At 38.8% G+C, this 72089-nt stretch overlaps 1 protein-coding gene across 1 annotated transcript; it reads left to right on the top strand.

Moving 5' to 3' along the window:
- The first annotated feature begins 21287 nt into the window (after nt 1-21287).
- Nucleotides 21288-22697, top strand: LOC144255096 (sperm motility kinase-like). The gene has a single exon (XM_077799117.1). It carries the CDS (start codon nt 21288-21290, stop codon nt 22695-22697), a length of 1410 nt encoding a protein of 469 aa, XP_077655243.1.
- The last annotated feature ends 49392 nt before the right edge of the window (nt 22698-72089 follow it).

Genomic DNA, 72089 nt, shown 5'->3' with positions numbered 1-72089 from the left:
ATATATGTAATTTATATGCTTTACATTATGATTTACAATCTGTTTTAATGTACCTATATGAATTTAATTCAAATATTCATAGAATTAGAAACTTGGGGCTTAACGTGTTTAATCCTTTTCTGCTCTATTCCCCACTAATTTCAACTGTACTTTCTTCAGTTTTGCCTTTCTTCTGCCTGCTCATATATGTTGTTGAAAAAGTTCAATTAATTTTTAAAATTACAGTTATTGAAGTTTTTCCAATTGTAGAGGGATTTTTGTTTTATATTACTTTATTGATAGTACATTGTTTTCATACATTATTATTATTATTATTATTATTATTTTACTTTTCCATGTCTTCCTTAATCCTTCAAGCATCTTGAAGACAGTGGTCGAAATTCTTTAGATAGATCTACCATCAGGTCTTTTTTAAGGATGGTTAATTTATTTTTCCCCCTTGGAATGGACCACTATTTTCTATTTTGCTCTCTGCCTTGTGCCATTGTTGAAAATTGGACATTTGGATCTGGTAAGGTAATAACTCTGGGAATCAGGTTCTCCCCCTTTTCAGGGTTTGCTGTTTGCTTTATTTTATTTATTTATTTTTTGACAGGATGTCTCTGTGCTACGGATCAGCTTAAGGTGTAAACTTAAAGTCTCTTCCGGTATTTTCTCAGATTTTAAATATGCACAGTTACTTCTAAAACCCCACTGTCATTTGAACAGAAAATATAGTTTCTTTTGCATGTACTAGTCATTACTGTGTGGATCCAAAAAGAAAAGAGAAAAATTAAGATGGAAAAAGAAAGGTAGTGTTTCTTTGAATCTCTTGCACTTCAGCTGGAGGGAGCTGGGCTTCTTACATCAGGGAGGATCAACCATGATATCTGCCTACTTCTGTACCTTACAGAAGGAACAATCAGAGATCAGAGCACAGGACCCCACTCTGTAGAGGGAAAGGTATTGATGGCATCCCCCAACAGCTTCTTCAAGATGTACAGAAGCTGCTCTAGCAACACCTGTATCTGCCTGCCATGGGGCTGCAGGTGAGGAATAAGGAGCTACTACTGGAATTGACCAAAGGTAACCAATTTACTGGTCAGTTCTTTCCTTGGAATTCAGAAACCTTCCAGACAAGGCAGACTTTCAGCCATTTTCCAGAATCCTCCTCCTGACGTCCAACTCTTAGTCTTCTTATTCATCATTCAATGGTGATTTAATTATTGCCATGAGGGTATGTTCAGATATTTATATTTGTTCATACCCCTTATGATAATTCTGAGACTGAAGAACTGGAGGTTGACTGATACAAAGAGGTTTTCCTGTTTCCTTTGGAGAAAAGAATCCCTTGGCTCATTTCAGACTGATAACATATATTCTAAGGAAAAGTTAAACGAGTTTACATGCATTTTTAAAGGAATAAGAACCTTCTACTGGGCATGGTGGTGCACGCCTTATAATCCCGGCGACTCGGGAGGCTGATGCAGGAGGATTGCAAGTTCAAAGCCAGTCTCAGCATAAAGCATGGTGCTGAGCAACTCAGTGAGACCTTGTCTCTAAATAAAATACAAAATAGGGCTGGGGATGTGGCTCAGTGGGTTAAGTGCCCCTGAGTTTAACATACCCCCCCCAAAAAAAAAACCCTTCTGATATTGTTATCTGTTCTTGGAAAGAATTCAGTTGATAGTATTGGAACTTCCACTCATCATCTTTAAATTTTTTTGTTCTAATTATTATACATGACTGTCGAATGCATTTTGACATATCAATCAGAAATAGAGTATAATTTCTTATTTTTCTGGTTGTACATGATGTAGAATTACATCAGTTGTTTACTCATATATACACATAGGGTAATAATGTCTGATTCATTCCACTGTGCATCCCAACCCCTTGCCCCCACCCCTCCCTTTATTCCCCTCTGTCTAATCCAAAGTGCCTCTATTCTTCCCTAGCTCCCCACCCCTTGCTTATTGTGAATTAGCATTCACATATCAAAGAAACCATCTGGCCTTTGGTTCTTTGGGATTGGCTCATTTTGTTTAGCATGATATTCTCCAGCTCCATCTATTTACTAGCAAGTGCCAAAATTTAATTCTTCTTTAAGGCTGAGTAATATTCCATTGGTATATGTACCACATTTTCTTTATCCATTCATCTGTTGAAAGGCATGTAGGTTGGTTCCATAGTTTAGCTATTGTGAATTGAACTGCTACAAATACTGATGTGGCTGGATCACTGTAGTATGCTTCTTTTAAGTCCTTTGGGTACAAATCCAGGAGTGGGATAACTGGGTTAGACGATGGTTCCATCCAAGGTTGCTAAGGAATTTCCATACTGCTTTCCATAATGATTGCACCAATTTGTAGTCCCACCAGCAATGTATAAGTGTACCTTTCCCTCCACATTATTGCCAACATTTATTGTTGCTTGTATTCTTGATAATTGCCATCCTGACTAGAGTGAGATGAAATCTCAGTGTAGTTTTGATTTGCATTTCTCTAATTGCTGGAGATATTAAACATTTTTCATCACCTTTTTTTTTCTCATGTATTGTGAGAGGGATTGATTACAAGGACCTGAATTCAGATGTTATAAAGTTCCACACTCTATTCCTCCACTTACTAGTTTGACAATTTGTGGGGGGAGATGGAGACCATTAACTTCTCTATAACTCAAGTATGTATTTGCCAAAATAGGAATAAAACAACTACCTACAGTGCTTAATGCATGCTGTGTAGTTTGCAAGTGTTTTACATTAAATGAGACCACGTATCCACATGTCTTCCAGGATGGTGTGGTATGAGAACTGGGTGTCAGGCCAGGGATCTGCTAAGCCCTTTTATGCTAACCTCATCTGCTGGTTTTCAATCAGGCTCAGACCCAAACTTTTGCTGAGAAATAGATAGAAAATTAATTTACAGCCCAAGCTAGAATGACAAGGTCCATAACTTGACTCAGTCCAATTCCCAGGGAGTTTATTTTGTCTGGTCTTTGATTTTTCTTTTCACAATAAGAGTTATGCTTTTAGTTAATAGTGACACGGCATATTTCAGAGTGTTATATTATTTGATGATTCCACTCACAGTTAGCACAGTCCATCTGTTTGCTATCTGTAATGCTATGATTTGAGTGTCTGCTCCCTCCAAAACTCATGTTTGTGCTTGTTTACTATTAGAGCAGCATTAAGAGATGGGAAGCCTGAGAAGTAACTAAGCCACAAGTCTTTCACACTCATGGGTGATATTAATGCTCTTACAAAAGAGCAAGATTGTCTGCACATGGTGGCACACGCCTGCATTCCCAGTGACTCAGAAGGCTGACACAGGAGGAGAACAAGTTCTACCTTAGCAAGACCCTGTTTCAAAGTAAAAAATAAAATGGGCTGGGGATATAGCCCAGTGGTAGAATGCCCTTGGGTTCAATCCACAGCACTACAAAAATCAACAACAACAAAAGATCAAGTTCAGACCCCTCTTACCTCTCTTAGCCCTTCTGCAGTGTGTGGACCCAGTTTTCCACCTCTCTGAAAATGCAGTGTGGACAGTGCCATCTTAGAAGAAGAGAATGGCCTAATCAGACATCAAACTTTCTGGCATCTTGACCTAGAACTTCCCAGATTCAAGAATTGTGAGCCAGCCAGGTGTGGTGCCACACACCTGTAAGTAGTAGCTCCTTGGGAGGCTGAGAATGGAGGTTTACAAGCTCAAATTCAATGTCAGCAATTTAATGAGGTCCCAAGCAACGTAGCAAGACCCTGTCTCAAAATAAAAACTAAAAGGGCTGGAGATATGGCTCAGTGGTTAAGCACCCCTGGATTCAATCCGTACTACAAAAACAAAACAAACAAAAACTGTGAACCAATAAATTTCTGTTCATTATAACCCACTTTCAGGTATTTTAATAAAGTAGCATAAAATAGGATAAAACAAATAACTTCTTTAACAAGGGTCCAGACACATTGTAGATTTTGTACCTCGAGGTTAAAGGAGATATCTTTGGTTGTCACCTCTGCAGGGAGGTTCTACTGGGATCTAGAGAATAGAGAAGACTAGTGATATTACTGATATTTTATAATACACAGATAGTTAAAAATTATCTGGCCCCAAATTTCAATAAAGCTAAGGTTGAGGGGTTTTTTTTGGATTTTTTTGGCTCTATCACTTAAAGACTATAATTTCATAAACAAATAACTTATATTTTCAGAACTTCAGCAACCCTCAATAGGGTAGAAATTATGGTATAATAAATTAAATATATATAATATCTTTAGCACCATATTGTTAATATGGTAAACACTGAATAAATCATAGATGTTACCATTGTTGTCATCTTCATTACTGTCATCATAATCATTGTCATCTGCATCGTCATGTTTCATCCAAGTCTGGCTTGTAGTCACAGCTCTGATTCAACCTATGCTGGGCTTCATGAAAAGCATCTGTGTCAATTAACCTGCATCTGACACCATGTGGGAGGCAACCTGAGCAGAGTGGAAAGAAATCAAGCAGCAAGGGAAAATGACATTTCGTCAGCGTGGACCCACTTGCTACTTCCTTTTAGATTGATTTTCATGGAAATGTATGATGTGGGCTGATGTTGGAGGAAAATGTCAACCCGTGAATGTTCATTGACCAATACCTTACAGTACACAGTATTTTTCTTCTATTTTGTTTCCCCAAAGGAATTTTCACTTGTTTTCCTTGAAACACCCAAGGTTTCTGAGATTTTGAGGATTTGCTTACGATTTTGGTTTTATCATTTAAATTAGAAGAAATTTTACTTATCCAAACTAAGAAAAGTTCAGAGCTTAGTGGCTTTAGGGGGAGGATCTAAGTCTTAAATTTTGCCCTTAGAACGCAATCTCTTTCTAGCTGCTTCCAGACTCCAATCTCACCTCTCCTCGCACTTGAATTCTAGTCTCAGGATCCAACAGGTATCAAGTTTTTGCTGACAGGTCTACATCTGTGTCTGCTTATGTTAAATCAAGTGGCATGGATGATTTTTTTCCCCCAGTCATCTGAGATCCTTAAATGCAGTAATTGTATCTTGGTTGTCTTTGAACCTCTTGAATTCTAGCATAAAATTCAACATTCACCAAATATATAGCAAATATTAATTAGAGCTCATAAATATCTTTTTGGTTAAGCACAGGTAATATAACTCAAGAGAAAAAAATACCCACACGAAATACCTGAGTCCAAGAGAAAAGAAAAGGATATAAAGTTATAAATCTGGTTAGCACCAAAGCTATAGGGAACAATATTGTTTGCCTTCAAGATAAGGTAACCTTTGTCTAAAGTGAAAGCAGTTTTTATTTGCACTAAACCATTGAAGAACGTTGTCACCTGATTAATCATTTCATAGATCCAGAGTTTGCAGACAGGACTCTGGTTTCTTCTGATGTCCTCGAAGAGCTCGTGCAGGACAGCAAACAGTTCCTGACTCTATGGGCCTTTCAGTCTCCCCTGAAACTTAAGGACTGGCCTGCTCAGTCTTAGGAGGAATGTCCTGGGAAGTTCCTGTGTTTCATGCACTACCAGGTCTGTGGTAGGCATGCACTCAACCTAAAGATTGATTACCTCATCAAGTGATCTAAATAATATGCCTCCAGGAGATAAATGTGTGCAGAAATAGACAAAGGCAAAGAGAAATGTGAGGGAGGAGAAGAACGTCTGACTCATCTTCATTCATGTTATAGAAACGTTATCCTAGATTTTTCTTTGAATTACTGAAAGGCCTTAGTCTCAGATTTTATACTTAGAGTTCTGAGTTTTGATTGAATAAATGAAGAACATCTCTTCAACTAAAAAGCAGAAACTGCTATATGTAGTTTCTTCTAAAGATGCTTATTTTTTGTGTACTCTATACAGTTTTTTTTAACTTATGGTGTAAAACATGTAATATAAAATTTGCCATGTAACTATTTTAAGGGTATATATACTATATTGATGTTATTTATATTCTTGTTGTTGTGCAAAACATTTATAAAACATTTTTGTCTTATAAAACCAAAACTCAGTGCCATTTAATATTAATACTTCCCTTCCCCTGCCCTGGAACCCTGACAACCACCATCTGACTTGCTGTTTTTGTTAGTTTGACTACTTTAGATACATCCTGTGAGATAAACCATATGGAATTTGCCTTTTTTATGACTTACTTATACTATTTATCATAACATATCCTAGGTTCATTCAAGAATGACAGAATGTCCTTCATTTTGAAGCTGATATTCTGTTTTGTGTAAATACCACATTCTCTTTGTCAACCCACAAGTGTTTGCATTGCTTCCACAGGTTGGCAATTGTGAATGATGCTGTGATGAACATGGGTGTACAAATACCTCTCAAAGTGCCTCTTTTAATTAGTTTGGATATAAACCAGCAAGTGGAATTGCCTGATTAGATGTAATTCTATTTTAGTTTTTTGAGAAACCTCCATATTTTGTTCCATAGTGGCACTAATACCTCACATTCCCAGGGATCTGATTTATCTTCACCCACACTTGTTACTGTCTGATTTTTCTATGGCTATCCTAATGGGTTTGAAGCAGTAACACTGTAGTTTAGATTAGAATTCCTCTACTGATGACTGAGTGAGTTTGAACATATGTTTATTTACTTTTTGGCCATTTGTGTATCTTCTTTAGAAAAGTATCTAATTCCTTGCTTGTTGTTAACTGGGAATTTTACTGTTGAATTATATGGATTTTTAAAATGAATTCTCTGGATATTTAACCCTTGTGAGATATAGGGTTAACAAAATTTTTTTTTCATTCTGAAATTGCCTGTTGACTCCTCTGTTGGTTTTCTTTTTCTTGCAGAATTTTTGTTTATATACTTCCTGTGTCTGGTGTGGTTTTGTTGATAATGCTTTTGATGTCGTATCCAAGAAATAAATCATTGCCAAATCCAATTTTGTGAAGCTCTTCCCCTATGCTTGCTTCTGATTTTTTATATTTTAGGACATTCTTCATTCTGTGCTATTTTTTTCTATGTAGTGTAGAGTTCAGGACCAAATTCATTATTTTCCAGATGAATATTAATTTCTCCCAGGGTCAACTATTGGAGAGAGATCCTTTCCATATCGCATAGTCTTGTTTCCTGAGCAAGTTGTTTTTAATTTGTAAGCAGATAACGAAATGAGCATAGACATGCTTGGATGAACATAACGCTTTTGGTTTTGGTAAGAGTTTGAACTTCTAAAAGCTTCCCTGTGTTGCTTAACATGGCAAAGAACCAGAACTGTTAGCCTAGAACTTTATTTTTGTGCATAGTTTATTTTTCAGTTATTACAAATGAAACTCCTTAGTAGAATTGATTTTGACCTCCAACAGAGGAGGATCAATTAGATTAAATTTATTTAACTTCGACAGTTTCTGTATTATTTTTTGTTTTATACCATAACTCTGAAATTGGAGTTTGTAATAGCCCTTATAAGATCAGTTAAGACATTGTGTATGGCATGAATTAAATGTGCTCTTTTGTGTATATATATTGGTGGAGGAGGGGATAAAACCAATTAATTTGTTGTATATTTTCCTAACTTCCACTTGGTGTTTAGCAGTGCATTAAATGAAAGATTAAAGAGATACTTGTCTTTTAAGAAGTAGATGGTTTAATAGAGGTGGTGCATGCATTTAATTATGATACATTATACAAACTAAATATCAAGAGCTTCATACAGATGAAGGATGGGTTCAGAATAGAAGAAGTTCTATCTGGTAAGGTCCCTAGGAGAGGTTTCTTGAAGAAAGGAGTTTAGCTGATGTTTGAAGGGTATTGAGAGCTATAACTGCATGATAATAGCTGATAGTTATTAGGTATTTACTGTGTCATCACACACTTTTCTAAGTACTGAAATAACTGTTAACTCATTCTTCATTTAAAAAATTGTTAAAACTTTATAATCATGTGATATAGATGTTATTATCTTCTTTTATTAAGGGGTAAACAAAGTCAAAGAGATCACAAACTTACCCAATGTCACCCATCTGGCAAGTACAATGGAATTAGGACATGAAGATCTGTAGTCTAACCCCAGGGTCCATATTGCAACCACCTTGTAACACAGCCTCCAGGACTTAGTCTGTCCAGGACAGATAGACAAAAATTTAAAATCAGGGTCAGAAAAATATGAGGAATCAATGGAATCTGACAGTGAAGGCAAATCTGTAGTGTGCTATACCAAGAAAGTTGGTAGGAACAGATATTAGACATAACCATTAGGGCAAAACGATAGGACTGTAAAAACTATGATGTACTTTGTTCTTAAATTTGGAGAGTGATGAAGAGACATAAAAGCTATTTTCCATAGAGGGTGATGTGTTCAAAACCATGTTTTATGAAAATTAAATGGAGCAGGGTTTAGAATGCTAGGAGCTCACTGGATATCACTTATGGTCATTTGATTGTGTGCATATTGGTGAAAGAGAAACTGAGACTCAGAGAGACTAAGATAAATTACTTCCCCATATCCTCCAAGTAGGGAAAATGAGATGAGACCACAAGGCACTAAAGCACTAGTTTCTATGGATCCAAACTTCCTGCCTACACACACACACACACACACACACACCCACAGAAGTGACTTGTCTTCAGGAATAGAGCGCCTATGAGGTGATTTCAGTACCTCAGGGGAAGAATAACAAAGGTCTCTTTTCGTACAAAACAGCCCTAGATGGTCATCAGTGTCTTGGAACTTAGAGAATCATCTTATTTTCACTGTCAGGTGAGTCTGGAAATTGGAAAAAGAAAAACTAACTAGGAACACACTGGAAGTATTAACAAAATTTTTTTTAAAGGGATAAGAAATTAGCAAATAATTTAGTTTTGGTCCAGATGCTAGTTCAGCAGGACAGATAGATATGTACAAAAAGCAGGGTACATGTGTTGGAAGAAGTTCATAAAGAAAGGAAGATGTAGATTTGGAAAGTGATATTCTCAGAGAAGTAAAAAAAAAATCATACTTTCTTTTGAACTTAATTGAAGGATTTTATCAGATCAAATCAACATGGCTCTATTTTTAAAGATTAGCTTAACAACCAGTCCCACCCAAATTGCAGATTGTTGGGCAAAATAAGTGTTTTGACTGTTTTAAATTACCAGATTTTGAAGTGGTTTGTTATATGCAGCAATACAAAGTTGAAGCAGCACATAAGAATCTGTTTTTAGTTATTGTATGTGGTAATTTCTATGTTTTTGACCTGTAGTTTCTACTATTATTGCAGTGAATAGGAATTATTTATATAGGCAAATGAATGAGACATTGAGGGAAAAAATGTATTTCCAGATGCAGCTCAGCGCTGTCAACACCTCTCCAAAGTGTTATAGTTAATTTGCTGTGCTGAGCCATCAACATATCTAGGGGGTCAAGGATAAATGGTTTTAGCAATAGAAAAGGGTAAAATAAAAGTAATAATAATTATTAAAATATATCAACATACATATATAAAGAATTAAAATTAATCATTACCGTGTTCCTTTGTACTATATACTGTCTCATTGTGGAGTCACTTAAAAATATGAGGGTACCTATATGATATAACTATAATTAATTTATTCCTATGATCCTTGGCTATTTCTGTTCTCACTGTTAAACCAAAGTAGCAGAAAAATTACATCTTATGATCAACACCCATGAAAAACATCTATTTATTTATTCACCTTCTTTTAAATAATAACTATAGAAACTGATAAGATTATTCCTGCAGTTGTCACACAAGAGCCTATAGATAAACTTAATATTATAAATTAAAGTGAACATGATATCAGTATGACAGGGAGTACCTATGCTCATTAGATTTGAGTGTATTAAAAAAGCAACAATATGTTAGGGATTGGTAAAATTATATTATGGAGGCAATCAATATAAATGTGGCAGTTTGGCTAGTGAGTAATTAGTATAAATAATGCTGACTTCATTTTAAATACTCAAATACTGAAGGAAATTGTGGAATCAATGGTTGGAAGCAGATGGATCATTTAGTTTATTTCTCAATTACGCTGACACATTAGTTACAGGAATTTTCATGTCATCTATTTTTTATGGTCCATTTTATAGCCATGTTTATTGTTGTAATAAATAAATACATTATATCCTCTTATTAGAGCAGCAATGAAAATTTTTTGTATCAAAACACTCACATACTCACATAATGGAAGTAACTTACGGGGAACATTAGGGAGAATCTTTACCTAACACAAGAATAAAGCCTGTGGGTGGTTGACACCAAAGAGAAGAATATGGTCAGAAGAAATGGGTAACATTTAGCCTTTTCAAAGGGGTGATTAATACTTGAGAAAATTTAAATCCCACACAGTCCTTCTAATAACCTGGGCAAATTTATAACTGTGTATGTTTCCCAGCAACAAATTAGTGTTTCACACTACCATCTGGGATACAGATAGATTATAAAGTTATTTTCTCCATTTTAGACCCTTCCCTACAATTGGTGATAAGAATTGTAGGGAAGATCTAAAATGGTACCAATTAGGCTGGGTGGAAACACCCATAACAACTTCATATTTTAAAGCTTTATTCATGTTTCTAAGAGAATGAGGTATTTACTTATATGGAAATAGATGGTTTGTCCTCTCTTCTCAGAGACTGTCTATTAGGGTATGGTGGGATTGATTTTTCTATCAAACTTGTGGTATATGCTTTCTGAACACCTACAATTTTCCTAATACTATATTAGGGACTAATCCAATTTACTGTGTGTGCCCTGTGTTAACAGGGATTACAGAAATAGAAGTCAATTTGAAAAACATTCTCTTTGGTTGATTGTCATTATTCAAACACAAATTTGAGTGGTCATTCTACTCATATATGATTTTCCTTGGCTATTGTAGCTTTGATTAATTGTTCACATGGGTGTCTTTTTTCTATGACTTTTTTTCTTTAAATTGTCTAGATGAGCCAATTTTTTGCAACTGTTAAAGACTTTAAGTTGGAATCAGATATAGGGAAGATGGACTACCAAAAAAAAGTAGGTGTTTAATTCCAGACTTCCAGACCTTATTGAAAGTAATAAATAGTATGATAAAAGCTACAAAGGGAAGGTTCTCAGTTTCTATGTGTCAGCATAATAGGCAGATGTAACAATGATATTTCAAGTGATACATGAAGAATGCATTAGGCAATGAGGGAAAGAGAGGAGAAGAAAAGAGAGAACTATAGCCTTAGGAAATATTGTGTATGAAGATCATGTATAAATGAGGGACTTGCTAGTGTGTGAAGTGTGACCATGGAGAGGAGTAGGGGTGGGGGTGTCTTGTGAGTAGAGGTTGCTGGAACATACAATGAAATAACACACACCATAGATCTAGTACGGGACCTATTAGTGAAAAGGTGAGTTATATATATATGTAGGAGGTATGTGTGTGTATATATACACACACATACATACATATATATATATATATATATATATATACATAAATATCCATATGTAAATATATATAAATAAATTAGTCTATGGAGGAAATAATAACTAAGAACTCACCTATATATATAACATCTATTCACAAAAGTTTTGTAAGTCATAAATCATTTTCTTTCTATAAAAGTGAATTAATGTAAACATGGAGAGAGCCACAACTTTGAGTCCTGAGAGAGAAGTTAGGGAAATGTCCAAGTGAGAATTTCTGTGGGCATGCACAATTGTCCCTAATACTTACAATTCTTGAAAAGTATCAGGTTCCAGAAGAAAGTGGGCCTTTCCAGCCACATCTGGAAAGAAAGAGGCTGGACTAGTCAGTTTTGTATTAATATTAAAAAATGAGCACTTCACCATTGCTTCGTCTCTGAAGTCTCAGAGCCACCTTTTCTGCTTTCCTGAGTTCTAGTGGAGGGATAACAGGAAGAGAGAGCGATGATTCTGATGAATGTTCAATTGTGGGAGTTGGGATGAATCACCTGCGAGTGCTTCTGGCATACAACAGAGAAAATGCCAGAAGATGCCCAACAAGCTAGCAAGGGAAGAAAATGCTCAGAAGGGAGTGCCAGAAGCAGTTTACTCAGAACAGACTCAGAGACAATTATACCTGCTGGGAAAAGCAAGTACTTGTGGAAAGCAAAATAAGAAGGCATGAGGACCCAGGAAGGAAAGAGTTATCTGGAGCCACAGGATGCTGAAAAGGAAGTGTCTCCAGGCATAGGAAGAGACCAGCAGCCCTGAGGAAGAACCTGCCTATGATGAGAAGCAAAACGTGGTGAGCTTTTGCATTCAGGAGCAAGGCTGTGATCTCCTGAACTCCTGACCATCAGGTGTATTAGCAAGTGAAAGGAAGAATTCACAACATTAAAAATTTAGGGATCATTATTCTTACTATGTGCTATGTATTCTGTTAGCATTGTTCTTGCTCTGTGCCCAGCAGCCTGTTAGATATTATAGTTTTGTTGAGCAAGAATTATACTTAATGCCTGTATCTGTCTATGTATCCATATGCTTATTTTCAAAAACAAGTATTTTCAGATATTCTCTGTTTTGAACAGCACTACTTTTCCTTTGCTCCAGGTGGGACTACCAAAGAATATAGGTGTTTAATTCCAGACTTCCAGACTTTTTTCTCTGCATTTACATCCCCACACACATAGAGTTCCACTCTGGGAATCTCTCATCTGCTTTGCTCCATTACTAAGGTATGTGTCTGGAAAAGCCCCCCTTAATCTGTTTTCTGTTGAGTACAGGCCCCCAGCTGCAAATTCCCATCCTGTGTTTACCCTGAATCAGTCACCAAAACATTTGCAAAGCCCCCTGAAACAATAAGATCTATTTCCAAATATCTATATCCAATGTTTTTGGCCATTTGAAAAATAAAGTTTGTTAAATTCAATTTTTATTGGATTCAGTCAAGAGGATAAATATACAATCTAATGATAAATGATTAGAATTACTGACAAATATGTCTTTATTTTACTGTTTTTCTTCCAGATATTGTTTTCTCTTTAAAGTGCACATTATTCATTGCATTCAGGTCTCTGGGTGGTTGGTTGTCAAGTGCCATGCCTCTGCAGAAAGGAACAGTACTATGGGTCAAAGCAAAACTGGATGAGTTCTGAATAAGTTTGCTAGGCATAGGGATTCTTTTACTTCACAAAGGATTGGTATGTAATGCCAATAGAATGACAGAGAAAGACAAATTTCAAGTCTGTATTTAGGGCACACTGGAGTGTTTAAGAAGGATGTTGTCCCAAGAATCAGTGGCTGGGGAGGGAGAGTTAAGAGAAGATTTAGTTTTTATCAAAATCATTTACAAAATTTTTTTCACACATCCTGGGTACAATGTGTGACTCTAATCCCTATTTTACTTGGTGATGAAAACCATCACATTATTACTGCTAGTTATGTAAAGGCAACTTTGGCTTATAATGTATACACAAATGTATGACTAAATTATTCAAATCCAAATTACTCAGAATAGACTGCAGAATTCCTTAGAGAAAAGAGGAAAAGAATCACTGACTTGCACAATATAAAAATCAAAAGAGTCAGGAAACAGAAACTGCCTTCAGAGGATGGGGTTGGTGGAGGGAAGACTTTTTGTTATTAGGAAAGAGATGGTGCTTGGAGCCCATCCCATGGTGCTACTCTATAGCCCCACCAATTGGGATATCCACACTGTCATTCAAGCCATTCTCTGATCACATTTCACATTGCACAATGACACTTGACCACTGTCATGTTGACAACTATCACTGCTGACATTTTGCACCTGTAGCTATCTTTTATTTCCCATCATTGTATAGGAATTGAACCAGCAGGCATCTTTTGAAACAGTCTATTGGATGACTTGCAAATACATACTGTGCTCTAGGTACCTGGAGCCTCACAAGTACATAATTAGTCTTTTCCTCATACATTTGAGTCTTGCCTGTTCTGGTTAAATTTTCTGTGTTGGCTCCCCTAATACCTTCAGCTGACAACTATCATTCTTGTCTTATATTTTAGAAAACAAACTAATAGCTCCATTCTTCAGACACATTTTATAGTATGTTATATCATTCTCATGTTATGGATATCATTTGCATTTTCCCAGGTATATATGGATCATAAACCCTAGCTAAATTCAATACAAATCTTAGGGATTCCATAAAATCAAAGGGCCATGTCTTAAAAACAACTATAAAGTTTTTAGATATTCACAGTTGTAATTTCACTTGTGTTTAAAAAAATATCCTGTATGGTAGGACTTTATAATTATTCCATTTTAAAGATGAAAAGAATAGGGTCCAAGATTAAACAGCCAGCAATAATTGCGAAATTCTGAGTGTAAATCTTTCTACTCTCCTTTGGTGCATTTTATATTTTTATTTTCATCTTTATGCCAATAACAAGGATTGAATCATACAGATGCCCACTAACTGTGATTATATTACAGGACATGAAGTACTTTACATTCAGTGGTTCATTAATAATGATACTTGCTGGGGATACAAAGATGAAACAAACAAACTGTCTCTTCTGCCATCAAAATATTTGCTGTCCGATAGAATCCTGTAAACAGACAGACTCTAGTGCTAACATATAGGGTAATGAACGAGCATAAAGAATTCTGGGTGGATCACAGATAAGGATAGTGATTATCTCACCCACTCCAGGAGAATTAGCTAAGGCTTTACCAAGGACTTTACAATGTGCCTGGATTTGAAGGATTAGTAGGAGTTTACCAGGTGAATAAAGATAGCTGAACATTTGCTTCAGGGAGAAAAGTATGCACAAAAGACTGAGTTGAAGATTTCCTTCTGCTCTCTGAGAGCAACAAGAACATTTTTGTGTCTTAATCTTAGTGGCCTGATGGAGAAGTACTTTATAAGAGGAGACCAGGGAGATAGGAGCAGAGGAAAGAAATTATGTTTCGAGTCTAGTCATTAATTCTATATAATCCTATAATTAATCCTGCTTTTCACCAAGGTACCTCCAAAGCTCATTAACAAAGGGAGGTGGTTGCTCTAAGGAGAGACATAAATAATCGCCTTTTACATTTCTGAACCCTATGGTAGGTGCGTCACAAATTTTTAAAAATTAAATTTATGTCCCCAAAGTATAATGTGAATAAAGTACATTATTCTCCTTTTGCCAATGGCTAATCTGAGTCCAAGGGAAGTTATGGACTTGCTTCTCATCCTAATTCTAGTAGATAATGGAGCTTGATTCTCTCCTAGAATCCAGTTCAGAAGCTTCTCCTGAGTCTGTTGGCAATCAGGAGGGGACAGATACACATACACACATGCAAGGGGACCTAATTGTGGAGAATTTAACAACAAAGTTTCAAACTGCAAAACCAAGAACTAATGGGCTTGAAGTAAAAAAAAATCAAAATATATAATTAGAGCTAATGATTTCTACACTTTTAAATAATAGTAAAAGTGGTGAGAAAATTGTAGTTAGAACATAGAAGATGAGCAGTTTTAATCAGCTACACATAATTGCCATTTACCAAGCATTTCACCTCAAAATAGAAGAATATTCATCTATTTAAGTTTATATAGGACATTTAAGTGGATAGGTCAATCCTCTAGGCCAGAAAAACATTTTCAATGAATTTAAAAGGAGTAAAATTTTACAACTATCTTCTCTCACTATGGTGGGACTATGTTAGAAATGGAGAACAACAAAGATGTCTGAAAAATTCCTAACTACTGAGGATTATAGAACACATTGCTAAAAAGAAAAAGTCAAAGAAGAAATCAAAAGTGAATCAAGAAAGAAGGTGAATTAAAATAAATAGAAAATATATAAAATTTGATGATGCAGCTAAAGTAGTGCTTATAGCAAAATCTATAGTCTAAATTGCTTATATTGGAATAAATGAATGGTCACAAAACAGTGATCTCAGCTTCAATTTCAGACACTAGAAAATGAAAATTAAATCAAACCTAAACTAATCAAAAGGAAGAAAATTATGAAGATAAAGGCAGGGTAGAATAGAGATGAACAAGTTAGAATAATTTAAATATTATAAATATAGAATAATTTATATTCTATATAATAATTCTATTATAAATAGAATAATTTAAATATTACTTAAACAAGTAATAAGTTGATAAACATTTAGCCATACTGGTAAAGGAAACTAAGATACATCTTACCAATATAAAATATGAAAGAGCTGATATCACTAGACTACATACATATTGAAATGTTTATAAGGATATATTATAAATGAATAGCTACTGGTCATTTTAAAATTTAAATTGTGAACATAATTTTGTTTTACACATCTTTTTGCTGATTTCTTATAGGATACAATTGTGGTTCTCAATGATGGTCTGTATTATGGTTAGATTTTTACCTATTTGAAAGCATTCTAAACATGATCAACGCTATGCTTTTATGCCTCAATGAAACAATTTTACCACTGAGAGTACCATAGCTCTATCATTTCTGAAGTATGTTTTAGCACCTATGACTACTATTTGAAATATCATTTTTGAGACCAATAAGCATTTTTATTTGGTAGATAAAACATGTGACTTTTCCTCTTAGGAATGGATTAGAGCACATTAGAGTATCGTCACTAAGTTGTTCCCCACAACTGCAGCTGAAACTGACTGTTGTCAGTGGCCACCCTCCTTGCCTCTTCCCCTTCTTCAGTACATTAGACAGCCTAAAAGAAACATCTCATTTCAGAAAGCTTTCCCATTGGTTTATGAAATAAGACTGATTTGCTTTACGCCTCACTAGCAGTAATGTTTTAAAAGCAAAGGGTGACTTGAATATCTTTGTATGTTCTTTTTAATAAGAAACAAAACTCATTTTTTCTCTTTCTAATGTGAATTATAAAAAAGAACAAATTTCCTTTTGAAATATAAAAGCTTTCTTCCTATTATTAAGCTTTCTTCCTTTCATTTCCATGGGGAATTTGGATGCTGAGATGATTCCATTTTTTTCAATATTTCATCCAAGAAGAAATAGAAAACAATTATAGGCCTAAATATATTACAAAAAGAAAAAGATACACTCTGACATTGCTGATGGGAGAGCAAATTGGTACAACCAATATGGAAAGCAGTATGGAGATTCCTTAGAAAACTTGGAATGGAACCACCATTTGACCCAGCTATCCCATTCCTTGTTTTATAACCAAAAGGACTTAAAAACAGAACACTACAGTGATGCAGCCACATCAATGTTTATGACAGCAAAATTAAAAATAGCTAAATTGAGGAACCAACCTAGATGTCCTTCAGTAGATGAACGGATAAAGAAGCTGTAGTATATATGTGTACGATATATGGCACAATCAATACAATGGAATATTACTCAGCATTAAAAGAGAATAAAATCATGGCATTTGCAGGTAAATGGATGGAGTTGGAGAAGATAATGCTAACTGAAGTAAGCTAATCCCCAAAAACCAAAAGCCTAATGTTTTCTATGATAAGTGGATGCTGATCCATAATGGGGGGTAGGGAGCATGGGAGGAATGGAGGAACTTTGGATAGGGCAAAAGGGAGGGAAGGAAAGGGAGGGAGCATGGGGATAGGAAAGATGGTGGAATGAGATTGACATCATTACCCTAGGTACATGTATGAAGACATGAAAGGTGTGACTCTAACTTGTGTACAACTAGATAAATGAAAAATTGTGCTCCATTTGTGTACTATAAACTAAAATGCATTCTGATACAACGTATAATAAATTAGAACAAATAAATAAATAAAAAGTTGAGATTTTTGTGGCAGATATTTTATATACTCATTATTGATTGCACAATCAATGCTTTTAGTTGTTAATTGTTTTCTTTTCCTCTAGAAGTGTGATCCGGGCATTCAGTTAAAAAAAATACTTATTTGACATTTACTGTGGTTAAGTAATATCTCTCATCCTTTTCAAACAATCAATAATCAGGACGAGTTAAGAGGAAAATTCTTCTTTAAAGGTTTTGTAAAACTCCACTGTATACCCATCCGGTCCTGGGCTTTTCTTGGTTGTTAGTCTTTTGATTGCTTCTTCTATTTCATCTATTGATATTGGTCTGTTTAAGTTGTGAGTATCCTCCTGACTCAGTCTGGGCAAATCATATGACTTAAGGAATTTATCGATGTCTTCACTGTCTTCTATTTTATTGGAATATAGGTTTTCAAAATAATTTCTAATTATCTTCTGTGTTTCTGTAGCATCTGTTGTGATACTGCCTTTTTCATCCCGTATGTTAGTAATTTGAGTTCTATCTCTTCTTCTCTTTGTTAGCATGGCTAAGGGTCTGTCGATCTTATTTATTTTTTCAAAGAACGAACTTTTAGTTTTGTTAATTTTTCAATAGTTTCTTTTGTTTCAATTTCGTTGATTTCCGCTCTGATTTTAATTATTTCTTGCCTTCTGCTACATTTGCTATTGTTTTGCTCTTCCTTTTCTAGGGCTTTGAGATGAAGTGTGAGCTCATTTACTTGTTGGTTTTTCCTTTTTTTGAGGAATGACCTCCAGGCTATGAATTTCCCTCTTAAAACTGCTTTCATTGTGTCCCATAGATTCAGATATGTTGTGTCTGTATTTTCATTTATCTTTAAGAATTTTTTGATTTCCTCCTTTATGTCTTCTGTAACCAATTGATCATTCAGTAACATATTGTTCATTTTCCATGTGATGTAGGATTTTTCCTTCCTTCTTTTATCATTGATTTCCAGTTTCATTCCATTATGATCAGATAAAATGCATGGTATTATCACCACCCCTGTATATTTACTTAGGGTTGCCCTATGGCATAATATATGGTCCATTTTTGAGAAGGATCCATGTGCTACTGAGAAAAAAGTATATCCACTTGATGTGGGTGGATATATTCTATATATGTCAGTTAAGTCTAGGTTGTTGATTGTGATATTGAGTTCTATAGTTTCTTTATTCAACTTTTGTTTGGAGGATCTGTCCAATGGTGAGAGAGGTGTGTTGAAGTCACCCATAATTATTGTGTTGTGGTCTATTTGATTCTTGAACTTGAGAAGAATTTGTTTTATGAACGTCACAGCACCATTATTTGATGTATAAATATTGCTAATTGTTATGTCTTGTTGGTGAATGGTTCCTTTTAACAGTATATAATGTCCTTCCTTATCCCTTTTGATTAACTTAGTCTTGAAGTCGATTTTTTTCGATATGAGGATGGCCACCCCTGCTTGCTTACAAGGACTGTGTGTGTGGTATATATTTTCCCAACCTTTCACCTTCAGCCTGTGTATGTCTTTTCCAATCAGATGTGTCTCCTGGAGGCAGCATATTCATAGATTTGTTTTTTTTAATCCATGTTACCAGTCTATGTCGCTTTATTGGAGACTTTAAGCCATTAACGTTTAGAGTTACTATTGATGCATGGTTTGTACTTCCAGCCATGTTTCATTATTTATCTTCTTTTAGTTTGTTTCTCCAAGGTTAGCTTTCCCCCTGCGCTCTGTATTTATAGAGGCACTTCCCACTGATGGTTTTGGTTATTATTTTTCATTTCTTCCAAGAGATGGTTTGTGTCATAAATGGAGATCAGGGTGGGGTCTTGGTTCATCTCGGTTTGTGCCCTTTTAAGGAGATCAGGGTGGGGCTCTGGATCACCTTGACTTGTGCCCTTATAAGGAGATCATGTAGGGGCCCTGGTTTAGAATGAAATGTGTCCTTATAAGGAGATCAGGACAAGGCCTTTGGTTTGCTGTGGCTTTTGTCCTTATAAGGACAAAAGGATGGACCCTTGGGTCAGCATGTCTTGTGTCCTTATAAGAAGAACATCACAAGCTTTTATTTAATAAGCCTTGCTTCTTTATTTGATTATCTTTCCTCCTATTTAGTTCATCATAGTGGTGAAACATTTCAATTCCCTAACCTCTCATGTTGGGTGTGCTCTACAAGGACTTCCTTGTGTTTCCCATGGGGGTTCCATTTAACATGAGAAAGAGATGCCACTCTGGTGTGAATCTTTACCAACATGACTTCAGTAGTATACAGATGAGGCTTCTGTACCTCTTCTACTCCTCTCCCTCATTCATTCATGTTACAGTGTTATTTATGCTATTTATTTGATACTATAGAAGAAAACTGCGATGCTTTGATATTCTCTTATGTCTTGTAGAAAACAAAAATAGCACTAGCTTTTTTTAATAATTGTCACAAATTTATTTTACCAGGTTTCTTTCTGTTTCCATCAAGATGTGAGTTCCTATCTAATATTAGTCCTTCAGTGCAACATGAAGGACTCCCCTCACACAGGACACATATAGTGGGGACCAATTCCATGGGTTCTGGTTTATCATGTGCTCTGGTTTGAATGTAGGTATCCCTCCAAAATTCCTGTATTCAGTTCAGCCTCAATGTAACAGGATTGAGAGCTGGTTAGGCCAGAAAGCCCCAACCCCAGGGATGGGATGTGCACATTACAAGAGCTTCTCCAGTATGTGCAAGAACCTGGTTCACTTCCCAGAACTGCACAAGTGTGGGCACACACACACACACACACACACACACACACACACAATTTCATTCATCAAGCTGTGCAGTGATTATGGCTGTATTTTAATTATCTCTCTTGTCTCTTTGACCAAAATATCCAACAAGAACAACTTGGAGGAGGAGAAGATTCTGTGGGGCTAACAGTTCCAGAGGTCTCAGTTCCTTGATGGCTGACTCCATTGCTCTGCCCAAGGACAGGTAGTCCATCATGGAGTAAGGGCCCAGTGGAGGAAAGATGCTCAGTCCAGAGCAATAAAAAGCAGGAATCTTGAGCATAGATAGAATGAGGCCATTCAAAGCCACAAAGTGAATACAGATTTTCAGACTCAAAATAAAAAGACCACTGAATATCGTACAAAATTTAAATTCTAAACAAGTAAATATCAGTCTCCAAAACCCACTGAAGCAAAAGACCTTCCAGGGTCCTTTCTTGTTCTATTATGAAAGTTGGAAAGTTATTATGAAAGTTGGAAAAGTCCTGGAGGCCCAAAAGTGAGATGACCCCTGGGGGTTATGCCTGGGTGTGCCCGACTCATTTCTGGCTCTGACCTCACAGGAGCCACTGTGAGGCGATCTCAACCTGCGGGTATATAAGAGAGTGGCCGTGGCTGGGTTTTTTGTCCATAAGTACAGGAAGCTCTTGGTGGTGACCTGTCGGACTCCCAGATAGTTAGAGCGTTTGGTGGCGGTTGGTGGTTGGTGATTGGTGGCTGGTTGTGGTCTTTGGATATTGGGTTTTTTGATTTGGGTTTCTTTTTCTCCCTTTTATTTTCTTTGCTTTCATTTTCTGGTTTTTTGTTTTAGTTTTTTGTTTTGGTTTATTATATTTTTTTTAGTTTATCTAGCATCCTTGTTCCTGTTTAGGATGAGAGATCAGTGTAGTCAGAGCAGAGTAGAGCTGCAGGAGCAGAGCTCTTGCTCTGAGCCTGCCTTCACGGACCATTATATGGTCCTGCAGGACATTGGGGAAGGGGGCTTCGCCCAGTTGAAACTTGCCCGCCATCTTCTTACTGGGACACAGGTTGCAGTGAAGGTCTTGGCCAAAGGAGCCACGAAATTCACCTTGCAGTCTGAACCAGAGATGATGGCGGAATTGGACCACCCAAATGTGATCCATCTCTTTCAGGTCATGGAGACCCAGAAATACCTCTACCTCATCATGGAGCACGCAGGTGGGGGAGAGCTTTGGGATTTCATCCCAACAACTGGCATGGAGGAGGAGGAGGCCCGCAGAATGTTTAGGCAGATCGGGCAGGCTGTGCAGTACTGCCACCAGAAGGGCATCGTGCACCTGGACCTGAAGCCGGAGAACGTGATGGTGGATGACGAACGCAATGTGAAGCTCATTGACTTTGGCCTGAGCACCAGAGTCACAGCTGGAAAGAAGCTGAATAAATTCTTTGGCACTCTCCTCTATGTTCCCCCAGAAATTATCTGTCATCAAGAATATGAGGGCCCCCCAGCAGACATCTGGAGCTTGGGTGTGGTCCTCTATTCAATGCTCACAGGGATATGGCCGTTTGAGGCAAGCACCGATAGCAAGCTGAAGAAACTCATCAGGTTGGGCAGGTACATCATTCCTTCACATGTCTCCAAGGAAGCCAAGAGCCTCATCCGAGAGATACTCAAAGTGGACCCCAAGCAGAGGCCCACCATAGACCAGGTAATGGGGCACCCGTGGCTGACCCAGGGGGAGGAAGCTTCACCCAGTTCTCCTTGTGAGGTACTCCCCAAACTCCCGGACCTCACAATCTTGAAAACTATGATCAACATGGGTTATGACCACTATAACACCTGGGTGTCCGTGGTGAGAAGGAAATTCAATGATGCAATGGCCACTTACCGCATCCTCCAGCACCAGAGCACCCAAGGGGAGGCCTCCACAGCCCAGGTGAAGCCCAAGCATTACCCAGGCCCTAAGGATCCTCCCTGGGTCTGCCACAAGAAGTTTCCCAGTGAGCCTGCCCTTCCCTTGCCCTGTGAGCAGCAGCAGCAGCCTGCTAGAAGTGCCAGCATGCCCACCATCACACGCCGCTTCCTCAAGGACACACTGCCTCCCAGCCTAGCCTCCCAGCCTGACCCAGTGCCCAGCCCCTCACCCTCCCAAGAGACCTCCACAAGGCAACCCCCAGACAGAATCCCGGGTTGGAAGAGGGTGAGGAGGAGGATTGCCAAATGCCTCCGGCAGCTATGCTGCATACCCTGCTTCCGAGGGCCACTCTCCAGAAAGAGAGTGGTTCCCGTGGAAACGCCCAGCCCAGAAAGACAGAACTGATGGACAGCAGGAAGATGCTAAGCTGTGCGGCTGCTGACATCATAGTGTGTAAGTGAGGTGTGCCGACGGGCTCAGGCTTCTCCACCCAGATCCAGGCAGGAGCGCATCTGCATCCACCAGAAGACTCCTCTGCCCCCACCTGCGAAGACACATCCTAAGAGACTTTTCTCTGTGGAACACATCATAGAGACTTTTCCTGGGACACTTCCTTCCCCCTGTCCTGCTTTTTGTCCTTTCTTCCATGGTTTGGGAGAAATTTATTTTCATTTTCTTTTTTTTTAACATTGTATAATAAATTGTTTTAACATTGTATAATAAATTGTTTCAAAGATTTAAAAAATTGCGGGTTTTTTTTTTTTTAGAGAAAGACCTAAGGACTAGAGCCAGAGCCCAGTAGCTATCCTCTCCAAGGTGTCTAGATGGCTGACTCCATTGCCACAGTGCCTCCCTCTACTACTCATTATATAGTCGCTCAACTTGAGCCAGGGTAGATGTTGTCACTTGCCTTAAGCCAATGTAAATGGGGACTTGCTCCCCTTGATGGAATATAGATGGAGATGCTCCCCTTGAGACAGTGTAGACTTGATTCACTTTGAGCTGGTCACTCTGGCCATAAGGAAAACTTTTCCTGGTCTTCTGCCCCCTACTGTAATGTACATAGCAAGAAACAAAGGTTGAAACTGAGATTCTCACCTGTGAATCTCAAAGGTTTCTCCCCCTCTCTTAACAGCTCTCATAGGATATCTTCAGGTTGATTTTCGATCAAGCAGTGCTGGCCAAATACCCCAGTGACATATACCTTGTATGAGCTGAATTGCACTCTCCTGGGCTCACTCCTCCCAAACACTCCCCTCCCCATCCCATCAGATTCTAGCCAATCAGATTGTAGCCATTGAAAGAAGGTCATTTTACATGGAATGCCTAGTTCCCCTTGTTCACATATTAAGCCCTTACAAGTCTGGAGGCATTCTCCCCATTGTTGTTTTTGTGCTCCCTGAAAAAATCCAGTACTGCCACTCATCTCAATTCTCACAGGAGTCCTGAAGTTGTGCTATCCCGGTGCATCATTTATTGGGATCTTGCAAACCAGCAGCCTCTGCTTTGCTGAGATCAGGGAATCAGGAGCCATGAAAGGAAGTAGTATATTGAGGCAGAAGATGTAAATTTACACACCCACTTCTTTGTTACCACATTCCTCATGGCACCCCTTGGTTCTATAACACCCTTCACTCTCAGAGGTATAGGGTTGAGGGAGGAATTAATTGTAATATGTGACTATTTCTGTCCACTGATATAATACTTCTCATAAACTTCAGAATACAGATATATATCACTATTGAACAGAAGATACCTGCATTCCCATGTTTGTCACAACCCTTTTTACAATAGCTCAGATATGGAGTCAGTCCATGTGCTCATCAACAGATACATGATAAGAAAAATATGCCATATATATGTAACAGAGTATTATCCAGCCATGAAAAATGAAATACTGTCTTCTGAATCAAGGAAGGCAATCGGAGAACATTATGTTAAATGAAATAAGTCAGGCACAGGCAACTACTATGTGTTCTCTCCAATATGTGGAATATAAATAGCAAACAAAAATCTACCTGAAAATGGAATAGAGATTATGAGGGACTGGAAAGTGTGCTGGGAAATGGAAGAGGGTAGAGAGAGATGATAGACACAGGCTGTATGCATTTATGAAAATATCACCACGAATCCCCTTAATACTTAAAATTAATATTAATAAATTATTTTTGTTGTTTAAAAAATTGAAACAAGAGGTCATTCTTTCCCTGGAGACAATGAAGGACAAGTCACCACTTTAAGGAAGTTTCATTTCCTCATCAGAAGCTGAAATGCCTGGAATGAGATCTTTATTCTAAGATACCCATGCATAGCACACATGGGCATGGGCGTGGGCACACACACGCTCACTAAACATTACTTTGGAAATGGGATATATTTACAGGTTGATGGTGCCACCTCCCAAAAGTCAAATGGAAAGGAACCAACTTTTGTAGCATGGTAGGCTCTGTATAAAAGAAATTGAATTTAAATATAGTTATACCTTGAGCAAATTACCTTCCACTTCAAGTCTCAGTTTCTAATTTGGAAAACAGAAGATGAAAGTCTCTTCCCATGCAGTAGTTGTATAAGTTCAATTCAGTGTGATAATGCATATAAAAACACTTAGTCCAATGACTTGTACATAGTAGGCACTCAGCGAATATTTTACAAAGTATGCAAATTTCTAGAACTCACTCTTGCAAACACACAACTGGCACATGGTCCTTCAGTCAATGAGGTTTTCCAAATACAGCAACAATAGCATGAAAACATGTGACACATGATATTTCTTTTTCACTGGCTTCCAGGGTCCAAATCACTATAAATCTAGTTTTTGGTTATGTCACCTGTGAGCAAGTTTGACATTCAAGATTTTCTATCTGCATTTCTAAGTCTTTTTGTTCCCCTAGGTTTTCTTTTCAGCATGCCATTCAAAGGAAGCCTTCTTTTCTCTACTTCCTCACAGCAAGATTGTCATTCTTAAATGCACCTATCAAGTGCTGTAGCTATCAGTCATTCATCCTGCATGTAAGCAAAAAAAGAGTCAGCAGCATCAAGCGCTACTGAGAACTTAGAAGTGCAAACATTCAGGTTCCAACCCAGATCTATTGAATCAGAAATTGTTAGAATGGGGCTCAGACCTCCTCTTGATTCTGATGCTTGCTCAAGTTGAGATCTACAACTGCGAGAAAAGCAATTGGATTAAACTGATTTACCTGCAAGGGTTAACACTTAGATTATGTACTCCTTCAAAGAGAAGCTTCAAAGTATGTTCCTTGGCTTCCACTTCTGACTAGATGGTTGCTTTTTCTCTATAGAGTCAGGGCAGAGAATTTTTCTATCCAAGAGTAAGTAAGTTACCAGAGCAGTTAACCAGAAGGAGATATGCCTATACTGGTCCAGAACTGAAGTTTTCAGCCAGCCTCAGGGGAGAATAAAAAACTAAACTGCTAGGCAACTACTTCATAGTTATATACAAAAAGCCAATTTAGGTCCACCCAGGAAAATAGCTTGAATATCATTATAAACTGGTAAAACCTTCAAGGCTTCAGTCAAGGCTTAGTTTGCTCAGGCTCTGATTACAGCAAGAATTGGTTTCCCCAGTTTTGTTGGTTTGAAACTAAAGATGGAACAGGGGAAAGAAGAGGATACAAATGGCCAAACAAAATCAAGTTACAGAGAACAGCCTACCACAGCTTCCACGGAATCATAAAGGACATTACTTAAATGTGCATTACAATATCAGAAGCCCTGAAGATGGCCGCTGCATACGGGGGTTTCTGAAATGCAAACTGCAAACTGGTGCGGCCAATTTGGAAAGCAGTATGGAGATTCCTGGGAAAGCTGGGAATGGAACCATCATTCGACCCAGCTATTGCCCTTCTCGGACTATTCCCTGAAGACCTTAAAAGAGCATACTACAGGGATACTGCCACATTGATGTTCAAAGCAGCACAATTGACAATTGCTAGACTGTGGAACCAACCCAGATGCCCTTCAATAGATGAATGGATTAAAAAATGTGGCATTTATTATACCATGGAGTATTATGCAGCACTAAAAAATGACAAAATCATGGAATTTGCAGGGAAATGGATGGCACTAGAGCAGATTATGCTTAGTGAAGCTAGCCAATCCCTAAAAAACAAATACCAAATGTCTTCTTTGATATAATGAGAGCAACTAAGAACAGAGCAGGGAGGAAGAGCAGGAAGAAAAGATCAACATTAAACAGATACATTAGGTGGGAGGGAAAGGGATAGAAAAGGGAAATTGCATGGTAATGGAGGGAGACCCTCATTGTTAAACAAAATTACACATAAGAGGTTGTGAGGGGAATGGGAAAATAAACAAGGAGAGAAAAAAAAGAGGAAAATTCATGTTCAGAAAAAAAAACATTAGCTCCTTATTACTGAAGTTCTATTATGTGATAATATGCCAAAGATAATTAAAACACTATAATTTAGATTTCCCCATTTTATAGTTGTGAGAAGGCAGGCCAGAAGACTTCAGTTAACCTACTGATCATCAAACTGTAGAAGTACTAGAATGAGAATCAAAAATTAAATATTGCTGGGTGTGGTGGCACACACCTGCAATCCCAGCAGCTTGGGAGGCTGAGGCAGAAGGATTATAAGTTCAAAGCCAGTTTCAGTAAAACTGTGGTGCTAAGTAACTCAGTGAGATCCTGTCTCTTTAAATAAAATAGAAAATTGGGCTGGGGATGTGGCTTAGTGGTCCAGTGCCCCTGAGTTCAATCCCAAGTACACCTACCCTCCCCAAATAAATAAATAAATAATATTTCTTATTTTATGCTTATACTCTTAATTACTCTCTGCTATCAACACACAAATGTGGGTGCACAGTCACTCACAGATACACACCACCTATATTCATACACACAAGTACGCTCACATATATAGACAAAGTGTAAGAAAAAGTATAAATAGTATTCAAAGAGAAGATAATGGGAGCTAGTACAAAAGGAAAGTGAATTTCTAGATTGATGAGATCAGAGGTCTATTTTAATTTCAGTATATACAAATACTATAACAAGTATACTTTGGCCAAAGGACTCATTGGAAACAGTCCAAACTTTTTTTATTTTTAATTGAGTTTTTAAAGGTACCATCCACGTGGTTTGGGAATAAAAAACAACATTGCTGATGAGCCCCTGAACTGCTTACATAACTTTACTTTTGGGAATTGTGCTCCTTTCAACATTGGTGAGCTTGTATCACTATAGTATACTGATTTTAGGTTTTTTGGATAAATACCAAGGAATAGAATACCTAAGTTATATGCTGACTCCATTTCTAGTTTTTTGAGTACTCTCCATACTGTTTCCATAATGGTGTACTAATTTGCAGTCTTCCCAACAGTGTATAGGTACACTTTCTTCTCTTCATCATCACCAACATTTGTTATTATTTCTATTCTTGATATTTCCACTTTGACTGGAGCAAGGTGAAATGTACCTTTGGATTGCATTTCCCTAATTACCAGAGATGTTGAACGTATTTTATATATTTGTTGGCCATTTGTATTTCTTCCTTTGGGAAGTGTCTTTAATTCTTTTGCCTATTTATTAATTTTTTGACGTTTTTGTTTTGAGTGTTTTTTAAAATATATTGTGAACCTTAATCTCCTGAGTATCAGGTGGCAAAAATCTTTTCCGCTTCTGTAAACTCTTCCTTCATATTCTTGTTTCTTTTGCTATGAGGAAGATTTTTAATTTGATGCCACTCCACTTATTGATTCTTGGTGTTATTTCTCTTGCTTAAGAAGAAGTCTTATTATGGAGGTTGATGCCTGTTCCAATATGGTGAAGGGTTGGGCCTAGTAGATGCATAGTTTCTTCTAGTAGTTGTATAGTTTCTGGTCTAATTCCTACATCTTTGATCCACTTTGAGTTGAGTTGACTTCTGTGCAAGGTGAAAAATAGTGATCAAGTTTCATTATTCTGTATATGGATACCTTTTTTTCCTAGCACAATTCATTTGAAAGGCTATCTTCTTTTCAATGAATGTTTTTGGCAATTTTGTCAAGTGTCAGAGGACTGTTTCTATATGGAGGTGTGTCTCTGTGTCTCCTACTCCATTGGTTTTTATGTCTCTTTGGTGCCCATATCATGCTGTTTTTGTTACTATATGTCTATACTATAAGTTGAGATCAGATACTGTGATGCTTCTAGCATTGCTCTTTTTGTTTAGGATTATTTTGGTTATTCTGGGTCTCTTACTCTTTCAAATAAATTTTAGAACTATTTTCCTTAAGTTCTTTGAAGAATGTCATTGGTATTTTCATGGGGATTGCATTAAGTAAGTAAATCCTTGTGGTAGTTTGACCATTATGGCTATATGAATTCTGTCTGTCCAAGAACATGGGAGATCTTTTGATCTTCTGAGGTCTTCAGTTTCTTTCTTCAGTGTTCTTCAGTTTGCATTGTAGAGATCTTCCACCTCCTTGGTTAGATTTATTCTTAGTCATTTTTTGAAGTTATTGCAAATGGGATAGTTTTCCTAACATGTTTTCAGCAAGTTCACAATTGGGTAAAGGGAAGTGATTGGTTTATGTATGTTGGTTGTTTATCCTGCTACTTTGGTAAATTTGTTAGTTCTAGAAGTCTTCTCATGGAGTGTTTTGGGTATCCCATACATAGGATCATGTCATCAGCAAACAGAAATAATTTGACTTCTTTTTTTCCTATTTATATCCCTTTAATTTTCTTCTGTTGCCTGATTTCTGTGGCTCGAGTTTCAAGGATTGTGTTAACTAGGAGATATAAGAGTAGACATCCTCGTTTTGTTCTTCTTTTAGAGAAAATGCTTTCAGTTTTTCTCGGTTCAGCATGATGTTGGTCTTGGGTTTGTCACATATAGCCATGACAATGTTATAGCCTTCCATTTTTGGTTTCTGTAGTGTTTTAAATGTGAATGGTTGCTGTACTTTGTCATATCCTTTTTCTACATCTATTGAGATAATCATGTTATTCTTGTCCTTAACTCTATTTATCTGGTGAGTTACCTTCACCTTTATTAATATGTATATGTTGAACCAATCTTGCATCTGTGAAATGAAAAGCACTTGATCATGGTGCACTATTTTCTTAATGTGTTTTTAAGTGTGGTTTGCAAATAAGTTAATAAGAATTTTTCCATTTATGTTCATAATGCCTACCAACAGATAAATGGATAAAGGAAAGGTGGTATATATACACAATGGAGTTTTATTCAGACAAGAATGCATTTACTGGTAAATGGGCGGAACTGGAGAAAATCATACTAAGTGAAATAAGCCAGACATGGAAATTCAAGGGTTTCATGTTTGCTCTCATATGCAGAAGCTTGATCAAAATAAGGGAAAAATAGAGGGGAGATCAGTGGAATAGAGGAAGGGAATTGACAGGGAGGGAGGAAAGATTGGTAAATGGAGGAAGGGTAAAAGGAAACAATCTATTTTATGTATCAATCATGTATTAATTAATTATTATTAACCACAGTAAATTTCACCTTTATGTATATCCACAGTTTAAAAAAAAACTTTTAAACAAAGAAGACCAGAAGAACATTTCCCCTATACTTAATTATTAATTAATTAAGTCAAACCTATTATTTCTCTTAGCATAGGGTAGGTATTTAATAAATGTGTAAACTTGACAGTACATTATGCTACTCTTTTGTGGTAAAAAGAAATATTTACTAAGATAAGAAGATCCTAGTGTACAATAAAATATTTATTTCATGATATTTTAAGGTATAATTTCTAATGATGTTTCATTTTGTAGCATTATGAGTAAAAAAAATAATAGACTTTTATTTTAGTTATTCGGTGAGTACCAATTTTTAGCCAATAGTCCTAAAATTATCGTAATAGCATGTTCCACTTTAGATTGTTTGTGAACAAAAATAACTAAAAAATCCTTTCAAGAAGAGTCATTATATTCTATTTTCTCACGAAGGACTCCTGTAAGAATGTTAAGCTCTTCTTAGAATATTGTTTAAAAACTATATTGAAGGAAAAAATTTGATTCTTATGTTCCAAAATTGACTGAGGTTTTTTGCATGCTTAAAATATTTCAGGTGGAAAATATCTTAAATGGAATTTTATCAAGACACAGTGGTTTCATTAACATTGATAAAAAATAAAAATAAGAGGAGAGCTTGCTTTAGAGAGATTCAGAATCAGTCTTGCTTAGTGGCAACTGCTCAGTGGCTTGCAGAAAATAAATTTATCTTGTTTTGGAAAAACAGTAAGTACATAATAGAATATATGGTTAAGCTTGTTTCTAAAGTAAGATAATAGTGGCTGCCTAGCTGAAAAAATATAAAGGAAGTAAACATTCAGCTCAGATATGCTGTATTATTAATACACTTCCTTTTATTCTTTTCAAAATTTTTAGTGTCTGTGGTTGAGGAGAGGTGTCCTAGTGACTTTGGCAGTCAGCCGCTGGCTTGAAGAATGAAATTACCTTGACTCAGAATATGATTTTCTCACTTATGTCGCTTGTAGTGCAAATAAGTTTCATTTCTCATTTAAGCTTTAATATTTTTATATGAAATATATTTTAAAAAACACTTTAGGAATTCAACATTTTCCCCTGTTCTTTTGTTATTCTCAAGTCATCAAATTTTTAAAAAATTTTTTTTCCAGGCAAGTCAACATAAATTACAGAAGCTACAATGTATTTCATTTGCATGTATTTTAACAGCAAAAAATCTATTGAGTTTCAATGACATGCAAGGTATTATGTAAACTAGAAATTGAAGATATAGTCAAAATTTTTCCACAAAGGGTGTTTAACCTCATCAGGAAAAAGGAATTGTGAGGCAAAAGATAAATTGCACTTCCAGACAGTGAGCACCTTAGACCCAAGTTGCACAGGAGTTTCTGACTTCTGCTCTGGGGAAGTGAGACATTTCCACTGCGATGGAGAGGGCTCTTACAGTCTCCAAACAAGGGCACTCACTCAAGTTCTTATTTGATAAGGATAGCTATCCTGTCTCTTGCACACTCACTTTTTTAAATTTCTCTTAGAACTTTATTTTGGCATCTTGGACACCTTCCAAGGAATCAATATTTGCTCATGAGAGCCTTGGCTTTCCTCTTGACAGTGCATTTAAATGCAAGTTTAGATTATAATCCAAATGATATTATCATATTACTTTGGCTTCTGAATGTGATTTACAATGAGAATATATTAGAAGAAAGGATAATTATGCTTAAAGGACCAATTAAACTTTAAAAATTAAAATTTGGTATAGGTACACAATCCTATGTAAGCTCCTAGCTACTCCTAACAATAAGATATTTAAAAGACGGGGGCCAAGTAAAATGCACCATGAGAATGAAAATAATCAGCAATTATTTCATATTAAGAAAAGTTCATATAAGTCAATCTAAAGCTTTCTTACTGCTGTGGAAAGGGCCCACCTACCTTTTTCACTGAAGCAAAGAGGAAGTTCTGAATGGAAAGGACCAGACTGCATCATCATGTTCATGCCAAATGTCCCTCTTTCTTTGGGAAATGTTTGTGGTCCCATGAGTGTTACCAGAGAACATGTTACCTCTTTTACTACCTCTTAAGGATTACCCTCATTACATGGAGGGAGATGACAAGATTCTTGTGCTTTGTTGCATCTTTTTCTTTTCTTTTTTAATTGAGGGATGAGTAGAACACTTGGGAACCAATCCGTAAGAAAATATGGAGAACAAAGAAAAGAGGAATCTTATTAATATTGGGGGAAAATGGCTTGGGCAATTTTTTTTTTTTTTTTGATGCTGGGGGTTGAACCCAGGGCCTTGTGCATTCGAGGCAAGCACTCTACCAACTGAGCTATGGAAAAATTCTATTTAAAGAAATTCATTATAAACACTTAAACAAACATACACATGTACATACACACATTGACATACACACAGACACACACAGTTTTAAGGGCAAGGGTAGTCACATTGACCTCAGAAGTTTTGGAACACTGAGGGCTGAGGTTGAGAGAATAGCTCAATGATACCTTCAGATGGGGGTTTCCTCTTTCCTGATTGCCATCCTTCCAAGCAAATTTGGAAAATTTGTACTCATAAAACAGAATCAGTGAACTCCTCTGATATTTAAAAATGACATTTACTTGTCAAAGTCTCCACCATTTATGTTGTCTTCCATGTGAATTAATTCAAAATAACTGAGTTACAAAACATTGTGTCTTTTGTCCTCAGACTGGTTGTTTTTATATTACTTTAGTGATCTGAAGGAAAACATAATTGTTTGAAATTGTATGATTTATCTGTTTATCTGATAGACTCTCTGTGCCCTGCTTTCTATTATTCTGGTGGGTTCTGATTCCCTCACATATGCGCATGTTGGTTAGCAATCACACACACACACACACACACACACACACACACACACACACTCCCTTTCTGTGAATGGTGGTTGACTCAAAGGTCTAGATCCCACAAGAGCTGAGATCTCCCCTTGTTCCTTGGACTGTCTTTCTGAGATAAGTCTGTGTTGACATTGGAGCTGCAGGTTGGTTGTGATGACCAATCACACCCCACACTGTGGAACAACATCAGGAATTAATTCAGCCTGGATGGCAACCTACTGCTTCCCCCACCCCACCACCACCACTCAATGCTAAAGTTTTGAACCCAGGACCTTGGGCATGCTGTCATTGCTACTTTTAATTCAGTCCTTTGACACATTGCACTGTTTCCTTTCCTTTATTCCACCTTCTCCTCCTGTGTTCCTTGCTGGTATTTCTGAGTTTCGATTAAGAATGGATTTTAATTGGTCATTGAGCCACGGCCAAGGACTCAGCAGCCCCCCCCAGGAGCCCCCTCTTCCCATCACTCTGCCCACCCCTCTTCTCCTCTTCCCTCCCTCTTCCCCTTTCTTCCCCCCATCCTCCTTCCCTTGGCAGACCCCATTTCCACCAAGGAAAAGGAATCCTATGTATATCCACTATCCAGAACCTCCACTCTTTCGACTCCTTTGCTGATGTGCAAGTAAGGGTGATGACCTGCTTCCTGCTGGCACTAAGGATTATATCCATATAAGAATTCAACAGGGAAATGGCAGGAAGACACTTACTACTGTCCAAGGGATAGCTGATGATTACAATAAAAAGAAACTAGTGAAGGTGTTTAAGAAGAAATTTGCCTGCAGTGGTCCTGTAATTGAGCATCCAAATATGGAGGAGTCATTCAGCTACAGGGCGACCAGCGCAAGAACCTATGCCAGTTCCTGGTAGAGACTGGACTGGCTAAGGACCATCAGTGCTTGGGTTTTAAGTGCTCGTGGCTCACAGAAGCTGAAGTGAGGATTTCCTTGCCATGAATAGAATTTTCCTTCGGTCCTTTGTCACAAGTTTAAAAACCTCACAGCTTGTATCATGTAACCATTTGGGGTCCACTTTTAACTTGGACTAGTGTAACTCCTTCGTGCAATAAACTGAAAAGAGCCATGCTGTCGAGCCTTGAAGTCCCTCATTTCAACAGAGGTCAAGAAGTAGGTGCCTGGCAGTGTCCACTGTGAAACAAAGCAATAACGTGATGTTGCAGCAAAGCCCAGAGCCCCAAGATCAGATGGCTGTGACCAGAAGCTTCTCAGCTCTCCCTCTGCTGAGGCCCCTGCCCTAAGAGTGTCGTGACCTGATCAGGAGGAAGGGGGTAAGCAGCTAGCTGTACCACTAGAAGGGGGTCATTGGTAGTTTTTTGTTTGTTTGTTTCGTTTTGTTTTTAAAAAGAATCCCTGGTGTCTAACCTGACCAGGTGGGCAGAGCTCAGAGGCCACCTTCTTTCCAGTGAGGTGATGGGACATCTGGCTTGCCACCAAGGTCTTCTTTGTGACTAGACATGTTCTAGCTAAGGGGTGTCCAAAACAACAGAATGTGAGGCCAGCTTCATATCAGTTAAACTTTTGACAAAGGAACAAACATCAAACTGATGTGATTGGTCCTGTAGCTAGCTGGAGAGCTTACAACTCACTAGCAACAGCTGCCCAGTGCCATGGGAAGTGATAAACTGGTTTTTGGTTTTCTTTTTCCCTTCCAGTTTTAATGTGATGTAATGTATTTAAACCCTTATTTAAATAAAACTTGTTTTCAGAAATAATAAAAAAAAAGAATGGATTTTAATTACTATAATTCTCTTATCTTAAATGTTGATGCGATGGTCATGAGAAAGTAGGAAGAATGTGATGGTCCTGGAGAAGTAGAAAGAGTATTTCTTCTTCCACAGGTTTGGTACTTTGGTATGAATTTTATATTTCTCTTAAGTACAAGGTGCAGAGAGAAATAATTCTGCTATTTTAATCCATCCAAAGCTATGAAAGACAATATAAAATCTGTGGAGAATTACACATTGCCCTATGTGAATATTTTGATCACTGGAAACTTTTAGCATCTTCAGCTTTGATGAAACAAGTTATTATTATAAGCATAATTGGGCAGAGTCAGAGGTTAGGTCTGGCACAAGAGGCAGTTATACCTGTGCATGACATTAAAGCTGACAGTAAATTACAGTCCAGACATCCTTGGTTTCTTTTACCCTAAAAAGAGCTCTTTCACCCTCATCCTTCTGGCCTCCTGCCACTGCCTCCCTTTACCCTCCAAAGCATCTCCTTTCTCCAAGGCTTCATCCACGGGATGCAGTATGTCTGGGAGGTCCGTCGGTGGTACTACACTGGAGTCTACTGGTTAATTTAAAACCACAGGCAGCCTGTGATGTTTGCCTCACAGAGCTTGGAACCCGGGAAGCTGCTGAAATGATCAGAGATGGAAAATAGCTATGGAGGAGGAAACAGGAAACGGTGATCAAGCCAGTGTTTTGGCACCAGAGTAGTCACAATTCAAACCCTGACTCTACCACTCCTAGCCTAGGAGATATTGGAGAAGTACCTAACCTCTGTGAGCTTTAGCTTCCCACTTCTGAAGTGAGAAATGTATTATCATTGTGTCACCTTCTTTTGTGAAAATCAAGGTACACGAAATAGTAGAATACGTGGCAAAATTTTGTCTATCTCTACATCTGTCATCTTATGTCTCATCTGTCATCTATGTTATGTCTATCACATATCTATTCAGCTGTTGTCTGTCTAATCATCCACCTCTTTCCAGACATGCCCACAGAAAATTCAATGTTCAGGAGCATTGCAAAATATCAAAGCAGAAGGAAAGGTGTGATTTAAATTTCTCTGTTTACTTGTTTTTCACTTTTCACTGAGGAGAAAAACACCCACTGAATGACGATGCACTGAAGTCCAATCCTTCTCCCTGTGGTGAAAGGTGACACTATAGACTTTCTAAAATCCATCATTTTTAAAAAATTTTGATTATTTATTCAGTAAACATTTTCTATTGAATTGTGCATCTTGTTTCCTTCATCGGCTATTTGTCTATAAAAGCTATTGTTAGATTTGATTATAGTTACCTTCTAATAGCTGTGTTACAGCATTAATTGATATCACATCAAACAACTAACAATATTTTTCTGTATAAAACTCATCACACATGGCCTATGGTTAGATTACGGTTGTTCTTCTCTTCTCTGGCTATTATTATCATTTTTCTTTCTAACACATATGAGAGGGCTTTTAAATAACCTAAATGCCCTTAAATTATTTCCTGTTAACAATAGACATATTCTTTCTTTCTTGTCCACAGCTTTCTGCAGCTCAGAGGGTGCTGATTAGTCTGCTCCCTTTCACTAACAGCCTCTACCAGTAGTGGGGTGAATCTGTCCAGAGGTCTCCTTTTTTATCATTGTCAAGCTAAAAAATAATTTTTCCATTTTTAAAAGGTTATAAACAAAATGGAAAACAACACAGGACAGGAACCATATATGGCCTGGAAAACATAAAATATTTATTAAAGAAAAAAGTTTGCCAACTGTTGGCCTATATTCCATTATGAACCTTTTCATTCAAAGGAAGCAGGAGAAAAAGTGGAATTTGCAGTCTTGGTTCTGTTTTGTGTTGTTCTTCAGACTGACTGGCCTGTCATTACAAACTGTGACTCTCCAGGCTTGTCATTCCTTTGTATATTTAGGCCATCTGCATCTGGCTATTGTCCTATTGGAGTCGGATTCATGTTAAGGAACAGTAAGACGTAAAAAGGTGTAGGACTAAATTCAAGGCGGCTGGACTTCTCATTCCATCTCCATTCGTCCTGTAACCCTGCTTGTGTCCTTCAACACCTCTTGTCCTTAGATTGATCGGCTGTAAAATGGAAATGTTGTCTGGATGGCATTCCAAGTCCCTCACAGCTCTATCAGTCTAAATTAAATCCGTAAAATGAAGCATGTTGGAATTTCTCACAGGCTAAAACAACTCTATTGCAGTACCAGCTGCGATCTAAGAATTCTTGAGTCTCCTCTAGTAACTATAGGGATTGCCACTGTCATGCAATTTTAATCCTAGATAATATTTTTTAATAGAACTGAAACTTCACTGTAACTTCCTTTCATGGACCCAGTTCTACTCTCTTGGGACACAGACAATTAGAATAATCTTGCAGATATTAGAATTCAGCTCATGTGTTCCAACAGACCTTTTTCCTACATGTGAAACAACTTTTAATTTCTTTGACCCCTTTGATAAAAAATTGGTGGAGAGACATCCCCATCACTCTGATCTAGATACACTGTGGAATATGTCAATATCTTGAAAAGTACCTCTGAAGTCACTAATCCAGGCTAAATCCAAAAGGACCTCTGGCACCTGAGCAGCATTTTAATTGAGTAGAATGGCCAGGAGACATTGCTTCCAGTTTACTTCTGTAAGAATATTCTTCTACAAAGTTTGCCTGTTGAGTCCTAGCCTGTCACGGCACTACCAGCAGTCCTGACACTTAACATATTTTGTCATAACTTAAGACCCTGGAACAGAACAAAGGAAACTGAGAATTCATTTAATCCATTCCTAGACAGGCAGTTGTTTGTTCTGTAAAGATTTCCAAAAACTCTATGATGTCTATAACATTGATAATATCAATATTTGATGTTTTCAAATGATGCTTTTGATGTAAAATTTTTTAAAGAAAAAAATGAATTATAAATATTAAAATAAAAAATGTAGTAGAATGGAGTGGTTTCTATTGTAATTTCAAATTTTCTTGCTTGGTATTATGAATTTATATTTGTTGATATCATGTTTTGATGGATGGGGATTTCTTATTATCACTATTATATAATACCTCATTTCTAGTTCCTATTTTTTTCTGCTCTTTTCCTAATGGGGTTAATAAGATAATATTAAATAATTATCTAATATTTCTACTATTATGGTTATATATATTACTCCCTGCTTAGCCAAATAATAAACTATGATCATGTTTCTTTTATTGTCATTGGAATAGTTTTTAACATACCCATGACGAATTATTTCCACCATTACTATTACAATTCTGGAAATCATGAATTCATTTTTTATATAGCCAGAAAGCTCCCTGTTAACGTCTCCACTTTTTATCCAAATACTGGAATTTCCACAAATAACTTTTTAGACCTTACATCTCTTTTATCTTCTGATTTTTGGATTCTCTTTCTCTTTTTATTACGTTAGTTCATTTTGATGTGATTCCTCCTCAGGAGTACTTCTTTGGTAAAGATACATAGAAAAAAACAAGCCAAACAAAAAAAAAAAAAAAGAAAAAAGAGTACCTATAGTTAAAAAATATATCTTCCATCTTTCCATTTCATGACATTTGGCTGAGTATATGATTATATGTTGAAATTAATTTCCCCACCTAAAATTTTAAAGACATTGTCATCAACACCGGCTCCTGTCAGGGAAGGTGCTGACCCCCCTCTGATTCCTGTGGTGTTCTAGCTCTTTCAAATCGTGGAATAACTTTTACTTATCCTAAGCATTCTAACATTCTAGAAATATGTGCCTCGGTTTGGTTTGTATCCCCATCATTCATTATCATGAACACTCAGTGGACTTTTCCGACCCATATTTCAATGTCAATTTTGAAATGCTTGCTTTTAAACAAGACCTCCCTGAAGGAGGTGTGTGACTGTTCTAGTCCTCCCCTCTGAAATCCTGCCATCAGTTTCTCACACTTGGCCCTTGCTCCTTGCTCCGCTCATGGGCAGTGCAAGCAGCTATGTCTTGTCTTGCTCTTTCCCTTTTAGCTCTTAATGGCTTGCTCTTCCTCAGCACTTTTTTTTTTCTTTTTTAATGCTACATGTCGTATAAGGAGCTAGATGATGGTTTAATATTTAAACACTTGTGGCTCCATTACTGCAAGTTCTTGAGTATGTTATGTCATTATTTTGTTAATTTTTAACCTCCAAATCTCCCCTGTGAACTCCTTGCAGTGTTGTATCCCCAGAGAACATTTACATATTTCAAGAACATTTACATATTTTGGAAGTCCCTGACGTCTTCCTCTTGCTCTTGTTACTTGCATTTTGTCTTCAAAAGGATGTTAAATGGTTTAAAAAACGCAGACATTACTGAAAATAATAGTGTTAGATCAGAATCTTCGTTTAATAAGAAATATAATGTTTTTAGAGAACTTTTCCTTGAACATATCCTCAGATATTTCCCTAAAGAATAAATAATTACAGTTATCTCAAACTCCTCCAGAAAAAAGGACTGTAGCCATTGTAGAGTGCTTAAAATTTTCATTAGAGGACAAGGTAAATGGGTTTTAAATATTTTAAAACACTCAAATTAGATAACTAAATTTTTACTTCTTTTTGGTGACTGTAATCCATTTGTGCTACATTAAGAGGAGAAAGTTAAAACCATTCATACTTACACAGAGCCAACAGCTGTCATACGGTTCCTACAACACTATGTCAACACTGTTAAACATGCCCGTATACAGAAGACATTTGTTTCATTTATCTTGGGAGAGGGCTAATAAGACTGTAAGCTGATCTGGTTTTCACTTTAAAAATAATTTAACTGCATTTTAAAAATCTGCTTATTAAAGTATACTCTACATACAATAAATTTACCAGTTTTAAGTGCATACTTCAATACATTTTGACAAATGCATGTGGTTATGTAAGGACCACTGAAATGAAGATAAAGAATATCACCATCACTTCAGAGAGTTCACTTAGTTCCTTCTCAGTCAGTGCTTCCCCTCTGCCCCCAGCCTCTGGAAATCATCTCTCTGCTGTCTGGAACCAATTACGTCTTTTCTAGAAGTCCATATAAATTAAATCTGTCAGTATAAAATATTTTGCATCCAGTTTTTCTCCTTTAGCATAATGCTTTTGAGATTCATCCATGTCATTTCATATAAAAGCAGTTAGTTCCTTTTTATTTCCTACTAATGCTCCTCAATTTATTCTTCTATTAACTAAGTTGAAAGATATTTTGTTTTGTTTCCAGTTTGGGGTCACCCTAAATAGAATCATTATTACCACCCACATATAATTCTCTACGTGAAGACAATTTTTTTTGGCATTGTTGTTTTGATTACTTATATTGGTACCTAGGAGCATAATTATTGGACCATGCAATAAGTAAGTTTCAACTGTATAAAAAACTATAAAACTACTTTCCGAAGTGGATATACTATTTTGACTTTCTATCAAGGTGTATGAGAGTTCCATTTACTTTGTCATCTACATTGATATTGTCAGTCTTTTAAATTTTACTGATTCTGCTGAGGGTACAGTAGGATCTCATTATGGTTTACATGTGATTTCACTAAGGCAAATAATGTTGTGCACCTTTGCTGTGCCCAGTTTTCATTTCCATACTTTCTTTGGTGGATTATCTGTTTAAACATTTTGTACATTTTAATTTGAAATGGATAATAGACCTAAGTATAAAAACTAAAGTTCTTAAACTTCTAGAAAAATACACAGGAGACTATATTTGTGACTTGGGTCAGGTGAAGATTTCTTAGGACATAAGAACTATGAATTATAAAAAGTATGCTAGATAAGACTTTATCAAGATTGTTAATGCTTTGTCAAAACTATTATTTATTTAAAGCTATTTTTAAGGAAATTAAGTGCTAAGTCATTGTTGTGAGTTAGTCATGAATATAGACCAAAAATGTGTATGTCTTTCCATAATGATACGTGAACCAGTATCCATTGAATGCTTGAGTCACCTGGAAGTCATAAGTCAGGCAAACACAAATTCTAATCTTAATTTCTAATATCTAAGACACTCACTTTACACAATTTCATATGTATATGTGTAGATATATATACACAGACACAGACACACATATATCTACACACATACGTATTACTTATGTATAAGTCTCTATATGAACATAGACTATTTTGTTATTGATGTTTTATTTTCTTATATTGTTACCCATCAGCATAATTATTGGTTCATGCAATAAATAATATCAACTATATAAGGAACATAAACTTCTCATAATACATGAATTTATATACAGAATATATATACTATATATAATATTGTAATTTATATTTCATACAATATTATATAATTTATATATATCATGGCAGAAGAATTGGTGGTAGGAAGACATTCACATGATTATCAGAAAGCAGAGAGAGAGAGAGAGAGTCTACTCGCCAGGTACTAAAATATATACCCCAAAGGCATGTCCCAGTGACCACCTAAACTGCCTGCAATTACCACTCAGTTAATCCCCACCAGGGTATTATTTCACTGATAGGGTTAAGACTCTCATAACCCAATCATTTCAACTAACGTCCTCACCTTGTGTCACACACAAGCATTTGGGCAACATCTAATATCTAAACCATAACTTTCCACCCATGGCCCCCAAAAGCTCACACTCGCCTCACAATGCAAAATGTATTCAGTCCATTTCTAAGAGTCTTCATAGTCTTGACAGTTCCAAGATTGTCTAAAAGTTCACGTACAACATGAATTTTCCTAGTGAGTTTGGGCAAAAATCAAAATTAATTTATATGTATTCAATATAAAATGGCAAAGAGTAAACATTTCCATTCAGAAAAATAGAAGCATAGAAAAAAGGGATAAAACCAGAGTAAGGCCAAAATCTAGCTGAGAAAACAAGTCCTATAGCTCTATATTCATCTTCTGGGGCTCATGGCATGAAGATGTTCTGTCCAGAGGGCTTGTGTAGTTCCACCCCTGCGCTCTTGTTGGATGTGGCCCAAGCTTCCTTTCTGTTGGTGTGTCTCTGCTTGACTCCTGCAGCTCTCCTAGGAAGATGTTAGTGGCATTTCTTAATCTCCATTGCAGCTTTAGCTTCTTCCTCATATATTCAAGCATCACCCTCTCAGGAGCTGCCTGTAGGGACTTCAGCCCTGGGGCACTTTGACTGGCCTTGCAAGTCTTCCATTGAAACATCAGTGGAAGGCTTCATTATACCCAGCATCATGCATTCCTGCAGCAAGAGCGCTGTGTGGTTGACATCAAAGTCTGCGGCCATTTGGAGCAACAGCCAAGCCCCCAGGGACACTGACTGCCACAACTTCTGAGTGTCTGTGTGGCTGAGCATGGTGAGTCAACTTCCTAGGCTACCCTGTGCAAGCAGGGTTCCACTCCAGGTTCTCAAAGGAATCTACTCCCTTGAGCCTGAGATGGGTGTGGTCTTATCAATTCCTGAGATGCCCTCAAGACATATTTTTTATTGTCTCTAGGCAGTCTCTGGTATTTTTTTTTTTTTAGTGTCAGTAATGTCTTTAACAACTACAACTTCCTTAGTTCTTGTTTTACTTCCAACTTTCAAGTGCAAGTTTTTCAAATATTTCTGGTCTCTGGTCGTCTTTCTGCTCCTGAATATCATAATAAACTTGGCTAAAAGCTGCCAGCAAAGCTATTACCCGAATGCTATGCTGCCTAGGAATTTCTTCCATCAGATTAAGAAGTCCATTATTTTTAAAATCAGTCTCACAGAAAATCTCAGGACATGAGGGAAAAATGTAGATAATTTCTTAACCATAAAATAACACAAATGGCTTCTAATCCAATCTTCAATACAGTCCTCCTTTTTCAATAGAGTCCTTCTTCTCCTCTGAAACCTTACTGAAGGGAAAGCAAGGAACTAGAGACAGGTAAGCAAGAAATGAAACACAGAGACCAGACACAGATACAAAGGAGAGTTTGTTTGTCAGAGCTGACAAATGAAGGCCATCTCTCTAAAGTGGAGAGAGGCAAAACAGGCTTAGGTTCTGGGACTTTTATGGGGCAGGCTTAGGAATCAGAGCTGGTGGGTCTTAATACTGTGATTAGGGGTTGGGTTGGTATGAGGGAGTGGTGAGCCTTTCTCAGAAACACCCTTGGGTTGGAAAGCTGTCACTTACGATGGCAGTCCAGATGCTAAGCAAGGACCTTATATTCCCCCCTCCCCCTTTTTTGTTTTCTATTGGGCCCCTTAGGGAACAGGGAGGTCAATCTTCTGTAACTGCTTCTTGCTGGGAAGGGGTAGAATTTGAGTCCCTCTTTGGGGTGTAGGCTGTCATTGGAATGATGAAGGAGGTTGAGTGGTTTTGGAATCCTGTTCCTGGAAGGCCCAATTTTGGTGCAGTATTAGTATTCCTGTAACAAAAGCTGGTTTATAGTTTGTTTAGAGACTTTTTGGATCTGGTCTTGAACAAATCTAATGATGCAGGGGGCAAGTATTAAAAGAAGGCCTATGACAAGGAGAGGGGTCAGGAAAGTAAGTGCCCACTGGAGAAGAGGGTTACTTAGCTCTCATCCTTTAGCAGAAGAGAGCTATTGTTTATCTTGTCCTTTACTATACCAGATTGATTGACATAAAAATAGCATTCTTCCTGTAGATACAAAGTCTGCCTTTTTCAGCCTTAAGACAGGCCCCTTCTATTCTGCAGAATTACAGCAGCTAAAGAATATAGCTGGGATTGTATGATTAATATGGTTGGAGCAAGTTGCTATAAATCTTCTAGAGATTAGAATGATAATTCTTGATAATAGTATCCCTGGGAGGTGAGTGGAGAATGAGGGGAGGAGGGCAAAAATGAAAAAGGGAAGGATGGTACTCACGGTTCTGCAGTGTCCTCATTGCCCTTAGAGACTGAAGGAAGATTGGGGGTTCTGGTCTTGGAGAAACATAGATTGAGAGGGCTTGTGGGTGTCACTGTATAAAAGGGAGAAGAAAACCTTCTTAAATGGGATTTATGAACCCAATGTGGGATGCCCTCAATCTTGGCCTCTGAGAGAGTGGTAAGAATGACCCAATAGTGTCCATTCCATTTTGCGAAGAGTTAAGAGGAGGAGAGGGGCCTGTGGTAGGGGGTTTAAAATGTACCAGGTCACCAGGAGACAGAGTGGGAAAAGGGAAGAGGCAGAACTCGGCTTTGCCAGAACAGAATCACTGTATTGCCAAAGAAGGTTCCTAATATATGCAAGAAGGGGGCAAAAAAGATGAGAAGCAAGGGGTAGTGGAGAAACAGAGGGTGATGAGCTGAGCATGAAGATAGGCTGTCCACATAGACACTCAAAAGGGGAGATGTTCAATGACCTAAGAAGAGCCAAGGGAAGGACTTTAGTCCATTCTAAATGTAATTCAAGGGATAGTTTAGTGAGAATGTTCTTCAAGGTCTGGTTGGTATGTTCCATGTTTCCAGAAGACTGGGGATGGTAAGGGATATGAAAATGCTGGAGATGTTGAGTGCCTTAGCTACAGACTGTGAAACAAGGGAAGTAAAATCAAAACCAGTGTCAGACTGCAGTGAGAAGAGGAGGCCGAATCTGGGAAGAATGTGTTCAAGGAGGATGCTGGCCACCATGGGGGCACATTTATTGGTGGTAGTAAAAGCCTCAACCCATCCCAAGAAGGTGTCAATGAGTACCAAGAGGAATTTGTACCACTTGACTGTGGGCATACGGGTGAAATCCAGCTGCCTATCAGAGCAAGGGAAATGTCCTCTTGCCTGATGTAAAGGGAAGGCAGGTGGGTAGAGATTGGAGATGGGATTGGTTTTTTGGCAGATTTCAAGGTAGAAAGGGTAGAAAGAAATCGTAGGTCCTCTGGAGAGAGTTTAAGGTTGGAAGTGAGAAATTGTTTTAAAGATGTGGTGTTAGGGTGAAAGAGGTTGTGAAGAAAGGTAAGCAACTGTTGAGTGTCAGGTATGGATGAGTCCATCAGGGGACTAGCAAGACAGAGGACCACAGGTGGAGTAGACTGTCAGAGGGTGATGGCCCTCGCCTCAGAGTCTGCCTTGTTGTTGCCAAGTATCACAAAGAAGGTTTCTGTCTGATGGGATTTACAATGTGATAATCCAAAGGCAGTGGGAAACTTTGAGGTCTGAAGGAGATCAGAGGTAAAGGGGGCATTAGTAATTGAGGTTGGTAAGGAATCTGTGCTCCTTCCCAATCGCAGAGTGGGAGAGAAGTATATGGAAAGCATATTTCGAGTCAGTGTAGACATTGAGGGAGGCTCCCTTTGCCAAAGTGAAGGCTCTGATGAAGGCAACCAGTTCAGCCTGCTGATTGTATGTATTACTGGGGAGGGGAGCCACTTCCATAACTGAGATTAAAGAGACTATAGCTCACCATGTCTAATGAGCTCCCTTCTGAAGGAAGGAGAAGCCATCTGTGAACCATGTGTATGTTACCTGGAGCAAGGGGGCCTCCTGTATGTGTGAGGGATGTGGAAGAAGCTCCTCCAGAGTTTCAATGCATGAATGGGTAAGAGGAGAAGAGGTGTAAGAGTCCTGAGGAGTGGGGAGGAAAGTAAGACTGGGATCTTCCTCCAGGGAAACCTATAGAGATAAAAGGCAACAGTGGGGTAAGGGATATAAGCCCTTGGAGGTAAGGAAGATATGAGGGCTATCTCAGAACCCTTGGGGGAGAACTCTCCACATCAGCTGAGGGGAGTTACAAGACTCAGGGTCTGTCCATGTAAAGGCAAAAATGTCTTGAGAGTCAGAATGGAGGGGCATAGAGAAGGAGGCATCTTTCAGGTCTAGTATCGAGAAGTAAGAGGTTCCAGAAAGAATGGTGGAGAAAAGGGTATACGGATTGTTTACCATGGGATGGACTGTAACAGCTGCAGAGTTGATGGAATGGAGGTCTTGGACCAAGTGGTAGGAACCACAGGGCTTTTTTACTGCCAAGAGGCGGGTGTTATAAGGGGAATGAGTAGATATAAGGAATCTCTTTTGCAAGAAGTTTTGAATGATAGGCTGGAGCCTAGGAATTTTTGTTAGGAGAGCAGGTATTATGATTGGGCCAGAAAATGGAGGGGGGGGGGTTGAGATGGATGTGAATGGTCTCATGGTGTGAAGTGATAGAAGGACTTGAAAAATCCAAGACAGTAGGGTCCCCTTGGAAGGCAGTCATGGGAAGGCACTGGCAGATGGAATAAGAGATGGTCCTAAGGTAAGGGTGAGGATCAAGGGAGTGGCAGGTGAGTCTGGATGGAAGTGTATATGAGGGGAGAAGGAAAACATAGCCCCCAACTTTGTGAGGATGTCCCTTCCTATAAGAGATACAGGGCACTGTGGAATGAACAGAAAGGAGTGGGTAAAAATCAGAGAGCCAAAAGCACAAACAAGGCTAGGTGTCTGTAAGGGTTGGTAAGGTTTACCATCTTCCCTGACAATAGAGGTCATAGAATGAGTACTAGGCCCCCAGAACTCCTTGAGGACTGAATATGTAGCCCTGGTGTCTCGGGGGGAAGGAGATAGGCCTAGCTGAAATACCCAGTTACCCTGGGTTCCTGTGGAGTGATGGTAGTGGTCGGTGATGGGGACCTGGGCCTTGTCAATCCTCTGCAACCAGTCCTAGGAGTTGGAAAGGGGAACAAGAATGGCTGAATGGCCAGAGACCACTATGGGCTTGTGGGCAGTTAATGGCCCAGTGTCCCTTCTGATGGCATTTAGGATAAGGGCCCAGAGGTTTGCGAGGCTTGGGACATGAATGAGCCCAGGGACCCATCTGACCACATTTAAAACAGGGTCCAGGCAGTCTAGAGGATAGTTGCTGCTGTGGCTTCATCAGAAAGAGAATTTTGGTGTGGTGGGGGCTCGTCCGCTGGTTTGAAGAAGGAGTCCTGGGTAGGATCTTCTGTCCCTTTGGAAGCAGGTGTAGGGGAGGTGACAGCTAAGAGGACTTGTGCTGGAGAGAAAGAATTGTAGACAGAGGGCTTAGAATGGAGAGAGAAGAAGGCCTAGATGTATGATATCTCTTTTCATTTTCCTGAAAGCTCACAATAGTTGAAAATATCCCTGATAATATTGGGGTCTAGAACCTTTAAGCAGCCATTTAGAGTTGTTATCCAAAGGATATTGAGGCCAGATCTGATTGTACAAGCAGATAAGTTTTGGGTGGTTTAGGTCTAGGGTGAGAGAGAGAGAACCTAGATTATCCAGGAGTACCTGTGGGGGTGAATGGATGAGGAGCTACCCGCGGTAAGATGTAGGAGTTGAGTTTAGATTATCCTAAATGCCATTAGAAGGGACACTTGGCCATTAACTGACCACAAGCCCATAGTGGTCTCTGGCCATTCAGCCTTTCTTGTTCCCCTAGACTGTAATATCACCTAGTCGAGAGATGGTTAAATTCAGGGGGTCATTACCCACAGTGGGTAAGCGTTGGGGCAGCAGCCTGTAGAGGCACTTGGGCACCTGGCCAGGACTACATGATAGGGGCAGAAGCCCACAGAAAGAGCAGAAGCTCTTAGAGATTAACCCATGGCTGAGTGGAAGTCTCACCAGGAACAACTCCCAATCACCCTTGGTATTTTTTTTTCTCACAACTCAGGACCCAAATAAAAGACCACCTATAGACCTGGTTGACAGTAGGGATCAGCTGTAGCTGTGAAAGATGTGACTGGGGGTGCCCCCAATCACATGGCAACCCTGGATATGCAGAATATTCAACAGTCATTTTCCAGACCCATAGTAGATCATTTAGGTAAACTGCAGACGGGTCTGGAATATCCGGTGGTGGGTGAGGAGAGAGTGTTCCGCAGAATGGAGGGCCTAATCCCAGGATGGAATCTGGACTGGCGCTTGGGGATGCTCAGTGACTCTCAAAGAGGGGAGCGGGGATCCAGATCCTGGATCTTAGCACCAAAATGAAGGGAAAATGAGGAACCAGACGGGTAAGCAAGAAATAAAAGACAGAGATCAGGCAAAGATACAAAGGAGAGTTTATTTGTCAAAGCTGACAAATAAAGGCCATCTCCTGATAGTGGAGAGAGGCTTGAGTTCTGGGACTTTTATGGGGGAAGGCTCAGGTATCAGAGCTGGGTGTGTCCTAATGTGGGTGGTTAGGGGTTGGGTTGGTAGGAGGGAGTGATGAGTCTTTCTCAGAAATGCCCTTGGGCGGGAAAGTGAAACTTTTCCCTTAAATGGCAGCTGTCACTTAAGATGGCCACCCAGATGCCAAGCAAGGGCCTTATACTTATGACTTCAGTATTGTGTACAGTCCTGCAAGGGCCTTATACTTATTTCTTCAGTATTGTGTACAGTCCTGCTGGCATTCTGGAATTCTGAGCTCCCATCAGAAACACCCACTAAGCTCCACTTACAATAATCTAAAGCTTTTACAGTGTGCATTGGTAAATTACACAAAATTCCACCCACAAATTCCAATAAGATTTAAAAGCTTCTAAACCACATGCTAGTCACAGCAATGACCCCACTTCTCAGTACCAATTTCTATTTTAGTCAGCTTTTTTTTTTTTTTTTTTTTTTTTTTTTTTGCTGCTGTGACTAAAAGACCTGAAAGGGACAATTGTAGAGGTGTAAAAGTTTATTTAGGGTCTCACATTTTCAGAGGTCTCAGCTGATAGAGAGAAGACTCCATTCCTCGGTGAACATCATGGCAGAAGAGGCAAAAACTCATGCATAGAGCATTTTAACCATTTTTTTTCTTTTGTAAAATCAGTCTCTTAAGGTGTGGTTTTATGGTTTATGTTTGCTCTGGAGACCATTTTCCATTCCCACAGTTGGTATTGAGGCCAGGTTCCAATACAGAAAATTAACAGACGTCTCATTTTCCCAGCTGTGATTAGGTCATTTCCCAGGCCAGGCAGCATAAGGAAATGAGGTGCTATTTTGAACATCAGTGGGTCAAACCTATCCCATTTTTTTTAGTATTCAGGGTAGTGGTGAGCCTGGCATATCTGTTGAGAATGAAGTTCCCGTCTGAGTCCATTACGTTTGGAACATCTCAGAGATGAGTTTCTCATGGCCAGCAAAGCTTCCGTCACTCCCTGGTTCTGCCATATTCATTGCTGCCTCACCACTGAGAATAAACAAGGTCCTCATTTGCTGCATGACAAAGACCCCGGAGGATTCAGACTTACAGAGAGATGACTGACCTCCTTCTGCCACTATAAACTTCCAAATGTGATGACCCATGGAGGGGGGAGTGAGGTGGGATACATTCCTCTACTCTGTGGATGAGACTAAAAGAATCTCCAGAAGATAAGTAGGGCATAGTAGATGTTAGAGGCTTAACATCCTTATTTCAGTGGAGTGAATTCAAAACACATCCCTTTTTGCAGCCAAAGAAACTCATGGAGCACAGAAGCAACAATGGGGAGAATGCCTATAGACTTCTAAGGCTTGACAGGTGAGCAAAGGGAATCTAGGCATTTCCTTATGTACTATGCCTTGTAAACTGTTCCTCTCTCAAGGGATAGAGTCTGATTGGCTAGAATCTGATGAGGAGGGGAGTGAAAATTTGGGGAGGAATAAGCACAGGAGAGTACAATTCTACTCATATAGAGGAGTCACTGGGGCATTTGCACCGCGTTGCTTGATTGAAAAGTAACCCTAAGATATCCTATGACAGCTGCTGGGAGAGAAGGGGAAAAACCTTTGAGATTCACCTGTGAGTTCCCGAGGCCAGAGTCTCACAGTCGTTTCAACCACTTGTTCATTGCTATGTACAATACAAGAGAGGCCTGGAGAACACAAAAAGGATTCCAGATGGCTAAAGTGACCAGCTCAAAGGGAATCAAATCTATACTGGCTCAAGGGGAGCATCTCCATTTATACAATGTCAAGGGGAGCAAGTCCTCTTCTACATTGTCTTAAGTCAATGGAGTCCCCACCTACTCTGGTTAGTGAATATATAGAGTGAGCAGTTCAGGGAGGTGGATGCAAATGTGCTCCTGCCTGGAATACATGCGTAGAAGCCTGAGCCAGTCGGCACAGCTCACTCCTACACTGTGATGTCAGCATCCACACAGTTCAGGGTCTTCCAGCTGTTTCTCAGTTCTGTCTGTCTGGGATGGGCATTATCCATTGGAGTCAGTCTGTTTCTGGACATTGGGCCACATAAGCAGGGTATGCAGAAGAATTTCCAGGTGCATTTGGTGATCCTCCTCCTTACCCTCTTCCAACCCCAGTTTCTGTCTCGTGGTTGCCCTGTGGAGGTCCCTTGGGAGGATGAGTGGCTAGATTGGGAGGGGGTATGTCCTTGTGGAGATAGCGGAGAGGGATGGTGGGCATTCCTGCACTTCCAGCAGCATTCTGCTGGGACTGCTTGGCCTCCTCAGGCTGCTGCTGCTGCCCATAGGGCAAGGGAAGGGAAGCCTTGTTGAGAGCCACAGCCAAAGGGGCCCCAACAAACTTCCAGCTGCCAGCAAACTTCCAGCTGCCGGCTGATGATGATTGGCTCACTGTGGCCCCAGCAACATCTAGCTGATTGGCTCCTCTGCGGTCATGTTCATTGGGCTGTTTCCCTGCCCTTCAGACTACGGAACTGCTCATTGGGGGACTTCTTTGGCTCCGCCCACGCGACCTAGCCAATTGGCCTCAAGAGCAGGAGGATTGTGGGAGGTGGTTGTTGGTGTGGGGGTGAGAGGCTTGTGGAAGCCGGTGGTGGCAGTTGGGCTCTGAGGGTTTCTTTTCCTGAGGAGCTGTTTTGCTTGGCGTTTGTAGTTCTAAAAATAAAGTTAGTTTCTTTTGACAAGTGGCTCCTGAATTGTGCCCAGCCAGACTGCGGCAAAGCCTCACTGGAAAACTTCTTGTGGCAGACTCTGGGAGAATCCTCAGGGCTCGGGCAATGCTTGGGCTTCACCTGGACCACACAGGCCTCCTCCTCAGTTCTTTGGCACTGGAGGATGCATTATGTGGCCACTGAGTTGAACTTTCTACTTGCCATGTACACCCACATGTTATAGTGGTCATAACCCATGTTGATCATGCTTTTCAAAGTTGTGGGATCCAAAAGTTTGGGAAGTGACTCACAAGGAGGACTGGATAAAGCTTGCTTACCCTGGCTCAGCTATGGGTGCCCCATTACCTAGTCTATGGTGGGCCTCTGCATGGGGTCCACCATGAGTATCTCATGGATAAGGCTCTGGGCTTCCTTAGAGACATGCAAGGGAAAGTCAAATGTTCCCTGGTTGACCAGCTTCTTCAGCTGCCTATTAGTGCTTGCAGCAAATGGCCATCTCCCTGTGAACTTAGCATAGAGAACCACACCCAGGCTCCACACATCTGCTGGGGGGGACCTACCCTTGGATGATTTCAGGGGCAATGTAGAGCAGAGTGCCAAAGAAATTCTTCTGCTCTTCCCAGCTGTAAAGCTGATGCCCAGACCAAAGCTGATCACTTTCACATTGCCACTGGCATCCACCATCACATTCTTTGGCTTCAGGTCCAGGGTCACAATGCCCTTCTGGTGGCAGTACTCTAAGGCCCACACAATCTACCTGAACAGTCTGCAGGCCTCCTCCTCCTGCATGCCATCAGTTTTAAGGATGTGGTCCCATAGCTGTCCTCTTCCTGTATGTTCCACAATAAGGTAGATATATTCGTTGGTCTCAATGACTTGGAAGAGCTGGATCACATTTGGTGGATCGCCATCATCTCTGGTTCAAAGAGGAACAGGAAATTCGACGCTACTTTTGCCAAGACCTTCATGGCAACCTCTGTCCTAGTGAGCAGATGGTGGGCGAGTTTCACTTGGGCAAAGCCCCCTGCACCAATGTCCTACAGGACTATATAATGGTCCATGAAGGCAGTTCACAGCAGGAGCTCTTCCCCTGCAGTGCTACACTGCTCTCATTACTTTGATGGCTCATCCTAAACTGGAACATGGATGCTAACTAAAACCAAGATAATAAACCAAAACAAACAAACAAAACAGGAAATGAAAGCAAGGAAAACAAAATTAAAAAAAAAAACCCAATATCCAAAGACCTCAATAACCAGCCACCAGCCACCTACCACCACCAAATGCGCTATCTGAGAATCCGACATGTCACCACCAAGAGCTACCTGTATTTTATAGGAAAAAAAAACAAAAAACAAAAAACCCTGCTGTAGCCACTTTCTTATATACCCACAGTTTGAAATTCCCTCATAATAGCTCCTTTTGAGGTTAGAGCAAGAAATGACCTAGTCAACCTGGGCATAACCCGCTGTGGTCATCTTACTTTGGAGCCTCCAGGACATTTCCAACTTTCATAATAAGAATAATAAATTTCTCTAAAACATTTTTTTTGTTTAGTGAGTTTTGGAGACTGATGTTTACTTGTTTAGAGATTAAAATGTGTAGTGTATTTCAATGGTCTTTTCATTTCAGGTCTGAAAACCTGTTATCACTTTGTAGCTTTGAAAGACCTCATCATATGCATGCTCAGTCTTTCTGCTTCTTTGCTGCTCTGATCTGAGCAGCTTTCCTCCACTGGGCCCCAAGGCCAGGATGGACTACCTCCCCTTGGGCAGAGCAGTGGTGTCAGCCATCTAGAATCTGTCCTGTTAGCCCCAGAGAAGCTTTTCCTCCTCTAATTTGTTCTTGTTGGGTATTTTGGTCACAGAGCCTGAAGAACTAATTAAAACACAGCAATACATTCACTGTGCCCAGCTTGACAAATGGATGTGTGTGCGAGTGTGTGTGAGCGCGCTTGCAAGTGCACGCATATGTGTATGTGTGGTGCTAGGAACTGAACCAGGTCGTTGTACATGCTAGAAAAGCTCTCTTTATATAAACATCCTATCCCTGGGGTTGGGGCTTTCTGGTATACCCACATGTCAATCCTGTTACATTGAGGCTGAAGTGTCAATAGGAATTTTGTAGGGATACACACATTCAAACTGCAGCACATAATAAGCAAGAGCCCATGGTCCCCACTGGATGTGTCTTGTGTGAGGGGAGTCCTTCAGGTTTCACTGAAGGACATTAGCTAGGAACTCAGATTTTGATGAAGACACAGAAAGATCCCTGGTTAACAAATTCATAACAATTATAAAAGCTAGTGCTACTTTTGATTTCTACAAGATGTAAGAGAATAATACACTACTTAAGTCATGTTGAAAGAGATTCACACCAGAGTGGCATCTCTTTCTAATGTTAAATGGATCCCCCATGGGAACCACCAGGAAATGCTTGTAGAGCATTCCCAAAAAATTGAAATATTTTACTATAATCATGAACTAAATAAGAGGGAAGATAATCATATAACAAACAAGTCACATTGAATCCAAGACTTTGCTGCTGTCCTTGTAAGGACACTAGGCATGGTGAACCAAGGGCCCACACTATTGTCCTTGTAAGGACACAAGCCACCCTGAAGCAAGGGTCTGCCCTGATCTCTTATAAGTACACAAGTCAAGCTGAACCAGGTTCAGCTGATCTCATGATATATAAACCACACTGAACTAAAAACCTCGCCCTGATATCCTTGTAAGTATAGAAACCACACTTAACCAAGGCCCCCACCTCACTTTCCTTATAAGGCACAAGACTACTTGAACCAAGTGTCCCACCCTGATCTCTCTTGAGGGACACAAACCACATTGAACCAAGGACCCTGATTGATATCAAAGTCTAGAACCTGTCAAAACTTCTATGCTATTAGCATTTCTCCTAGCCTATGAACTATCTTAAGTGAGAACAGGGACTGAATCTTATTCAATTTTGAGTACCTAGCACCTACTACAGAACTTAACTCCTAGGGGTTTTTCACTTAGTGCTGGTTAATTGTTATTTGGGCTGATTGGCTGGGTGGGTGGATGGATAGACATATAGATGGACAAGTAGAGGAGAACATGGATGGAAGGATGCATGGCTGTGATACCAGTATTGAAAATCAATATTGGATCCTTATTCCCCTGGTGTTGAAAATTAAACACCCCAAAAGCACCAAGGCAAGAGCAAAAAGAAAATTTTATTCAGAGACAGGAAAGGTGTGTGTGAGGGGGATACTGCTATGAAGTGGAGGGGACCCAGGTCTTGTGCGGATCGAGTGAAAGTGTCTTGCTCCTTTATATATATTAGGTTTCATTTCTTCTCAGACTTACATGATTAAAAGACTTGGAATGACCAAAAGGCAGGAAAAGGAGCCACCCAAGTGATTATTTTTTTGTTGTTGAAAAGTTTGTTCCTTCTCCTCCCCTGGAGGTATGAACAACCTGATGGTGGGGAAGTTCTATCTACGTTTTTCCTTTTCTTTGATAATCAGCTGTCTATCCTTTGTCCAGATCTCATTCCCCCACCTGATAAAGGGAGATGTGCAGTGACTGCTCTGGCTGCTTCAGGCTGAGAGGTGGTGATGTGGGGCAAGCAGGTTGTGTTTCCCTTTTAAAAATGTTTTGTTTCAGTTGAGGGGTCCTTTGTAAAAGCCTGGTTCAAAAGAATAGATGATAAAGTCATCTGGGAGGTGGGTGCCTCTATGAGAGAAATAAGAAGACATGAGTACCAGAATGAGATTAATATAAAACAAATATCATAGCATCTGCAATATGTCAATGAATATCATGATTATGATAGAAGCCAGTAGTTTTTTCCCAGGAGGTGGAATAGCTATGTTATTTCCAGGACAAGGCCAATGAGAACATATCTTCTATTTGTGAATGTGAATCTATATGGATATTATTTAAATTGCCAGAGTTATCAGGAATGTAAAGACAATACTTAATTTTTATAAGGTCATGGATATACCCATAAGATAAAGTTAAGATATTTAATGTTATCTTATTTTTATAAAATATCTCTTGATTGGGCATAAACTCTATATTTAGTAGAAATCCCTTTATTTTTGTCACTTAGGGCTAGATAATCATAATAGCAAATGGATCAAGTCTGCCTATCTAGGGTTTATGAAAATTTATAGGTCTTAAATTGAGTGAAAACTTCTGACTCTGATAGTCTCCTTTCACAGTTATTAGGCACTCCTGTCTAAGAATCTTTCTTTCATAGCCTCCAGTCTTACTTACTCTTGGTGGGGCTTACACCTTAAATTACATTTTTTTAAGTGCCCAGGTATGACTGTGTTTTGGTTATAAATCTCTTGTTAGGAGTCTAAGACCAAGCTATTCAAATTGACCTTGTTTTAATCTACTGTTAAGCATCAGTTGAGTTTCCTCAGGGAGTCACTCTTGGAAACTCAGGAGAAGACTCTTAGTTCCTCTGGTACCATCTTCCAGGATACATCAAGAACTTGTTGACCATATGGCTTCCCTTGGAAGCACTAGGGACATTTTCCTCTCCAATGACCCTCCTCTTTACAGCAGGTGCAGTGGCTGGCTTTCTCTTCTCTAGGGTCTCATGGATCCCCCTAATTGGGAGGTCATGTAGCCCAGATATCAGAAAGCAAGAGCTATATATTGAATATTTTCTTCTTAGCCTGTTTTATTTCTGTAATTTTGTCTCTCAGTTTGGGTTTTAAACATCTAGCAAGCCAGTTTCACCAGTGTTGAAGTAGGAGTACTGGGTTTCAACTTTGATATCTATTTACCCATTCCTTTTAATGGGGGTCAGTGTTAGTATTGGAGGTCCACCTTATATCCTGTCTGTTCTATGGGTGATGGCCTGTTATCTGAAATTAACTGATTGTTATATTAAAAGTTGTACTTTAGGGGCTGGGATTGTGGCTCAGTGGTAGAGTGCTTGCCTGGCATGTGTGAGTCACTGGGTTTGATTCTCAGCACCACATATAAATAAATGAATAAAATAAAGGTCCATCAACAACTAAAAACAGTTAAAAAATAAGAAGTTATACTTTGTAAGGCACTAACAGACATTAGTTATAAAGTTTAGAAAAAACATATAAAATAAAATTAATAAGAAAAAAACATTGAATTTATCTACTAGATATAAACCAAGAAATGTAATTTTTATAATCTTTACTTCAAAGTTTGTTTTGAAGAACACCAAATGTTCTTCTAAACCTTAAAATGCTCTTCTAAACCTTATATTTTAAAGATTTGTATACTTGGAAGATATGTATTCATATCTTCCAAGTATACAAATAAACTAATAAGAGCACCACAGTTACACTGATGTTCTTATATTAACCAAGTGTAGCTTTTAAAGAAAAATTCAGAATCTGTAATGTAATACTGTAGTGTAATACTCTAACAAAACAGTTGTTATTAACCAGAGTTGTACAAACCCTAATTCCATTAAGACTAGTTACTCTAAAGAATGAAAGTTAGCAGACACAAGAAATTATCTTGTTGGATAACAGCAGTATGAGGATGGCCTTAGGCTCGAGCCTAAGCAACTCCATTTTTAAAACTCCAGTCTCATTAGGCACACCTAACAGAGCCCTCCAGTATGGCCGCAGACAAGTTACTTCCCCTCACCCTGACAAACAGAGTGAAGCCTCTGGCAGGCTGCCCTCGCCTGATGAGAGGGAAAGGCAAGAAGATCAGGGTGGAGACCACCAGACCAGATGTTTCTGACCCCAGGGCAAATGATGTCATGGAGAACTCCAGTGGTAGATGATAAGGATTGAAAGGGGGTCAAAAGCCCCCAAATTTAGTATAATAGAACTAACAAACAAGGGTTCAGCCAGCCAAAACAAGGATGCACTCAAGCTGGAGAGACTGATGAAGACCTGGACTGACATCCCATTGCTTGTCATTGTTTTCCTGATCCTCTGTGTGATCCTCACCGCTCTCAAACTCTACCACCTCCTCTGGACCCTGGTGAGAGCTGCAACTTCCCCTTCAGACCCTCTCCTCAACCAGTCCTTCACTCCACGCCAAGAGAAGCCTGCCTGGGTTCCTGATCTGTTCACAGGGGTCTAAGTGAGTGTGCATCTGCTGGACATAAAGCCTAAAGCTTAAGACCTTTGAACATAGCATGCAGAAGGAATGTCTGTCATTAGTCTGTCATGATTAAGTGTGTTTGCAGTACTTAGAATTAATCTAGAATTGTTTTCAGTGAATTAATTAATCTAGAATTGTTTGCTGTGAATTGATCATGTCGATTACAGTGTTTAGCATTAAGGATTGTCCTTTTCTTGATTAAGACTATAGAGTAAAATTGTATTTGAGTGAATAAAGCATTGAATGGGGCAGAAGCGTGTGGACATTCTTTATTTCTCCCCCTCCACTGCATACATCGCAATTTGCCCCCCACCCAGGACAAGCAGATTAGCATTTTAAGAAATTTTTGTTACTTTCTTACTTTATTCTTTAAACTTTGGTTTATATCAGTATATTAATATTTGAAGTTAGGAAAATTCTTAAATAGCTTTAAATAATTGTACCAATTATAGTCAACTTAGTTACATACAAACGTTTGGAGATTTACCCTTCACAACTTAGAGAATCTACAACTTTTTCCTTTACAAGATGAAAGACTTTCTCATTCAGAAACATTTTATTTTCCCTTCTACTTTCATACTAAAATATATTTCCATACCTAGAATCTTATATCTCTTTTCTGTCAACCCCTTTCTAAATTCACATTTTGAAACAATCCTTATGAAATTTCTGAATTTAGACAAATTACTATATCTTTTTTATAGTATTGTACTTGAAAGCCAACTGAACCTTTCATACTCTTTGTATGTAGAGTTACACCCGATAAAATCTTAACTCTTAGTAACCTTGTTTATAGGGAAGATACACAAACAAAGCATTCTTAAACCTTTTTCTATTTTCCAAATTATGAAAACACATTTAATATTTAAATGTATTACCTATGGGTTTAAGAAATCAAGAGAACTTTATTTTTTATTTAGCAATTGATGTTTTAACACTTTAACTTTTAAATTAATCAGATGTAGCCTCTAACAGACACATTTTGAAGATTAATCCCATTGGTGTTAAATCTAATTTACTCATCTTTAACTGGAAAAACCAAGATATCAGATAAATGCAGTGAATACTACTAGCCATCTCTTTCTTGTTGAAGAAAAATCCTAGAAGCAATGAGTATTCCATTCTAGACATTTTCAAAAACCAATACTCTGTTAATTGTCTAACCCCCTAGAAAAACTTGTGAGTTAGTAATTTTAGAGACATCTTTACTCTCATCTATTTACCTATTTTAAATTGAACTTCGTTTTTAAGTCATGTGAACTAAACTGTATTTAGATCCATTTCTCATTTAAATTTTGATTTATAAGCACACATTTATGTGCCAATTTTGATACCATGTACATGATACATGGACACAAACCCACATGTAGACACACAACACAACACAGGTGTGCATGCATATATGAAACAGGAAACAAAAGTCTTGTAGCTTTCTGTAAATAGATGCTGTGGTTTGAATGTGAGGTGTCCTCAAGAAGCTTATGTGTGAGACAATGCAAGAAGGTTCAGAGGAGAAATGATTGGGTTGTGAGAGTCTTAACCCAATCATAGAATTAATTGAGGAGTAGAGTGTTGCTAGAGGAGGTGGAAATTGGGGCATGGCTTTGGGATATATATTTGTATCTGGCAAGTGGAGAACTTGCTTTCTGCCTTCTGACCACCATGATGTGAATTGTTTCTCCTGCCACATTCTTATACCATGGCCACACTCTCCTGCCATGATGTTCAGCCTCACCTTGAGCCCTGAGGAATGGAGACCTTCTAAGGACTAAAACCTCTGAAATTGTAAGCCCTGAAAAAAAAATTTTCTTTCTTTAAAGTTGTTCTGGTCATATCCTTTAGTCACATTAGCAGAAAACTTAATACAGCAGATCTCCACAGGTAGGAGGCAACACTACAGATGTTTATTAAAGCCTCTATTAGATTTAACCTGTTGGAAATTAAAATAGACCTTGTCAGACTTTTACATTATAATTTAAATATATGGGAGACCTGTATTTTTGGAAATAATAAAGTCTAAGAGCCATGGTGGATACTGCCATCCAACGTTCAGGTGGAGCCGGATGCAGTGGCGCAAGCTTGTAATCCCAGCAGCTTGAAAGGCAGAGGCAGGAGAATATCAAATTCAAGGCCAGCATCAGCAAGGCAATAGCAACTCAGTGAGACCCTGTCTCTAATAAAATACAAAATGGAACTGGGGATGTTGCTCAGTGATCTGGTCAGGTGCCCCTGAGTTTAGTCCCTGGTATTGCCCCCATAAAATAAAAAGTTCAGGTGGCCACTTGTCCTTGATGGTGATCAGATTTATCCCCAATATCATCTTATCTCTGTCCTTTTTAGGATTTTGTGAAAGGAGGTTTTTCAATGTATTTGAGAGCTAACCCTGGAAAATTGGCCTCTGATCAAAGATAGAGTGTAAAAAACCTCTATAGTTATATAAAATATGATTGATCAAAAATATTTATTTAGTCATGCAGGATCATATGCGAATTTACCATAAAAGCATGAGCTCAAAAATATAGAATTTTAAAAAAATAGAGTTCTAAAAAATAACATGTCCATAATGACTCTAATAAGGGAGCATGCAGAACATCTTTATCAGATCAGAGTATGCTTTTGGGTCTGATTAGAGTCAGTTCAGATATTTAAAGATTGTGAGAGCCCTGAAATCTCAGGTAAAGATTTTCAAGGTAAAGAAAACTTGTATATATGAGATCATTCTATGTTTCCTCCCTGTGCCCTAGTGTTTAGGGAGGAACTTATTAAGAAAGGAGGGTGAATGGGTAGGAGAGTAGAAAAGATAGCCAGCCATTTAGGTCCCAGAGAAGCTTGAATTTAAAAGTAACATCTTTTTTTTCCTTTGGTCTCAAACCAGTTTTGGATAATCACCTCAGCAAGGGTTGTAAGTCTTATAAGCTCTGCAAGTTCTGTAAGCCTCTGCAATTTACATTTCAAATGCAAGCCTTGAGAGAGTGAGACAGATCTGCCTAAAGTAAGGAGAGCTGTTGTTTTCAACAAGAGCTTGAGAGGCAAAACCTCATCCATAGGGCATTTTAACCATTGTTTTCTTTTGTAAAATAAGTCTCTTAATGTGTGGTACTACAGTTTATCTTTCATTTGGAGACCCTTTTACATTCCCCTAGTTGGTAATCAGGCCAGGTTTGGATGCAGAAAATCATAAGACGTGTACTTTTCCAATTGTGATTAGGTCATTTCTCAGGCCTCACATCCAAAGAAAAATGAGGTGCTTTTTTGAGCATCTGTAGGTCAAACTTATCCCTGTTTTTCAATATTCAGCCTCGTGGTGGCATAACTGTTGAGTATGAGGCTCCCATGTGAGTAAGAGAAAACAGAATTCAGGTACCTATGCCAGAGAAAACTCCATTTTGTTAGTAACATCTCCATATTTGAGCTTCTTATGGTGAGCAGACCTCTCTCTCATTATTTGGTTCTGCCAGATTTATTGCTGCCTCCCTGATGGGAATGAATAAGTATTTCTTGTTTGACCCAAGACCGAGACCCTGGAGGATTCAGACTTAGTAGCTGAGGACCGATCTCCTCCTGCCCCTATAAACTTCCAAATGTGAAGACCCATGGGGGAAAAAAAAAAGAGATGACCTAGGTGGGGTATATTTCTTTGCTCTGTGGGCCAAAGGACTCTTCAGAGGGTATGGAGGATATCTAGTGGTTCTTAGATGCTTAACAACCTTTTCTCAGAGTAGTTTATGGAGGGAGTAAATTGAAAATTCTTCCATTGTGCAGCAAAAAGAATCACTGAGCACAGAAACAACAATGCAGAAAACCCATTTAGGTTTATAGCAGGTTAATATGTGCACAAAGGGAACCCGGGCACTTCCTTATGAACTACTTGCAACTACTAGAGTCTTGTTGGTGACTGGAGGAGGGTCCTTGAGAGGAGTCAACAAGGGAAAGTACGGTGTGTCTCATCTGGAGGTATATGTCATTGAGGCTTTCTCTCAGCACCTTTTGATCAACCAGTCACCACAGGATCCCCAATTAAGGGTGTCAGGAGAGGAGGTCATAGAAGAAAACTTTAAGATTCCCCAGGGAGTGGCCATGGCCAGAATCTCCCAGTTGTTTCAATCCTTTGTCCCTTTCCATGCATCCAAAGGAAAACTGGGATTAGGGTCACTGTTCACTGATGCCAGCCATGCTCTGAGCCTGGATAGGACAGTAAGAAATGGCTTTGGTAGGACCCAACATGCCTGACCTGCAGGTCATGTGATTAGGAGCTACTGCTGATACTGCCAGTCACTGGTGACAAGTTCTGCTCCCCCACATGTTGAAGTATGACATTAGAGAAGCACACTGAGGCAAGCATATAAAACAGGGTTCATTTAAAAAGGGGTAATATAGACTTCTCCCAAGAGGGAGAAGGGGGCCATAGCTGGTATCCTGGTATCCCAAGAAGTGAGGGTATTCTGCCTTTTTGACATATATTAGGTTTCCTCTGCCCTCTGCTCTCTTCCCCTTATCTCTCTTCTTCCTGCATGCAGGATTAGGCCCAGGAGATGCTCAGGAGGGATGGCCAAAAGGTGAGAAGTAGATGGACAGAGAGACAGGCCAAATGGAGCAGCCCAAGACACATTATATAACAATTTTTATAACTCCCTGTAGGAAGGGACCATTCATGGGACAGGTTACCTTAGCAACAGGTTGGAGCAGGGCAAGTTATCTTGCTAAGGTTGGAGGGAAGGCTGTGAATGCATTAGCATTTCAATTCCTCAAGGGATTGAGGACCTGACTGGATTCACCTAACTATCCTGATTGCCTGTCTAATTCTGGCTTCACTGAGACCATGAATCCTCTCACCCAAGACTTGTAGAATTGCAGCTTGCACGAACTGCATTTAATTAGCCAACAGTTGCCCATTATTGTCCTCCAGAAAGAAAGAAAAAGACAGAAAGTCACACCTCAGAAAGATGTGGGGTGTGCTGGAGCTTACCTCAGGGACAATCCTGGCAGAACCCAATCTGAAACCAGCCTTGAAAGTCAGGGTTGGGTCCCCTCTTTCCCCAGTGGTGAAGATTAAACACCCGAGAAATACTGAGGCAAGAAAAAAAGTTTTATTTAAGGGGAAAAAAAAAGAGAGATACAGACAGTGATAGAGATAGATAGATAGAGAGAGAGATAAAAAGATAGATAGATAGATAGATAGATAGATAGATAGATAGATGATAGATAGATAGATAGATAGATAGATACTGACTTTTCCAGAGAGAAGGGGGTAGGCGGTCCAGAGCTAGTGCCCAAGGTAGTAGGTATCTTGCCTCTTTTATAGATTTCAGGTTTCCTTTCTTCTCATGCCCTCCCGTATCCTGCCTACTTGAATAAAAGGTGGAGTGATCAAAAGGTGGGAAAGGACCCGCCTAGGGGGTACCCCTCCTTATTTTCCAAACCAGCCCAAAGTGACAGGAAGAACACTGCCTAGGAGGTACTCATTAACAACTTCTTGCCTAGAAGAGAAGAACAATTCTCTGGAGACAGAGGTAAACTTGGCAACAGGTTGTGAGGAGGGGGAAGTGTTCTGGAGGTATTACCATTTTATTTCATTTTGAATTAGGCCCCATCTTCCTGACCCAGTCATTCATTATTTATGCTGACTATCTGTCCTTTGCCCCCAGTCTCAACATGATAATCGGGAAACAGAGACAAGGGACTAGCTCAGATATACAGGAAAGTCTGGTCCTCAATGACCTACCTCTACCAGCCATGACCTAACCTGCCTTCAGTTACCACTCAGTTAATCCTTATCAGGGGATTAATTCACCAATTTGGTTAAGACTCTTATGACCCAGTCATTTCACCTCTGAAAGTTCTATTGTCTCACAATCAGTTTTGGGGGACACCTAATATCTAAACCATTACAATCAGATAAGATTAAGAACCAGCATAAGAACTTACTCAGGTCAGAGCAAAGGAACTTATTCTAGGCCAAGATCTGGAGGGACAGGAGTTTGAGAGTGTCAGCTTGAAGATGTGAGCTTGGCATGGGATGTGTGTGGTCATTGTGGGCAAGAGAAACCACACTCCACGAAAGCTCTATGGGGCAGGAAATCTAAGGTTCATCACTGGGGCAATTTTGCAGGGCAAGGTTCATGACCAGGTGACAGGTCTGGGTGCCACAGCATCCAGTCTCAGGTGCTCCTCCTTTTATGGGCCTCAAGTGAGATGGTTGCTGAATTCAGTGATCTGGTGTGTTCAGTAAGTTCACAGACCTGGTTTCTCCAATATGAGTTTGATATATCCATGCATCCATGTGCTTCTGATTAATCCCATAAGTCCAAAGGTGGTCATTTTTTATTAGCATGATAAATTTATTTATCAGTTTGTGTCTTATGGTTGTGCTAGGTGGATGTGGATGGTGGCTGTTTACTTATACAAATAATAGGTAGAGTCAACCTAACTCAGCACTTGAACTCAAAATGGAGTAGTTCATGGCAAACTACTGCCTTACCAAATGGAGTAATAGGTTTACACATAGCCCCAAAACTACTCTTTTACACATCATGAAGTAACCCACAGCAGGCACAGAATACTCTCCACAGTCACAGACAGGAAAACATATTTGTGATAAAATATATATATCCAGAATATAGACAAAAACTCTTATAACCCATTAATAAGATATACAACTTGATAAAATTATAGATTTGAGTCACTTTTCAACATAACTCCAAAAATTTATTTTCATAAACAGATCAAATATGTTTAAATTCCCAAATATTGGTCTGTTTTAAAATGCATCTAATTTTTTTGTAGGATTTCAAATATTCAGTATGTATTCTTATTAAAGTGCATTTATTTGTACTGGAATTTGATAATATTTTAACATATGTGATGAGCTTAAGTTTTCCAGACCCCATTTACAGACGCATTATCAGAAGAATTTATGAAGGGATGAGGCATTTCAATAGCAAAGGGCTTCTTCCACCGCCCCAGTGAAGAGTCAGGGGTTGCTTTTCATCACATACCGTTAAACTCTGTGGGGAGAAGGGAGAAGAGGAAGACGCATGCTAATTTTCACAAAGCACATCTGAAGATAAAAGATCTGCTTAGAGCAAATGTCAACTGCCTGATATTCACATCCTCCGCAAATCCTTACTTCCAATAACTTCCTTCTGAATGACTAAGAAGTTGCTGCTGAAGAGGGAGAGGAATTATTTGCTGGTTATAAGAGATACCAGTGAAATACTAGACTGATGGATTTCAATTATGCTAAGGACAAATTGACTTTCTCCTAAGTACTATGCTGACCCAGATGACAGCCATACTTCTTGGGGGAGCACAACTCCCTTGTTCCCCCTAGGAAGACCTGGTACCTCTGATTCCTAGGCCATCCAGGAAAACATTATTTTCCATCAAAAAAGATAACAGGAAAATAATATACAAGGAAGAGGAAGGTAGTGAGTCTAGGTTAGGCCTAAAGAGGAAAAGGATTAAGAGATTGAGATTAAAGATAATACCTAACTCTTTCTTTGCACTTGCCATGTGCCAAGTACTTTACATATATTAGCATATATAGCAAATACTTTACATATATTAACTATTTTGTCCTTGCAGCTGCCCATGTGTTAGACATCTCACTGAGGTCTGTGCCTCACATGTGAAAGTAACTAAGTCGCAGAGAGATTAGGTTATTTGCCTCAGTCTTCACAGATGGATGGTAAGAGGCAGGGCCAGGATTGGAGTATAGGGATGTTTAACTAAGCCTCTTGTGTTTTCATCAGTTATGTAGTGCATTGAAAGTGATTCATTACTAAACATAGTTTTTTTTTTTTTTAAATCAATCCATCATGCCAATGATTTGCATTTGAATCAATGTTGTCTCAGAAATTCTCTTGCTGAATTGCATCTCAAATTGGTATCAGCTTATTATATATACATTAAAGAGGAAAGAAGCATTGAACTAAATCATACTGGCTATTCAGATCTCCAAATAGACATTAATTAATCTAGAGTGGATCTCAGACTTCACTGGTCACAAGATTCACTTGGGGTGCTTATCAAAATGTAAGTCACACAGGCCAGATGTCACAGATTCTGTCTTTGAAACCCTAGAATGATCTTAAATTTACCCTACCCTAGCCCTAACCCCCAAACCATCTACCTGTAAAGCACTCCTCTAAATTTTTGGCTTTTGCAAGATGATGACATCTTGACCAAAATCTCTCCAAGTCAGTGTTAGTTGCTTCATAAGTCATACCCCAAGAACTCCCCTATTAGCTTGCCAAGCACTGACTACCTACTATGCAGTGGCCTATTGGCATCTCTCACTTTGTGTTCAGAAGAACTCTTACTACCATGTATCTAAAACCTTCAACAGCATTTTGGAGCCCAGAGTAGATTATGAATTAATAAATGATTATGAATGAATAAATTTAAAAAGGATTATTTCAGATCATGCCAAACATTTTCAGATGGCTGAATTCAGTATGCAAAACTGCTGCATCTAATTAAATATGGACAGTAAAGTACTTGAGAAACAGGATATGAAACAAATTGAAGGTTATAGAATAGCAGTTTACTATACACAACGAGAGGCATTTTAAAAGTAAATGGCAGTGGTGGCTGTCTGTGCTGGGGCCTTTGTCTTGCCATTGTCACCAGCATGAGACTCAAATTGTGTTCTGAATCTCTTTGACACCAGCCACAGTGCCTTGCTGAGATATCACCATGAAGATGGGCACATCTGTAATGGGAAAGCTTTGTGTCAGTGACCTATTAATACTGTAATGCTGCGACTTAATTTACTTCCTCAAAACTTGGTTTCTTGACAGTTATTATCTATCTATCTCTAGTCAGTGTTCTGTGGTTCAGCAATTTGGGTTGGCTCCTATGAGTGGTTCCTAGCTTTTCCGCCTTTCCCTCCTACTTCTGGTGAGCTGGCCACCATCTGGAGGATGCTGGTTGAGAATAGTCTTACTCACTGCTCTGGAAGATGATTGGTTTCTTGGCTGAGCTGCCTGTGATGAGGGGCTGTGGTCTCATATCCCTTCCAGGTGAGCTGGGCTTTTTCTCAGAGCAGAGGTAGAGATGCAAAGGGGTGAGCCAAAAAGTTTGGAGTGTCTAATGTTCCACTATAACAGTTCAAATATAACAGTGTTCAGTTATGACAATTGTCCTGGTAGTCGGTTCATGTTCATCCACACCCTTTAAAATATGAATAGGTAGTCCCTCCATCAAGAAGCCGTCACTTCCTGAATCTAGTCTGGCTTTTTAAATGGTATTGGAAAGCAGAATAAGTAACTGTGACATTGTGCTAGTCCCAAGCCTAAGGATTAAGAGGCCTGTCCCATTTCCAGGAGCTCTCCTGAAGACCTGCTACCACCATGTGGAAAGGCCTGGGCTTGCCTGCTGGATGATGAACAAGTCCTGCCAAGATCTGCCAGACATAGCCCAGATCAGCAGAGCCACTCAGCTAAGCTGTAGATTTCTGGACAATTAAAATGTGCTAATTGTTTTAAGTTGTTGAGTTGTGTAGTGATACGTTACAATAGAGTGCGAATTAACTGTTATTCTCCTTGTAGCCTCAGTTATAATAGGCAAAATGTCACTTCCACCTCAATTCACTGGGCAAGGCAAATGAAAAAAAGCAAACCAAGATATAAAATATGGTTGAATGAATCCTAATTCTTAATGGGTGCAATTGAAAGTTACACTGCAGAAGATATGCATAAGGTGAGGCATAAGAAAGTGGAGTTGTTTTTATAATCAGTCTACAAGGGCTTGGAAATTCCCTACCTCCCTTCCCAACCCACTTCTTCCTTTCTCTTTCCTTCCATCCCTTCCTTCTTCTCTCTCCCCTATTAAACACACACACACACACACACACACACACACACACACACGAGTTTCTTTTAAATTTTTTACAAATACTCTTTGTGTGTAGAATTTCAATGTAATGTTCAATTTCTTAAATTGAGATAATTATATTCATCTGAAGACAGTTGCTTATTGAAATATTTCTTTTTCTTTTCTTTCTTTCTTTTTTTTTTAGGAACACCAAACCTTACTTGGTGTGTATAGTTCTAATTTACCACCCTTTATGTGGACAAAAAAAAATACATTTTGATTTCTGTGTTCCCAAACAACAGCGATGCTCATTATGAACCTGCAATTGTGCTATATTCCTTAAAACTTCAGTTTTTTTTTCCTATGACTGTCACTGCATTCTTTTCATTAGAAAAATATAATGAGTATTTGGGTTTTTGAACAAGGTTTCATTTGGTATACTCAATGGTACAGTAAGGATTAGAGATAGACCACCTGCCTCTCTGGGTAGTAGGGTTAATTATAATTTTCTTTGGAATAATATAGAAATTTAAATGCATAATGGAATAAGTAGTAATTCTTATGCTTATAACAATTGTATACTTTTAATACTTATAAAACTAGATGGTGTTTTTGTAAATAAGTTACCATCCTGTTACCAGTTTTTACACACACACAAACACATATCTCATTTATTGTTTTGATAATCTCATTTATATTTTTGAAGCATAGCTTTTAGCAAACACCAGAAAATACTCAATTCAAAGCATCATATCAGTACACTTTATGTCAGAGCAGAGGACCTCTTAGGGGATAAAAATGATGGGACATTTTGCAAAGACTTCTCAGAATCACAGTGTGGGGCAGGTTTTATTGAGAGCATGGCATTGTGCTGCAATACCAGAGTATCATCTTCATCATACCCTTAATTATTTATTCAGGAACTCTGCTGTGCCAAGCAATATGATTAGAGCTAAATATAGACTGCAGATAGATTAGGAAACCAGTGTATATTGAGGTTCTGCTGTGAGCGAGGTATTGGATGTGCATCATTCCATCTTTAGGTAAATTTTATCATCACAGTGGACGAGAGAGGACTCCTAGAAATGGGGCTTTTAAGTAACTTGCTGAAGATTGCACTCTTGGAAAGCAGTAGATCCAGGATTCAAACTCAGAAAAATTCAAACCCAGGACCTTTTTTATTTTTGACTACATTGTTCTTAAAAGGTCTGTGGTCAAGTTTAAAAAGCAATATATTCAAAAACTGTAACAAAGTCAAGATAGTTGTACATATTGAAGATATGCTCAACAAACAGTTGAGTAGTGTGTATGGTCAGAAAAAGAAAAGTTCATTAAACTAAGAAGACTGAGGAAATTAATAAGATGCATTTTGCTCCTGGGAAGTAGGGTGGGGACAGATAAATGTGGTGAGGAGAGGAAACAAAGATGTGGGAAGACCATAATGCATTGGAAAACCACACTCTGTGGTATAGTATCTCCTAATGATGCACCACTCCTATGATTCTTAACTTTTTAAATACTTGATATTGGAAAATATTTATCAAACATAAGCAAAGGATTAAAAAAGGAAGTAAATAATAACACTATGTGCAGACTCTGAGATGGAAATAGAGGACTTAGGAGAAATAAAGTCCCCTGTCTTGCAGAGATCATTGGAGGGGTATGAACTTGGAAAGTGCTGGGTTTTTTTTTTTTTTTTTGTTGTTGTTGTTTGTTTGTTTATTTGTATTTTTTTTAGTATAAATCTCAGAAGAGATTTCTGGATGAGATTTTTGGATGGGGTGGGCTTGGGAATAGGGCATATTGAGTTGGGGATAGGGTCTCTCACTGACATTTAAATTACACAAATGTGGATCCAAAATTTTGAAGCCTACTATTAATGCATTTAAGAGACTTGGAATACTAGTGGTATGTGAGGTCATATAAAAAGGCCATGACTATTTGCTGGGTTGGGAAAAGGCTTCTTGGAGGAGCCAAGCCTTATCCAGGGACTTCAGCAAAAAGATGTAGAAAACTTATAGGTAATGGAGCCGAGTAAGCACAACTCTAGGGATGTTTAGGGATGTTCTATTCAAGATCTTTTGGTTCCAAGTAGCCAAAAACAAAAACAAAACAACAACAACAACAACAACAAAAAGTACAAGTAGATTTGATGGAAGAAATGACTCATGATTTAAGCATAACAGGATATAATTGTCGTTGAAAATCTTTCTCTCTCTCTCTCACCTTACTTCCTCAGTGTTGATTTAATTCTCAAACATACTCTCCATTCATAGAAGAAAATGATCACCAATAGCCCCAGAAATAACACCCCCTATTTTACATCCCTATCAACAAGAGTGTTTTTCATTTTTCTTTTTTTAATTAATTCAACTGGATTGGTTGAGTCTTATTGCCCAATTTAGTTCAGATATCCACTCAAGAACACTTTGTGTGGCCTGGAGAGTATCTGTCCTCCCTAATGGTCAGGCCCCCTAGAGCAAGATGGCGTTGAGGTGGTGGGGGAGATATTTACCCAAATAACATATACTAGTCAAAGTTCATAGGTTCCCAACACCACTAGACAAGAAAGGCAATACTTAGTGAAATAAGTGTTGGCTTTGTTGTTTTGTGTATTTAATTTTTTATCATTTGTTTGAATATTAGAGATTATGGTGACAAATATGTATTTTCAGGTGGAGACCGTATCATTTAAGGCTTCCTGGTGGTTGTCCCCTTCAGAGTTCATACAGAGAGAGCACTATATAATTGAAGGTTCTGCAAAGGTCTATCCCTAGAGCCATTTTTTATTTTTCCTTGCTGCTGATTTTACTTATTTTCTGCCTCTCTGCCTAATATATGTTTCCCAAATTTCTTTCCACGTCCAAGGGTGTCTCAGAGAATACTAAGGCACTGAACTATTATACCGTTTCTAGTGCTCACAGTCTGGGAATACCAACCTTCTGGAGATTTCCTTGGAGGAATTGACATCTATAATTTTAAAGAGAGGAAATGCTGTCTTTGCCAGTTACTCTTTATAGTTAGGGAACATAAGCCTGTAATTAAGCATTTGAACTTTTCAATTAATGTAATTCTTTTTTTAGCACATACTGCTGACCTACCATCACCAGTCCATTGCACTCAGTTTAACAAATAATTCTATATAGAAAGATGTTTCATGAGAGATTATGTCAGTTTAGTTGGTAGAGTACTTGACTATATTATATCATTTCCTATATGTTAATTCTTGGATTCTCCAAATAGAGCTTTAGTGCAGATGGACATACCCAGTCATTCATAAATATATATTTCTGTCAAAACTATCTATTTATCTATCTCTTATAGATAGATAAATATTTTACTGAGTGTGTAAAAGTCACAGTCAAGGCTTGAACCCATTTCACAGAAATTCAGAGGTAATGTAACCACAGACACTAATTCAATAAACTCAACAAACAGTATCTGGACACTTAGCTAAAGCCAGTTACCGAATAAAGCACTAAGAAAATAAAAACAAATAAGATACTCTTGCCCTAGGGCAACACAAAGACTACTGTTGAAAATAGACTTGTAAAATATATATCTCCTTCAAGATAACAATAGGGAAGTAAGTCATATGAAGAAATGCACTGAAAGCAGGGAGGATGGATCAACTCAATGCCTGGTGACATCAGGGTGAAGGGAGGCTCAGTTCTTGCAGATGAGAAGAACATTCCCGAAGAGTGGGATAAGAGGAGTTAGTAGTTAGTATGGAAGTGGATGGTTATTTATGCAGAAGAAACAGGGGCAAAGCCATAGCATGGTGAATGCCCAGTATACCTGGGGACAAGGAGACATTGAGTAAGAAGACAGGCTGCAGGATCATCAGGAGGAGCTCCTTCAGGAAGCATTGCTCATGCACTTTGTGTGTGTGTGTGTGTGTGTGTGTGTGTGTGTGTGAACTGGGAATTGAACTTAGGGGCACTTAACCACTGAGCCACATCTCCAGCCCTTTTTATTTTTTGAGACAGTGCCTCGCTAGGTTTCTCAGCCTGGCTTTGAACTTGCTCTCCTCCTGCCTTAGCCTCCTGAGCTGCTGCGACTACAGCCATGTGCCACTGCACCCAGGTATATACTTATTTCTTTATCCTTTATGTAAGTGCATTTCTACTTATTTAGACAAGAATGATTTATCACTAATTGAAGTAATGATCAAGAAAAAGGGCACCTGGGGACTTCCCTGGGTTACCTCTTTATCACAATTCCTTCTCAGAGGAAAAAAAAAAAAAGGTTTTTTCAGTTCAACAGTCACAGCTTCCTTAGAAAATGATCTATTGTAAATCAGTCCCGAATTCGAGAAGTGAACTCCAGAACTCAAGCAGCCTATAAAATATACCCCATATCAATGTGATCTGATCTTCTTGCTGAAATGAGATCTGGTCAGTCTAACTGTCTCCTTCCTGCTACATTTGAGCAATAGTTTACAGGTAGGTGACCTAGGCTTGCAGGCTCTGTGGGTGGTCTCTCAGTCAAAGTTTGGGCTGCCATCACAAAATACTTCAGACTTGACTTATTGCCTACAGTTCGGGATGGTAGGAAGTCCAAGATCAAGGCGGCAGCAACAGTTTAGGGTTTAGTGGGGGCTCTCTTTATTTGTGTGTCTTCACGTGGCAGGAGAGGCAAGCAGGCTCACAAGCCTCTTGGGCAGTAATCTCATTCAAAAGGGTGGAGCCTTCATGACTTCATCACCTCCCTAATGCTGCACCTCTTAATATGATCCCATTAGGTATTAGTTTCCAATGTAGGAAATCTGTAGACACAGCATTCACACTACAGCAGTTGGGGACAAGAAGGAAGGGCAAACTTTAGCAATAGGAGAAAGGATGATGGTGTATGGCTTGTCCAGTGGTGTTAGTATTAGAACATTAGATCTGGAGAAGGCATCCTCTGCACTACTTAGAGGAATTAAAGGAGGGGAGGGCAAACAGAGAGAAGACAATTGTGAGAGTTAAAGTGACCCCAGGGACTTGACTTAGGGAAATGTCAGTGCCTAAGCAATTCAAGAGACATATTTTTGGTAATAACCAACAGAATGTAATAATTTTTTAATTGTTATTTGATCATTGGTCATTGATTAGTCAACTTGGAAGAGAGGAATAAAAGAGAAGATGAGTTTCAGGGCAAATCTAATCATTCTGATTATTGGGGATGAGAACTGAGGAAACAACGCTAACTTGGACAAGGATGGGAATGGAAGTGAGGGGATGAAAAACTTATGATCATGTGAGGTTTTCCACAGCAGCTGAGTAAATCATCTGGCGGCAATGATGAAGTATGGCAAACTGCCTCGGATTTAGCCTCTCTAGTGGGTGGAGCTGATATTTCGTAATTCATTACTTGTACAAATTTCATTCTGGAAATTTCCAATAAAATTCCACAGACAAGAAATGCTATTGAAAGATGATCAAAAATGCTCTTTGCCTCCGTAAAGGTTATAATGTGCGCAGCAGGGAAAGGCAAGGCTAAATTTTGAAAGGTACATCATTACTCTAGTCCATTAGAAATATTTACTTGAAGAATAGCTAAAAAAAAATGTATACAGGGCCAGGTACAGTGATGCACGCCTGTAATCCCAGCAGCTTGGGAGGCTGAGGTAGGAGGATCACAAATTCAAAGCCAGCCTCAGCAACTGAGCGAGACCCTGTCTCAAAATAAAATATACATAAATTAAGGAGTGTTAATGTGGTTCAGTAGTTAAATGCCCCAGGGCTCAATCCCTGGTACAAAAAAAAAATTGTACAAAGGTAGTTACAAAACAGAAGCTGATAATGAGTGATCAATTGATTCAATGGTAATTGACAGAGATTTGAATGATTATTGTCTCACACAGTTTACTCTGATAAAGAAGTTCCACATCATCTAGAACCTTGATTGGGTGAGGTTGAAAAAGGAGTGCATAAGTAGATGAACAGAGTTTGGTTGTTGTTTCTGGAAATCTCAGTGTTGTGCCTTCTCAAATTGTTATCAATCAAGCATTGCCAGCCACTAGGAGTTCACTTTTTTGCAGTTACTGTTCATGTTGCATGGCTTCTGAAATTATTGCTG

Source organism: Urocitellus parryii, chromosome 5 (genome assembly GCF_045843805.1).
Source record: "Urocitellus parryii isolate mUroPar1 chromosome 5, mUroPar1.hap1, whole genome shotgun sequence".
Lineage (NCBI taxonomy): Eukaryota > Metazoa > Chordata > Mammalia > Rodentia > Sciuridae > Urocitellus > Urocitellus parryii.
The sequence above is the reverse complement of the archived record's forward strand: the minus strand, read 5'-3'. Positions and strand labels throughout refer to the sequence as shown.

What these genes read in the sequence shown, in the direction of transcription:
- LOC144255096 (XM_077799117.1), top strand. Translation starts at nt 21,288, where the DNA reads ATGAGAGATCAGTGTAGTCAGAGCAGAGTAGAGCTGCAGGAGCAGAGC.